Here is a 71,208-nt window from a genome sequence, read left to right as displayed (position 1 = left end):
CAAGAAGGGCCTGGGTGCAGTGGTGCATGTCTGTTAGCCCAGCTACCTGGGTGGCTGGGTGGCTGAAGTAGGAGAATGCTTGAGAGTCCATCTCAAAATAAAAGAACTTAGAAGTAAGCATGGTATGGTGGCACAGGCCCGTGGAAGGCGAAGGCAGAAGGCGTCAGGAGTTCAAGGTCACCCTCCACGACACATGGAGTTATAGGTTACATCAGATCCCTGTCTGAAAAAGCAAAAACAAAAAAGAACATATATAGAAAGGAAGAATGAAAATACAAACATGCCATCCCATCATAACCAGAAACAAGGTCCACAATGTTGCCATGGTTCCAATCTTAGGAGCTAGAATCTGGAGGTTACCTCCCATCCAGGTCCTTTAGGGTAAACTGAGGATCACAACAGTCATAGATACCAGCAGGTTGGGGATGGATACCTCTGACAGCCAGTCCCCAGTATCTGTGATTGTGGAGGAAAATTTCTGAGGTTCTGGGACCATGGCTCTACACATCTAACGGGACAAGGCACAAAAGTCCCAGAACACACTCTAGAACTCCTGACACAAAGCCAAAGTAAGCATGGTTTCTCTGGACATGAAGACAAACACACCATTTGTCAGTTCTACAAAGAGCCCAATAGCTTGCACAGAAAAACCCCCATACACTTCTCAATCTCATTCCCTCTACCACACCTCAGAGAGAGTATCTCCCAGGACTTGGCTCCAGCAACTCCAAGGATATTTTTTTTTAAACTTTTTCGTTTGTTGTGGTTGTTGTTGTTTTGTTTTAGGTTGTTTGTTTGTGATGGAGTCTCATGTAGCCCAGGCTGGTTTTGAACTCACTGTGTAGCCAAAGATGACCTTGAACTTCTGATCTTCCTGCCCCCGCCTGACTGCTGAGATTACAAGCTGCCACCATCATTCCTGGCTCTCTCGCTCTTTTTTTTTTTTTCCCCAATGTGTATGTGAGTGTGTCTATGTATGTGTGGGCCATGTGTGTGCATGTACCTGCTGAGGCCAGAAGAGGACATCAGAACTCCGGGAGCTGGAGTTACAGGAGGTTAAGCCACCCATTGTGGGCACTGGGAAATGAACTTGGGTCATCTGGATGAACAGCAATCATTCTTCAGTGCTAAGCCGTTTTTCCAGCCCCTGGTGCTCGTTATCTCTCCTCTCTCTCTCTCTCTCTCTCTCTCTCTCTCTCTCTCTCTCTCTCTCTCTCTCTCTCTCTCTCTCCACACCAGAAGAGGACATCAGATCCCACTACCATGTGGCTGCTGGGAATTGAACTCATGATCTATGGAAGAGCAGCTAGTGCTCTTAACCCCTGACCATCCCTCCACCCTACCCCCAGCTCTCTTTTTAAACTATTACCATACATACAAGATATTTTTAAATTATTACCACACATACAAACAGATAATCTACTGTATTTGCATGTTTTAAATTTGGTATCAATAGGGCATACATTTGGCAATTTGCTCTGAGAGCTGGTGTCTTAGCTTCCTGACCAAAAGCAACTTGGGAAGAAAGGGGTTGATTTTACCTTACAGCTTACAGTTCATGATCCAGGGAAGTCTGGCAGGAACTCAAGGCAGGAGCTGCTGCAGAGGCCGTGGAGCCGTGCTGCTCACTGACTTGCTCCTCATGGATTACCCAGCCTGCTTGCTTATAGCACCCAGGACCACTAGCCCACAGGGGCACCACACACAGTGAGCTGGGCCCTTCCCCCTCAATCCTCAATCCAGAAAATATCCCACAGACTTGTCTACAAGCCAATTCTATGGAGGCATTTTCCCAATTAAGATCCCTTCTTCCCAGATGACCCGAGTTTGTGTCGTTGACGCAAATACTAGCCAGCACAGCCAGGCACGTCAGTAAAACACCTACTGCGTGTATTTGAACCGCGGTGTGGTTTGCTGCACTTGCCTCTTGGGAGACATTCTTTATTCCATGGCCTGCTCCTGTAGACAGCCCTGTGCATGGCTGGCTCTTGTTGCCAGGTGAGAGCATGTGTAGCAGAAGCAGGAACTGGAGATCATGGGATTCACGCCTCCTCAGCAGGGAAGCTTCCGAAATTGTTCCAAGCACACTTCCTTAAGTGGGGGATCTGTTTCTTCCACGTCTTTTTATTTGGAATCACCCCGGCTTTGTCATTTTTGCCAACTGGTCAGTGTGTAGCCAATCACATTTTCACCTGGACTTCACGGGAGGCCTAGCACCTTTTCGTGGGTTAACTAGTCACTTGGGTGTCCTCATCTGGAAATGGGATGGACTGTGTTTCTATGGGGTTGTTCTGAAAGAACTTTTTTATTGATTTGCAAAGTGATTTGAATGTATCTCTTCACAGTGTGGGACTTACATGTATGTATTGATAATGACGTCTTATACTTAGTAAGTGCTTCTAACTTAGTCAACTCTGTACTGTTTTGTCTTGACTAGTCAGAGGTCTAATAAATCCTTTACTGTCTACAAAGATATTTCCTATATTTCCTTTGAAAAACTTGAAAACATTTGCCTTTCACATGGAAATTTTTTTGTTTTGGTTTTGGTGTGTTTGTTTAGACAGAGTTTCTCTGTGTAGCTGTGGTTGTCCTAGAACTAACTCTGTAGACCAGACTGGCCTCAAATTCAGAGATCAGCCTGCCTTTCCTCCCAAGTGCACTAAGATTAAAGGCGTGCACCACCAACACCAACACCACCCAGCTTCACATAGAAATCTTAAATCAACTTAGAACTTATTTTTATGAGTGATCTAATCTTACATTTTTCCATATGAATAAATCTTAAGTACCATTCATTTTCTCCTCCAATACTATTTAGTATCACTTCTCTTATTAGTCAAAGATGATTGAGCGTTTATCTGGACTCTATCTTATTGGTCAATGTGGCTGTCTTTCTATCAGTACATGTTTATAATTACAGTGACTTTACAGGTCTTTCTATCTTCATGAAAATGTTAACAATTTTTCACCTTTCTACTCCTGCACTTGAATTTTAGGATCATCTTTCAAATCTACAAAATTCTTAGAATTTTGATTGACTTTGCATTGCATTGTGTGTGTGTGTGTGTGTGTGTGTGTGTGTGTACATGTTTTTCCTGCATGTGTCTGTGAAGCACATGTCTGCCTGATGTCCTCTTTACAGGGAGTCAGATCTCCGGGAACTGGAGTTACAGATGGTTGTGAGCCGCCATGTGGGTGCTGGGAATTGAACCCAGGTCCTCCAGAAGCTGCCAATGCTCTTATTCCCTGAGCCATCGCTCCAGCCCCAGCACTTACAAATTTTGCGACTATTTTGGCTTATAGTTCCAGAGAGATAGTTCTGTCATAATGGGGACATAATGGGGACAGCAGAGAAGGCCTGATGATAGGAGCAGGAAGTTGGATGATCACATCATCCGTATATAAAAAAGTAGAGGCCGGGCGGTGGTGGCGCACGCCTTTAATCCCAGCACTCAGGAGGCAGAGCCAGGCGGATCTCTGTGAGTTCGAGGCCAGCCTGGGCTACCAAGTGAGTCCCAGGAAAGGTGCAAAGCTACACAGAATAAAAAAGTAGAAAAAGCAAACAGGAAGTGGTGCCAGGCTAGAAAACCTCAAAGCCCACCACCAGTGACATACTTCCTCCACCAAATCACTCCCTCCTAAGGATCTATAACCTTCACTGATAGCACTGGGGACCAACTGGGGACCAAGTTTTCAACTACCTGAGCATAGAGGAGACATTTCTCACCCAAACCACCTCACTACCTTAATAATCTTGTCTTCTTCCCGTTCTGCCATGAATATAGCATAGCTCTTATGGCTTCCTCCACACCCTTCTATGATATTTTATAATTTCTTCAGTAAAGACTTTGTCATCTCCTTGAAATTTATTTCTAAATATTTTATAATTTTGGTTACAAATGCCATCTTTAAAAGTTCTTGAGGGGCTGGAAAGATGGCTCAACAGCTAAGAGCACTGGCTGCTCTTCCAGAGGACCTGGGTTCAATTCCCAGCACCCGCATGGCAGCTCACAATTGTCTGTAGTTCCAAGTTCCGGGGGACCCGACACCCTCACATAGACATACATGCAGGCAAAACACCAATGCATATAAAACAAAAATAAGAATTACAAATTGTTTACAGTGCTCGCTTCGGCAGCACGTATACTAAAATTGGAACAATACAGAAAAGATCAGCGTGACCCCTGCACAAGGACGATACGCAAATTCGTGAAGCATTCCATATTTTTCAGCAGTATCTCCTAGTTCCAAATAAAATATTTTTAAAAATAAATTAAAAAAATTTTTTTTACAAAAAACTAATTTTTTGTTAGTAGCATATCTGATCCCAATTTATTATTTTACATTGCTCATGTGTTTCTAACCCTGTTCTTTTTAGTTATAATGGAAAATTTTCCTCTATGATCAATAAATGAGCAAAATAAAAAAAAATCAAGTTTATTTTCTCCTCTTCCTATTCACTATTTCTCTTGCTGTCTACTGCAATACATAAAAGAGGTGGTTACACAATGCTGTTTTATTCCTTTTATCGTAGGAAATCTTTTTAACTGTTTACCACCAGTTCTGTGACAAACTTGTAGGTATCACTTTCAAAATTAAGACTTTCCATTGTTGTTGATATACTAAACATCGTTAACATTGAATCTTGAATTTTTCTGTGCCTGTCTTATTAGGGTTTCTCATATTGTGACATAACATGTCCAGCTGGGCGGCAATGGCGCTCGCCTTTATTCCCAGCACTCGGGAGGCAGAACCAGGCGGATCTCTTTGAGTTCAAGGCCAGCCTGGTCTACAGAGCAAGCTCCAGGACAGGCACCAAAACTACACAGAGAAACCCTGTCTCAAAAAACCAAAAAATAAAATAAAATGTCCAAAAGCAACTTGAGGAGTAAAGGGTTTATTTTACTTATACATCCTCATCACAGCCATTGTTGAAGGGAGTCAGGGCGGGAACCTGGAGGGAGGAACTGAAGCAGAGGCCACGGAGGGGTGCTGCTTACTCAGTTACTCCTCATGGCTTACTCAATCTTACAGCCTCCAGGACCACCTGCCCAGGGGTGGTACACACAGTGAGGTGGGCCCTCCAACATTAATGAATCCAGAAAAGGTGATTTTCTTTAAATCGGAATGGCACTTTCTTCAATAAAGCATATGGGGTCTGAAGAAGCTGGGCAGGCCTGTGCTGGTATCTTCTATCAGCCACTTACTATGTGCAATTTGGAAGAAGTCAAAACTCCAATGTTCACTCAGCATGTTTACTGCCCAAGAAAATGGCATAAGGTACTGGGCGGTGGTGGCGCACGCCTTTAATCTCAGCACTCGGGAGGCAGAGCCAGGCAGATCTCTGTGAGTTCGAGGCCAGCCTGGTCTACAGAGCGAGATCCAGGACAGGCACCAAAATTGCAGAGAAATCCTGTCTCGAAACCCCCCCCCACCACCACCACCCAAAGAATGATATAAGGTATGTATGTAGCACATTGGTAACAGAAGGGACTCTAACATCTAATTGGCTTCTTCTTTGTTCTTCCCTTATCTTCCACTCAGCATTGTGATGACCACCTGCTCCACCTTCACAGCCTTGGGCATGATGCCTCTCCTGTTGTACGTCTACACCAGAGGGATCTATGATGGAGATCTTAAAGACAAGGTGCCCTATGGGGGCATTATGATATCACTGGTCATGGTTCTCATTCCTTGCAGCATAGGAATCTTCCTCAAGACCAAAAGGCCACAATATGTTCCCTACATCATGAAGGTAAGAACTCAGGGCCCTGCTTAAATAAAGCATGGTAACTGAGCAATTACCACCATAGGCTACTTAGGAGAGCTTCTCTTTGACTCACTGTCCCAGGGGTTCTAGTTGGATGCTGGACTTGGCAAGGGCAGTTGTCATAGCATGAACACGTTAGATCAGGTACTTACATTCCAAGAGAGCAGAGAAGACAGCATAGGACCCCTTATCCTTTCTCAACACCATGCCCCCAATGCCCTAAGAACCTTCTGGTAGGCTCCACACCCTGAGGCCCACAGTACTTTAGTAGTATCACCCCAGGGATCTGTCTTTAACCTACAGACATGTGGGGAGGTGGGTAGAGATTACTCATTCAAACCACAGCAGGCTTCCCTTATTATAAAGGTAAAATAGTCTATTCTTGGTGTATCTACTACTTAATGGGACTGTAATGTGAACAAATACTTTTGAAGTCAGGAGAAAAAGGGAACACAGAATACATACGTGTGTGTGTGTGTGTATACACATACTACACCTTATAGTATAATTAAAATAAAATTAGGCTTATAATCCCTCTTTGATGCTTAAAGTTTCTGGCATACACTTTGAGGGCTGGCTGTTTCAGAGTTTATATTTGAAAAAGGTAAAATAACAAAAAAGAAATAAAGTCCAACAACAGCAGGCAAACAAGTCTGGTTAAGAGTCTGTAGGACAGGCCAGCCTGGGCTACCAAGTGAGTTCTAGGAAAGGCACAAAGCTACACAGAGAAACCCTGTCTCCAAAAACCAAAAAGAGTCCGTAGGACTACTGAAGGCCGGGGAGAGACCAAATAGAGAACAGAGGGCAACAGGGCAAACCTGGCTGACTAGAAGAGACTAAGAGGAAGCAGGAACACTTCCAGCATTTCAAGGAGAGTTCACAGAAGTTTGAAGAAACACTGTGGTGGCAGAGAAGGTACCATATCATTGCTTGCCCTTAGGAGAACGTGCAACCGGTCAAGTATCCATATTCCTCCAACTTTTTCATACTGGAGCTCAGCCCTTGTCAGCCTCCTGTACAGAGCAAGTTAGTTCTAGGTGGCCAGCCAGGACCACACAGCGAGACCCTGTCTCAAAAAAACAAGTCAACATCACACACAGGAATAAAATGGAAACCAGAGCCAAGTTGCAGCATAATCATTACAAAATAACTGATAACCAAGAATTTTTTGCTATATTATTTCTTTATTCAAAAGATGAAGAACAAAGACAAATTTACACGTTTTTTGTCATTTTGGAGCATGGAAGAAAACTTAGATCCTTATGTTTTATAATGAAAACCCCAAGCAATCATTTCACCAGAACCTACCTACTAAATGTTCACAGTGGTGTATAGAAAATGCAACTGTAAAGTTAACTTTGAGGATAAACACATGCCATTGCCCCCAATACACATTTCTACCTCACTCTCCTGGAGGAGGGGACATGATGGATTTGCAGAGTTTATGCTATTACACATTTCTGGAACTTTCCCATCTAGTTTCCTAGTCACACAAGCAAGTTGTAGGGCTACACATCACTGGAGTTAAAAAGTAGGCTACCTAGTATAACCGTCTTGTGTATCAGCTTTGCTTCTAATGACTCTTGGCAATTTCCACAAGTCCAGTTCATCCTAGTTGTTCTCAACTTTCCCAATGCTGCAACCCTTTAATACAGTCTCTTCATGTTGTGGTGACCCCCAACCATAAAATTATTTTTATTGCTGATTCATAACTAATTTTGCTACTATTATGAATCTTTGTTTTCTGATGGTCTTAGGCAACCCCTGTGAAAGGGTCATTTGACCCCCCCCCAAAGAGGGTGTAACCCGTAAGTTGAGGACTGCTGCCCTAAAATAATGAAGTCCTTCCCTGTAATGGAGGCTGGGAAAAGCTCCAAAGTATTTTGGGGGACAGTCTTGTGCAAATGTTTACAGACTGAAAACGTCATTTGTAAGTATCATGCTCATAGGACCAGGGAACCTCATCCCTTCACAGCTACAGCACATCACTGAAAATTTCACAGCAGTCTGGGCTAGGTCAAAAGCAGCTGGCTAAGCTTGGATGGTGTTCTAGTCATTAAAGTATTAGCCAAATGTAAGTTTTCTAGCTACTTATATAAGAAACCCAAAAAGATGGGAGATACAGGCTTTTCGTATCTCCTTCCTGTTCAAATAAAACTGATCTCTGCTACCAAATACCTGTGTCTCCCCCATTGCTCTGGGCCCACTCTGACCCCTCTAATGGCCTCTTGTTCCCATGTCCAGGGAGGAATGATTACCACTTTCTTCCTCAGCGTGGCTGTCACGGTCCTCTCTGTCATCAATGTGGGCAATAGCATCATGTTCGCCATGACACCACCATTACTGGCCACCTCCTCCCTGATGCCTTTCAGTGGCTTCCTGCTGGGCTATGTTCTCTCTGCTGTCTTCCAGCTCAATCCAAGGTAAGTCTCTTGGGTTCCATTTTCCTCAGAGCTTTTTTGTTTTGTTTTTTTCAAGACCCCGTTTCTTTGTGTAGCTTTAGAGCCTGTCCTGGAACACACTTTGTAGTAGACCAGGCTGGCCTCAAACTCAGAGATCCACCTGCCTCTGCCTCCTGAGTGCTGGGATTAAAGGCGTGCGTCACCACCCGGCTAGCCTCAGAGCCTTTAAGGGCAGAACATTTCCTGGCACATAGTCAAAGGCACCAACTGAACAAGGACTTTGGGCAATGAGAAGTTATGGGGGTGTTGGAGGGGGATTGCACTAATAACAAAGTCTACCTTCTCCCAGTGTTGAGATCCCTCATCCTGGAGCTGCCTGACCATTGACGGCCACTGCTAATACTCCTTGTCCACTCTCCTTGCTCTTCTGACAACAATGTAGGATGAAGTTATGCTATGTGGTACTCCAAGCTCAGGTCTTTAGCTACAGCGCAACCCAACTCACAAATACAGTAAAAGAACAGTCAACTTCAGGGTCTGTGGGAACATCAGTGACCTGTTAGCCTAAATAGATAAAATACTTACGCGGGAGTCTATAGCACAGTGGTTCTTAACCTTCCTAAGGCTGCAACACTTTAACACAGCTCCTTGTGGTGGTGACCCCAACCATAAAATTATTTCATTGCTACTTCCCAACTGTAATTTTGTTATTGTTATGAATCATAATGTAAATATGTGCTTTACAATGGTCTTAGGTGATCTGATAGTCATTCAACCCCCAAGTTGAGAACCGCTGCATTAGAATTTCCCCCAACACCCCAAGACAAACTCATTTTTAAAACACACACAAAATCCACTATTACAGTCTTGTTGATAAAGATGAAATTACTGTGCATGTACCACACAAGATAAAAGGCTGCCATAACAATAGTGCTGCAGATCTTGGAGCTACAGATCACAATGGCCATAGCAGTACTCATAACACACTAAAGCTAGCAAATTACTTTAACACACTTTGGAACATGTATTCATTAAATATAAACACCTTGCTCGTCAATCCACAAAATGCAAAGCAAAATTAGGGGAAGTAAAGCTTTCAAAGATACATAGTGGGACTGACGTTTGCTTTTGATGACAAGTTCCAGAGCTAAAGATATGTAAGCTACAAACAGGTACAAGATGAGGCCTGTGACATCTCAACCTCCCACTGTCCAGTCAAATGTGCAACTACGTGCAACTCTGTTATAATGTGCAACTAACTTAACAAGCTAATGATACCGGCCCCCAGTTTTACTTATCTGCCAGTCACTTTCAAGTTTCAACTTAGCAATTCTATAAAAGACCAGTCAAAATTTCCCAACATTTCAAAAGGCTTCCTTGGGGCCAGATGGATGAAGCTCAGTGGTAGTTACATGCCTAGCACATACGAGGCCAAGTAGTCGGCAGCCTACGTATGCATGCACACACAGCCTTTTATAAACTTTCTGTAGTTCAGGCACCATCCTTCTCGGCGTTAGATTGGTGAGGAGTCAGGTTAACTTTTTCCAAACCCATGTGTACTTCAACCTCCTGTTTCCTCCCACTGTCCTGTGCTGGAGGCTGTAGACCTAAGGTATCGGGAAGGGTAGGCACGACAGCTGCCAACTGTCTGCTGTTAAGCACGTTTCCCCACCACACAGGTGCAGGCGCACCATCAGCATGGAAACAGGATTCCAAAACGTTCAACTCTGTTCTACTATCCTCAACGTGACCTTCCCCCCTGAAGTCATTGGACCACTTTTCTTCTTTCCTCTTCTCTACATGATTTTCCAACTTGCAGAAGGAATTCTCTTCATTGTTATCTTCCGGTGCTATGAGAAAATCAAGCCTCCCAAGGGTAAGTACTGAATCATCTCCCCTTTGAGTACTGCCACATTAGACCTGAGCTTTCAACAAGAGGTTCCCAGCAGGGACCTGAACCAGGCTAGCAAGCAAACTATGCAAGACTTTCAAGAGTGAAGGTCATTTCCATCGGTAGCACTGTCTTTAGTTGAGAAAATCAAGTTGTGTAGTTTCTCAAGGGACAGGCAATATGAGACCACTTTGTCTAAGCAAAGAACCTTCACTATGATAGGACACAACTACCTTGGACCTACGATATTTCTAGGGTGTTTGGGAAGCTTCAGCATTCTTACAGTATTATTTTCTATAACCAGGTCAGAGTCCTATTACCCTAGTGCCCCCATAGAAAAAACACAAGACAGTCCTAATGCAACAGAATCCAAAGATTCCATTCTAGTTACAGAGTCATTCAATCACAGACTTCTTAAATACGTAACTGGTATGATTTGTACTGATTACTCGAATCAGATATTTTGTTTTTTGAGACAGGGTTCCTCTATAGCCCTGGCTGTCCTGAACTTGCTCTGTAGACCAGGCTTGCCTCCAACTGCCTCTGGATTAAAGGTGCTGGGATTAAAGGTGTGCTCCTTCACCACCTGGCTAAGAGCATTTTTCTTAAAAAGTTCAGAGCAAGTTTATTATATTCAGAATGTAATTGAACCTCAAAAAAGCCCAGAATCCCTCACTCAAAGTGCTTCTGAATGGTTGAGAGGCAGATGAACAGTAAAGAGCACTTCCAGGGGCTGGAGTGATGGCTCATGGTTGCTCTTCCACAGGACTCACAGACAGCTCATACTACAGTCGTAGAGGATGCTCTCTTCTGGCCTCCATTGACACTGCATGCAGTGCAAAAACATGCAGAGAAATAACCCATATACATAGGAACAAATTGGTCTTAAAAGTTCGTTTAGCCGGGCGGTGGTGGCACACGCCTTTAATCCCAGCACTTGGGAGGCAGAGCCAGGTGGATCTTTGTGAGTTCAAGGCCAGCCTGGTCTACAGAGCGAGATCCAGGAAAGGCACAAAGCTACACAGAGAAACCGTCTCAAAAAACCAAAAAAAAAAAAAAAAAAGTTCGTTTAAATTGTGTGCGTGTGTACACACACATAGACACATGTAGTCACACAGCTTAGCAGTGAGCACCTGCTGAGTCCTCACCAGCCACCACAGTACTCTTGTTTTTGTGGTACTGAGTATTCAACTGAGTAGTTCATGTGTACAAAGTAAATACTCTACCCTCGATCTTTGTTTTCTGTATGTAGCTCAGGCTAGCCTCAAAGTAGAGATTCTCCAGCCTCCAAGTGGTCATCACATTACACATCATGTACTATGTCCAGGAGGTATCTTTCTAGTAGTGGGAAATCAAACTCAGGATGTGGCATGCTAGGAAAGCATTCTGCCACCAAGTTACATCCTGAACCCTCATGAATGTCTCTGTAACAACAAAAAGCTCAACACTGCTTCGTAACATCGATTTCCCAACATCTTTTTTCCTAACCACCCAGTTTCTTCTATTGCATCACATTTTCGGTAAAACCAAAGCTGAGATTCTTCCTAGACCCCAGGAACTGTGATTTGCACCTCAAGACATACAAAACTTTGCCTGGTGGAATTGGCCATTACTATATTAGCAAACGCCAACTTTCCCTTTGCAATTTAGATGTAATCCTGGTTATCAAGAAGCCAAAAAGGAAAGCGAAGAGCTGGTCACACTACAGAACCACTAAAACCTTTGGTTCAAAACTGGGAAAGAACCGAAGTCTGAGCCTCTCCTCTAAACAACCCTGTCACTTATTACCCAGTGGTAATAAGTGGGCAACACTTTCATAAACAGTGCAAGGCATGGCACTTGTAGAGCCAACAATTAGGTTCCAGGCTTAAAGGGCTGTGGTCCTAGAAAACCTGTGATAACCTTCAATGTGAGACTCTGGATTTTCCGTCAAGACCTTGAAAAGGCCGATTTTGAAGACCCCAGTACCAAAACTGAATGAAAAGTTTGACCCATTTCTTCTACTGAAGTGGGAGAGCATGGAAGAGAGGACCTTCCTGACTCCTGTCTTCAAAGTTCCTCACCACTCCATAGGGGTTTAAAAAATAGAAAGAAAAACCAACCGGATTGAGGAAAGTAGGGGTTGGCAGTCTGAAACATCTGATCAGATTCCCCTAAAGCTTCTTCCTACCTTCCCTTCCTTCAGAATCTGTCATTACTTACCTAAACCCACTTTTCTCTACTGCTTTATTGTATGAGTGATGAAAAATGTCCACAAAGTGCTAACACATTAGGGATCTCAAAGGAAAAACAAATCTTTCATTCTAAAAGGGATGAGATGGTAGATACAGAGCACCCTCTGGAGTTCCTGTATTTTGACAAGTTTTGTGTTTGTCTTAGTTACTTTTCTATTGCTGTGATGCTAGACACCAGACCAAGGCAACTTACAGAAAGGTTTATTGGGAGCTTACAGTTTCAAAGGGTTAGAGTTCACGACCTTCATGCAGAGAGCATGGCAGCAGGCATCACATTGGAGCAGTAACTGAGAGCTTACATCCTGACCCACAAACAGGCAGAGAAAGGCTAACTAGGAACGATGAAGCATGAAGGCTTCTGAAACCTCAACAACCCACCCCAAGTGGCATACCCCCAACAAGGCCACCCCATCTAATCCTTCCCAAACAGTTCCTCCAAGTGGAAACCACGCATTCAAATATAGGAGCCTATAGGGGCCATTCTCATTCAAACCACAATATTACTCAGTCATTCTCTATTTTGACTTCACAGACAAAACGAAAGTCATCTACAAGGCTGCTGCAACTGAAGATGCTGGCCCAGCTCTGGAAAAAGGCACCCACAATGGGAATGTTCCTTCCACACAACCTAGCCCTTCCCCCAACGGACTGGACTCTGGTCAGGCGAAAAATTAGCAGCAGCAAGAAAGAACACCAATCTTGCCTGAATGTTTGTATAGCACTTCCAGCAAATCACTTTCCAGCAAAACCTAAGCTAGAGGAGCAATCTACCCAGGAACCCTCCCTCACCCATCCCCAACATGGAATTTGCTATGTGTTCAAAAACTAAGTAAGAACTGAGCAAAGTGGTTCATGTCCATAATCCCAATGCTCAGAAACTCAAAGTCAACCTTAAGGTACAAAGCAAGACTGTCAAACCAAAAATACCCTTCAGTGGCTATGAACACTTATGAAGGCTGCACTCACCCCCCCCCCCACAGCAGTATCTGATGAGCATTAATGTCACTATTTCTAAACTTACCAGTAGGTAGGTGTTCATGAAACATCCACTTGTTTCAAGTAACTCAAAAGGAAATAAACTGTAATACTAATAGTTCTAATTTATGAAACGTCCAATCTTAATTCTTTTTCCCTTTGCCACATGACTTGTGTTCAAGTTCAAATCAATACCAAGTACACAAGTGTCTGGGCAGTGGTGGCACACACTTTAATCCCAGCACTCAGGAGGCAGACCTGTGAGTCCCAGGCCAGCCTGGTCTACAAAGAGAGTTCAAGACAGCCAGAGCTGTTACACATAGAAACCCTGTCTCATAAACAAAAAAACAAAATGGCACAAAAGCAATTAACCAGGACAAAATTGCCACCCACTACCACCATGAAAGGGTTTCAAATATCAGAAGCAAGAGCAATTCTTACTTAAAAAGCCAAGAAACAAGGCAGCACAATTACACTTGATGCCCATTCTATCGGTTTACCTGTGAGTGCCAGCAGGCACTCTAAAAACTTTAGAGGAAGTACTACTATACAGAAAAATATCTGAACCTTCGTATTTCCTCTATACCTAAACATTTTGCACTTTTTATTCAGATGCCCAAAAACACTGAAAGATGAACAAACTACCCAATGCATACAGTCGAACATGGTTAGCTACTTTTTTTAAATATGTATTTTTATTTTTTTAAGGATTTATTTATTATGTATAGTGTTCTGTCTGCACATATCCCTGCAGGCCAGAAGAGGGCGCCAGATCTCACTACAGATGGTTGTGAGCCACCATGTGGTTGCTGGGAATTGAACTCAGGACCTTTCCAAAGTAAGCAGTGCTCTTAACCTCTAAGCCACCTCTCCAGCCCGACTACGTTTTTATTTACTAGTGATCAAGTACAACTGAGGCCATATTAAGGCACCTGTTTGGCAAAGTGGCAATACTAACAAGTATTCCCAAGACCAGAACAAGACCGACTATTTTGGTTCATCTTTACCATGTTTTTATTAAATTTTTAAAAAAAAAAAAGCATGGTAGCATACCCTTTGAAGCACATGCTCACATGCCTGCTAAAGCAGCGGGTGGTTTGCCTCAGGTTTGAGGTCAGCCTGAGCTACACAGTACCTAGCAAGCCCAAGTTTTCAACTAAAAAAAAAAAAAGTTTAGGTATGTTAGGGCAGTCTAACACCAGCAATTTGGGGGAGGGCATAAACGAATGACAAATTGAGGCCATTAGCTACACAGTAAGTTGAAAGCCAGCCTAGGATATAAGCCAGTATCAACTCACCACAAAATACCATTTCTTAATTTGGAGGTTCATCTGTTCAATGACTTCTCTAACATCCAGCTACCACTGTGCAAGATGTGATTAACTAATGTAAAAATCTAGCATTCAGGGAAGGCTGAACTGGGACTTCAAACTATCCTTAGAAGTAGATGAGGCCGGGGCGGTAGTGGCGCACGCCTTTAATCCCAGCACTCGGGAGGCAGAGCCAGGCAGATCTCTGAGTTCGAGGCCAACCTGGGCTACAGTGAGTTCCAGGAAAGGCGCATAAGCTACACAGAGAAACCGTCTCGAAAAACCAAAAATAAAAATAAAAATAAAAAATAAGTAGATGAAAGGAAACAACTACTCGTCTTGAGACTTCTAAGTCTGTGTGGCACACAAATTTTAAGTACAGTACTCAAGAGTCAGTGGCAGGTGCATCTGAGTTAGGCCAGCACATAGCAAGCCCCAAACCAGCCAGGCCCAGACACAGTGCCTAACTTCTCAAATCTCAAGTCTTAGCGTTCACTTCACCCTGATGCAGTTCTTAGGAAAGAGAAGGCTAGATTCTGTCAGTGTTCTGGCAACAGTTCCCTAAGTAAACAAGCACACCACTAGTCCTAGATCTAGCCTGTTTTAAGATCAGCTGTCTCATTCTCTTACTGGAACTAGCAAGTAACCAGCCTTCCTAACAAGGCTTATCTTTTCCCAAACCTAGTCCCAAATGCCTGCCCTCACTCCCAAACTCGCACTTTGCGGAAGCAAACAAGCTCATTTTTTCTACTTCTATTCCATATGGCAGGAGTGAGTATGCTCGTCTAGTCCTGAGGTATCAATAGATCTAGAAATGCTGGATCCTAAGAGTTGACCCCTTAACTTGTCCTTTGAAAAGCCCCTAAATTTCCTAAGTGGTTTTTGAGGATTCACTCAACATCAAGCACTCAGGTTCTGCTGTCAAATACTTACCAAGCTAGCACCTGGCAACTAGGCTTTCATCAAGAAGAAAAACTCACTTACAGGGCAGCTCTCACTCTCACAGGGATAGACCTAAATGACTACCTATTAAAACTGGGCTAGAGAATGGGTGGCTAATTCCAGTAATTGGAAACAGAGGCTAGCCTGATCTACAAAAAGCGAGTTCCGGGACAGCCAGGGCTACACAGAGTAAGTAACCTGTCTCAAAAATCTAATACATGCATATAGTTTTATCTCTCAGAACTAAGCCCAGCACATGAAAATCCCTTAAAGCTCAATCACTGAGAAATTACACTATGATCAACTATCCCAACTGTGTGTTACATCTGTCAAGAAGTCAAGACAACATCTGCACTGGATCTTAGTGTTTATCAAAGCACTGCCCTTTCTGCACTTAGGATAAGTAACCTGATGGCAATACAAGTCAGGTGGCAATAGGAAAGCATGGAAGAACAGAAATAAGGTTAACTGCCATTCAACTTAGCCCCTCTTTCACTAGCTTTAAACAGCAAAATAAACTCGCAAGCCCATACCACACTACTTCAGGGTTTTACATGTATAGTTTTAACTTAGGATACACCGAATGGAATAGAACAATAAATCATACAGGACTTCTTGAGAGAAAAAGACCAAAAGCGGTTGTATAATACTTGATATATTTTATTATCAATAACAAACAGCTGCTTTAACGTCTGTCTACAGCTGCTAATGGGTGAGAAGACACCCTGACCCTAACAAGGAAAACTCATATTAAGCCTTTATATACAAGCAAATTAGAGCTCTTTTAAAGTGTCCAAAGCTATTAGTTTAATTGAGTAATTAAACTAATCAAGTTAACATATCTGAACAATGAACTAAAATGTTCAAAAATTTTTCTAGTACAAAAAATTAAATGCTTTAGTTATAAAAGAGCTCTGTCAATATACACAAACTATATACTTCAGACAGTCACAAAAGTGTGAGCAGAAGGCTTATCAAAAGACATTTAATACAATTAGTTTTCAACATCCCCTTGGTGGTCCACATCTACAAAGAAATCCAGCCCAACCCCCTCCAAACCCACCCCCACAGAAAAGCACATACTTACCAGAATTTTTAGCAAGTATGGTTTGGGAATTTGTTTTGTTTTTTTTTAAAAAAAGGCCCCCAGGGCAAGTTATTTACAGTTTAATTGCCACTGTCAACTGATCTGGACCTGGACCGAGATCGGGACCTCTGGCGATCCACAGATGCTGGAGACTTAGATCTACTTGAAGAACCACGTTTCTGGCTCTTCTCAGGCACAGGAGATCTACTACCAGAACGGGACTTGCTCCGGCTCCTGCTCCTGCTCCTTGAGCGGCTGTAAGACTTGCTTCTACGGGAACGAGATCGGCTCCGGGACCTAGAGGAACTCCTGGTCCGAGATCGTGACCTGCTTCTTGACCTGCTAAGAAAAATGGGGAGGAAACAAAGAAGACAAGACAATCAACCTGTATGATAAAGCTCTAAATGTCAGTTAAGTAAAACTTTTGGTTTAAAAATATTAATAAAGAATACCTGTGCCTTTTGCTTCCTTCAATTAATTTTATTTTCCTCCCGTTAATTTCCTTTCCAGAAAGCTTTTCAATAGCATTCTTTAAGTCACCATAAGAGGCAAACTCAACTACCCTAAAATGGGAGAGAAAAAAATTCCTTTACAGCCTATGTAAACAACAGCCTTGTAGACACAGATCAAGACAACCAGAGTCCATTCCCTGCTTGCCCATTACTGCTGATAACACTGCACAGCTCGGCTCTGAGGCAGGCAGACAACTGTTTCTGGGGTGTCTTCCCATGTATTGTCAAATGTGCAGCAGTATGCCAAGTCCCTACTAAATGGCAGTATCAACAATCCCTTGTGATAAAACCTGTCCCCCAAAACTGCCAAATGCAAAACTACCACAATCAAGCATGTACATGCATATTTTGGATCTTAGCAATGCCACAATGAAATTGCCAAAGTAAGCAAAAGGCTCAACTCCAGTGCATACTCACCCTTCATTTAGTTTAGGCCGATGTGCATCCGCAAAGGTTACTTCCCCAGCTTGTCTCATGAAATCTTTGAGATCCTTAACACAAGACAATTGTGTTAAGGAGAGAAGGGGCAAAGTGACAGACAAACAACCACATGGTATAAAAACAAGACTACTGAAAGAGAAGTTGTTAGATAAAGTACAAACATGGCATATACCACACTTGTATTCTATCAGAGTTCAAAAATTATGCCAGGGCACGAAATAAGCAAATAGCATATTGCTTTTAAGCAAAATGCTAGAGGAAAATTCCAATTTTTAACATTATAGTATTAGTTTAACTGAGCTCAATACAAAAGGGGGAAAAAACAAACAAAAAAAACAAAACAAACAACAAAAAAAACAAAAAGGAACAGTACATGTTTTAAAGACTAAAGTAGTTTTATATTTAAAAAAAAAAAAAAACATTTACAAGACACCAGTTATTTTGTGCCCCATATGTCATTAAAAAAATTTACTTTACCTTTATTAACATTTCCCTAGGCTAGTCAAGCAGCAAACCATTAAGCGGTCGGAGAAACCTTCATGACATAGGCCCGACTGGCTCTTCGCCACCCACTTGAAGGATACTACCCAATCGATGGAAGCCTTTAATCGCACAGCCCTCCCTATTAGCAGACTACTGGCGATGCAGACATGTTTTACTCTTGTGCAGTTACCAAGGACCACTTTACTGCGATCAGGATTCCAACGACCAACTAATTGCGTATCTTTCAACTCTTTCGACCAGGACCTCTTATTCGGAAGCGTTACAGGAAGACAGCTCTCAACTTAGGGATCAGATCACGTTATCAACGTTCTGGGATCGCTGCAACCCGGCACTTCAAGTAAGTGCACCGATTACGTCTAGACCGGCAAACACAGATCTAGAGGTGGCCAACTGATCACTGTAGGAGCTGACTGGCAAAGTCAACCAGGCCCAACCAAGAGTGACCAAGACAACGATTAGGATAACCCACAGGCACTCCTCGTCATAAGGCCAACGACACAGATAGGCTGGCAAATAAAGGGTTTAATATTTGGTTAAAATTGATTTTTAAAAACATTGAAAAAAATAACCTCAAAACAATTACATTTGATCACTAATATTAAAATCTGAAACATCCCCCAGTTACATTTAATTAAAGTATAAAAGTATAGTTCAATTAAATCATTAATTTAAGATAAAAGTTTTAATATTAATAAAACATTAACTACCCATTAACATTTTAAATGCCACATTAAAATAACTCAAAACTGTATTTCAACAAACCTGCCAGCTGACTCTTGAGGATAAATTCTCAACTATAAGTCGATTTTCTGTTCTTACAGGTGGAGCATTTCTGAGGAAGAAAATAAGCAGTGTCAGATGCTATGGACCATGAAGCATTTTACTGCCGAGTTGAAGCAACCAGTGATTCAAGCACCTCTATCACGTGTCTGGGTTCTCAGTATGTGAACTAACATGTCTCAGAATATGCTGCTAATGGTTCCTATCCTAAACACCAGAGGCCATTGCCCACCACATACCGTCTATCATTTCGTGGTCTTCGACTACTAAAACGGTCAGAGTATCGTCCTCTTCCTCGCCCACCTCGAGACCGAGCACGAGCATGTTCAATTGTAACTCTATGACGAGATGTAAAATGCCAATTACATGCTTACACCACACACGTAAACACTCCACAGTCAGTTTGCTCTATTATCCTGGATAAACTACCTGTAAAATGACCATACCTACCTTTCACTGCAAAGTTCTTTTCCATCAAGCTCATAAACAGCATCATCTGCATCCCTTGGGTCCTCAAATTCCTAAAATTGACATTACAGTAAAGAGCTTTTGGACATGCATTCTACACAGCATTAAAATCATGAAAAGTGTTAAATGAAATATACCTTAAACTCAAATACATATAAACCTAACCAAGGGGTGACTGGGAATGGGTTCCAGCCAGCCATTACTTTTAATCCTTTCTTAATAGAGCTCACTGACTCAAGGCTGCATTTTTCTGGAAAAAATTTACACATGAACTCAATCAGCTTAAAATCATCGCTCATCACAAATGATGCTCTACCTGCTTTGTGTGTGTGTGTGTGTGTGTGTGTGTGTGTGTGTGTGTGTGTGTGTAGTTTTTCGAGACAAGGTTTCCCTGTGTGTAGTTTTGGAGCCTGTCCTGGATCTCCTTCTGTAGCCCAGGCTGGCCTCGGAACTCCAGAGATCCTCCCAGTGCTGGAATTAAAGGTGTGCACCTCCACCACCACCACAACCTGGGTCTACCTATTTTTTTCGGTGTTTTGTTTTGTTTTTCCCGAGGCAGGGTTTCTCTGGGTAGCCCTGGCTATCCTCAACCCACTTCTTGACAGGGTTCGAAATACTTACCACAAACCCAAAACCTCTTTTCAGATCAATATCTCTGATCCGTCCATAACCCTTGAAGAACCTTTCCACGTCTTTCTCCCTCGCTGCTGGGTTTAGTCTCCCGATGAACACTCGACAGCCACTCATGACGCCCGGCTAGTGTTTCCTGTTTACGACAGTCAATCAATGGAGACAAGATCAATGAACCGCACAGGGCAGCGACTAGTCAAGCAGGCGAAGACATACAGAGCCTAAAAACGTCTACCAACTACGATAACCACAGTGCCGGGCCCCCTCACTGCCAAAACTCAAATCGAAACTCAACTCTTCAAACGACCCTCTCTCGTTCCCAGGTTCCACACCACGGCCGACCGCAACGCCCGGTGGCCGCCTTGCCAGACTGCGCAGGCGCGCTCCGTGCCCGGCTCCCGGGCCCCCTCCCATCTGCCGCAGTTAGGAAAGGCCGAGAACTGCGGGCGAAGCCCGGCCCCGCCCTCCGCCGGGCCTCGTCCAATAGCAGCCGGCCGCGCGCGCCGCGTCGCGGCCTCCCCCGAGCGTCACAAGCCGGAATCTCGCGACGCCACAGCCGAGCTTGCGCAGTCGGCCACGGGCGCGTTCGCTGCACAAAATGGCGGCGGCCGAGTCTGCGGCGGGGGAGGAGCAGCGAGCCGGCCCAACTCAGGTCCCCCAGTCCCGGGCGAGCCCCCCGGGGTCCTGATCGCCGCGCCTGCCGGCCAGGAGGTAACCCCTGACGGCCCCGGGCAAGGCCGGCTCCCGGCGGACGGGGCCGGATAAGAGCACCGGAGGGCGGCGGGGAGGAGCGCGCCGCTTCCCCCTCCACACGCCGTCCCTTCCCCCCCCCTCCACGCCCGCCCTTCCGCCTTGTGTCCCCCTCAAGCAACACCAAAAGGGAGACGTGCCCCAGCGCCCACCTCAATCAACTTGCGCTCTCTAGACGCCGTCCTCCGCAAAGAGCGAAGCCCCGGCCACTCGCGACCCGAGCGGCCATGAAGAAGCCTCGATCCGAGAAGCCTTGCCCTCAAAGCGAGCCACTCACCTACCGGACACGGTCTTTGGCGGCTGAGACCCGGGGAGGTCCGTAGTCTGCGACGGAGCTGTCCTGCCTCCCTACAGACCCCGACCTCAACTCTCGTCTACGTCTCGCCACAACTGACGCACTTAGCAGCTCGGGCGTTGCACAAAATGGAAGGAACGCGCCGACGTCACTTCCAGGGCGGGTCCAGACGCTCGGGGGCCGCCCGGTTGGAGCCGAGAACGGAAGTTTCCGCCGAGCCGGAAGTCCCAAGGGGGGGCGGGGTTTCCTTTCGAGGACCCCACCCCCCGCCCCCCGAGACGACTCTGGCGGGTGGTCTGTGGGTGGGACGGGGGTCGATGGTTGGCAACGTTCGCTCGGTCATACGTCTTTGGATACAAAAAGATGTATCCAAAGCTTTTCCTAGCTACCTCGAAGGTGTACCGGGTTAAAAGAAACCCAGGCTTTACAAAAAACCCGGTTTGTAATTGTATACACTTTTGAAAAATCCATTTACGCCGGGCAGTGGTGGCGCACGCCTTTAATCCCAGTACTCAGGAAGCAGAGGCAGGCGGATCTCTGTGAGATCGAGGCCAGCCTGGGCTACAGAGCGAGATCCAGGACAGGCTCCAAAAGCTACACAGAGAAACCCTGTCTCGAAAAAAAAAATTTTTTTTTCATTTACACACTGTCTCATTAAGCAGCCCTGGCTAACCGTGAACTCAACTGAGGTCCACCGGTCCCCGCCCTCTCAGTGTGCTAGAATTAGAGTTCTGACCTACCAGACCTGCAAATTGTTCTTAGCAAGAGTGTTCCTTGAGGCTCAAGTGAATTCCCCTTTGAGTGCTGGGGCTTTTGTTTGGCTAAGTCTAAAGAGCGGAATTGTTTTCTGTTAATGGAGGGATTTTACACGATGAAATAGTGAAATTGAGACTGTGGGTAGAAACGCTCCTATAATGAAGTCATAGTGCCCCTCTTGGACTCGGCTTGCTGGAAAAAAATTTCAAGTTGTTCTTCAACCCAAAATGACCGTTGTCCAGTCTTTCTGTTCAGGTTTCTGTGAGGTAACACGTAAAACGTCAACAGTTATTCAGAAACGGAGAATGTGTTTCCAGAGTGAAGCCCTCCACATCCTAACTCCATCTGCCTTCCCCACCCCAGTGAGGTCGGGAGGTCTAGAAACTTGGGCAGTAAAAGACAATTGTAGTGAAAAGGCTACTTTTCTTTAGTGTTTTTATCTGTAACCCAAAGCATCATCTCAATTTTAAGATGCACCTAGAACAGGGTCACAGATTGTCAGCTAGGGTTACAAGGAGATGATTAGTAACTCAGGAAGCAGAAGAGCAACCCCAGCTCTGACCTCAGGAGCACTGGGGACCTTGATTCATTCCCATGGGATAAGCTTGTCTATTCAGTTATCGATGCAAATAAAAACAGCGTCAGTGGGTCCATAAAAAACTTATAGTTACCTATGGTGTGAAGAGTTAAAGATGGATTTAAAACAAGGTACATATTAGTAAAATTTAAAAGCTTACTAGAGAGGGCTTAGTAGTGAAGAGGGATGCTGTGCAATCAGGATAGGAGTTCAAATCCCATCACCTGCTTGTCAGTCCAACATGGCAGCCTACCTGTAACCTCAGCATGCATCCATGAAGCAAGCTAGCTAGTTGGACTAGCAGAATCAACAAGTTCTGAGATCAAGTGAAAGACCTTGCCCATGTAAGATGGAGAGTGATTGAGAAAGATACATAAGCTTAACCTCTGCCCCACACACAAGCAAAAAGGCATACACCTGCATGTACAACACACACTAAAGAACATATGTGTATCATTCCAGAAATGCCTGGGAGAGGGGGACAACTATTTATAACCTGCATTTGTTGTTGTTGTTGTTTTTTATTTGTTTTTGTTTTTTATTCCCAAGACAGGGTTTCTCTGTGTAGTTTTGGAGCCTGTCCTGGAACTCACTCTGTAGACCAGGCTGGCCTCAAACTCACAGAGATCCACCTGCCTCTACCTCTGAATGCTAGAATTAAAGATGTGTGCCACTGCTGGGCATTGGTGGCGCACGCCTTTAATCCCAGCACTCAGGAGGCAGAGGCAGGCAGATCTTTGTGAGTTTGAGGCCAGCCTGGTCTACAGAGCGAGATCCAGGAAAGGTGCCAAAGCTACACAGAGAAACCCTGTCTTGGAAAAAAAAAATGTGTGTGCCACCACCACCCGGTATAGACCTGTGTTTGTATAAACATTTTTCTCCCCCAAGTCATTGTATAGGCGCCTGGCTGGGCACCCTTTCCAAAGACATTCAAGCAAATAACATATCTTTACTAGAGGAAAAAAGATGCAGAGATCACAGGTTAAGAGGAGGATTATTATCCACACATCACAGATCTGCTAGCCGCCTCCCTCTTCCCAGAAATCGGGTCACACACTCCTTGAAGCTGTAGGGAGTTGATAAGAAAGCTTACTGTAGCTAGGCATGGTGAATAAGCATGCTTTCAATCCCAACACTGGGGAGACAGGCAGGAGGTTCTTTGTGACTACATAATGAGTTCCTGCCAACAGCAGCACCAAAGAAGAGGAGGAAGAGGGGGGAAGAGAGAGAAAATGTGTTGATATGTGAAAATCACATTATTTCCAGGTGGTGCAAAGACTCAAACTCAGGGTCTCGCACATGCTAAACAACAGTTCTATCCTTAAATTACAACCCCAGTTCCTGGACATGGTGGAGTACGTCTTTGATCCCAGCATAAGGGAGGCAGAGACAGGTAGATCTCTTGAGTCCAAGACCAGCCTAGTCTATAAAGTCTCAGGACATCTAGGGCTACACAGAGAAACTCTATCTGAGGGAAAAACAAAAAAACAACCAAAAAAGCCTTATTGTGCTTGGGTGTAGTTCAGTAGTAGAGCATTTGCCTAGCATGTAAGAGGCCCCGGGATTCAGTCCTCCACACAGGAAAACAAAAAGATAAGAAACCCTGTCTCTAAAAACAAAACAATGTATTATTGCATTTGTACTGGGAAAAACATTAAGCACCCAGGAAAATCATAGGAAAATACAGCAAAATATAATCAGACATTAGTTTGGTGAGGATAGATTGGGATAAGATAAGATTAGGAGTGTTTTTTCAGTAATTTTCTCCCCTGAATTTTTTTTTTGGGGGGGGGGGTTTCGAGACAGGGTTTCTCTGTGTAGCTTTGCACCTTTCCTGGAACTCACTTGGTAGCCCAGGCTGGCCTCGAACTCACAGAGATCCGCCTGGCTCTGCCTCCCGAGTGCTGGGATTAAAGGCGTGTGCCACCACCACCCGGCTTTTCTAGTTTTGCTGGATCAGGCTCATTAAATCAGTTTTCTTGCCTCCATTTCTTAAGGTCAGGCTGAGACGGCTCATCACCTCCAATTTTCTTTTTATAATTGAAGTAAATATCTTTGAAAAGTAAAGATGGAATCAACTCTGAAAAGACAAGTTGGGTAGAGCATTCATGGAGCAGCTTAAAGAGTCTAATGTTTAGGGCTTCGTCAAATAATTTTCTGAAAAGGGCCAAACAGTAAATAGTTTCAGCTTTGTGGGCCACATGATCTCCGCTGCAATTACTCAGGCCTGCCATTGAACAGCGACAGCAGCCCCAAACAGTAAATAAATGAACAGGAGCCCCTGTGTTAGAAACAAATTTAACTTGTGGATACTGACTTTTAAATTTCATTGATTTTTCAGGACTGGGTTACTTTTTTGTTTGTTTATTTTTCTGAGACAAGGTTTCTCTGTGTAGCCCTAGCTGTCCCGGAATTCACTCTGTAGACCAGGCTGGCCTCGATCTCAGAGGTCTGCCTGTCTCTGCCTCCTGAGTGCTGGGATTAAAGGCATGTGCCACCACTGCCCCGTGATGCAATACACTGTTAATACATCTAAAAAGAAAAAAAAAAGATGTAATATTTTTAAATCTCTACTCCTAACTTTGAAAGGAGTAACATTACTAAGCATTTAATTTTTCTTCTATAAGCACAGTTCTGTTTTCAAGATATGTGCCATCCTTCTGCATATAATTTTGGTACCACAATGTTTTTGTAGAATTGTGTACATTTCCATTATTTCTGTTTCAATATATTCATGGTCATGTGCAGGCAAGTGTCTGCTGTTTTTCCACTTAACCTCACACTATTACATTCCTGAGGAAACTATTCATTCTGACCTGATAGTCTGTTTAATTTCTGTTTTGTTTTTTGTTTTTATGTGTTTTTGTTTGTTTGTTGTTTTTTACACTTTCCTACATATCACCAGATTCTTAAAAGCCCAGAAGTAGGGAAAAAAAGGCAAGATGGATGTGATGTCACATGCCTTTAATCCCAGCAGTCTGGAGGTAGGCAGGTCTCTCTGAGTTTGAAGACAGCCTAGTTTACATAGAAAGTTCCAGGCCAGTCAAGGCTACATAGTGAGAACCTGTGTCAAAACAAAACAATAGAAAGTTTCCTTTCTTCCAGTTTTGGAGGCCAGAGGCACTGGATCACCTGGAGCTGGAGTACAGGCAGTTGTGAGCCACCATTGTGGGTGCAGGGAATCAAACTTGGGCCCTCTGGAAGAACAGTACATATTCCTAGCCACTGAGCCATCTTTCCAGCCCAAATGATGTCTCAAAAGAATAACTATCCTGAAATAATGCCTTTGGGATTTTTAAATGTTTAGGTTTTTGCGTGTAATCCCCACACCTCAAGAGACTGAAGCAAGAGGATTGTCAAGCATTAGAGTTCAGCTGGGCTAACGAAATGAATGAGACCCTGTGTCAAAAATGAAAATGACATGGTAGCACACCCCTCTAGTCCCAGCACTTCTGAGACAGAGGTGTCAAGTATTCGTGAGTTCGAGGCCAGTCTGCTCTACATAGTGAGTTCAGGGTCAGCCAGAACTACATAGCGAGACCATCTGAAAGAAAAAGAAAGAAAGAAAGAAAGAAAGAAAGAAAGAAAGAAAGAAAGAAAGAAAAGAAGAAAAGAAGAGAAAGAAAGAGGGGGGAGGAAGGAATGAAGGAGGGGAGGGAAGGAAGAGAAAAATGTTCTGTTTTTGACTCAGATTCACCCTTACAGGCCTATCTTTCTCTTGTTAAATGCTGATTTTTTTAATTAAAAATTATCTACATAGTATTTAAAATACCCAAGGCACCAGAGTCATACGATACAGACGTTTCATTTCAGTCAACTCTAGACCACAGTATTTTAGAGTGGCCCTCTCTGGTTATGATCAAGCTGTTTTCCCTGGGTTGGATATCGCCATCTAGGATAAGAGCAGCTCTTGATCACCTGCAAGGGGACTCTCAGGGGACCAGGCCTATTTACTTCCTAAATGGAGGCATGAGGGATGCTCACAAGGCCCCTCTCTAAGGTTGTATAAGCAGTAAATAATTACTGGGGAGGAGGCTTTCTGGTTGCAGCTGCCTTTGAATCACGCATACTCCCGTAAGTAACCCCAACAAGCTCATTGGCTCACCAAGCTGGAGTTGAGTGGGCTCCTTTCTTTGGTCCACTGGAGCCCTTTTGCTTAGGTAAATAGATGTTTCTATTTCTTGACCCAAGAAACATCACACAACAAAGCTGAAAATTCCTATGGCCTAGTGAGGTGTACTAGCCGGGACTGTGTCTCTGCAAAATGCATTCCTCACGTGTTTGTGGCGATGCTGGTCTAAACAAGGCAGCCCTGCCGGCAGTCAGAGAGTACACGCAGTACTGTATGGTATATAGGACCTGATCAAGGAAATAAATGACTAGGTGTTTAGTGTTGTGGGTTTAGAGTGTACCTCTACTTACTTTGTTGAAGATATTTTACTGTGCGTCTTAGTTTGCTTTCTATTAGTGTAATAAAATACTAACCAAAACCTTGGGAAGCTTTGAAAGGGTTTATTTTAGCCTATAGCTGACAGTCCATCAGGAAAGGAAGTTGGGGCAGGAACTGAAGCAGAGACCATGGAGGAATGATGCTTACTGGCTCGTCTCCAGGCCTTACTCAGTCTCCTTTCTTAGACAACCCAGAAGCACCTGCCCAGGGGTGCCTCTGCCTACAGTGAGGCTTGGCCCTCCCATATCAACCATTAATAAACACAATACCCCACAGGCTTGCCTACAGCCTAATCAGATGGAGAGATTGCCTCAGTGGAGGTTCCCTCTTGCTAAATGGCTCTAGTTTGTGCCAAGTGGGCAAAAAGTAACTGCCCCCCCCCCCCCCCCCCCCGTGTAACTGCCTACCATGTCACATGCAGCAGCTCACACATCTGTTCTTCCATCTTTGTGTAAGTGTGGAGGGCCCAAAACAGCTTGACCACACAGCTGCCATGACCGGCTTGCTGGCAGATACCACCCAGTCCCCAGGAAAAGCCATAAGTTGACCCCACCCAGTGAGGGCCAGTATCTAAGGGGAAATACCTGACATTCCAGACGTTCTGTTCGAACCAAATAACCAGGTGTCTTTTAGCCCAAGCACACACCCTTTCCCTTTTACCAAGATTCCCCTAGTCAATCAGGGTCCTGAACGCTAGAAATCCCCTCACCCTCAACCTCTACTACTATAAAACCCCTACCCTGCCTGGGCTTGGCACTCTCTGATCTTACCACATCGGACACACAGGGGGTGGGGGGTGGGGGTGGAAGGGGTGGGGGTGTGTCTAAGCTTGAGTTTGAATAAAGGCTCTTTGCTTTTTTTTTTTTTTTTTGGTTTTTCGAGACAGGGTTTCTCTCTGTGTAGCTTTGCGCCTTTTCCTGGAACTCACTTGGTAGCCCAGGCTGGCCTCAAACTCACAGAGATCCGCCTGGCTCTGCCTCCCGAGTGCTGGGATTAAAGGCGTGCGCCACCACCGCCCGGCAAGGCTCTTTGCTTTTACATACGGGATTCGGTCTCCACGGTGGTCTTTTTGGGGGTCCCTGCCATCTGGGCATAACATAAGTACTCTATAATGGTCACACGGTGACCAAACCACCTGCCGAGGCAGTTCTCAGATGATGTCACCTGTGCTGTGGTTATAGCATCCTGCTGCCTGGATCCCTACTGGCAGAAACTTTGATTTAAATGGTCTGATGAGGAGCACCATTTTGCTAGTAAGGGCTTGGAGAACTGTTATACTCAACTGTGACCTGCCTAAACTTCATCATGCAGCTCTGTCTTGTCTCCTCACTCAGGCCTGATTAGGACAATCATAGGGAACCACTTTAACACTGAAACGAACACTATTCAGGGTGCCTGTGTACTTCCTCACCAGTCCTCCAGACACCGACAGTTGCCATCTTAGGCCATTATGCAGAAGCACCATGTTAAAGACATTACAAACTGTCTCCTACCTCCTGTTTCCCACGGAGGTGTTCTAACATGTTTGAAATGGAAAACGGGCAGCGGTGGCACACGCCTTTAATCCCAGCACTCGGGAGGCAGAGCCAGGTGGATCTCTGTGAGTTTGAGGCCAGCCTGGTCTACAGAGTGAGATCCAGGACAGGCACCAAAACTACACAGAGAAACCCTGTCTCAAAAAAAACAAAACAAAACAAAAAGTATTTTTTAAAAAAAATGGGGCTGGAGAGATGGCTCAGAGGTTAAAAGCACGGGCTGCTCATCCAGAGGACCAGAGTTCAATTCCCAGCACCCACATGGCAGTTCACAACTGTCTATAACTCCAATTCCAGGGGATTGACATCTTCACACCAAGGCACATAAGATAAACTTAAATAAATTATTTTAAAAAAAAGAAAGAAAGAAAGTGGAAAACAATCTTTCTGCCCAACTATCCCTATTCCTGACTTCCCTTCTTAGGCCCTGGTCACAAAAGCAGCAACAGGACCATCATAAATAAGATCTGATCTCCTCCTGTGCGTTAAGTGGCACCAGGGATCCGAACAGAAACCAGCACTGACAAACTTTCAGTGTCCTTATCACCAAGGCCAGAGACGCCTGGATGGTGGCAAGAATTAAGATAAGCAGTGTGAAGAGAAGGACTGAAACCGGAGGAGAAAAACGCAGAATCTGCATCGAGAGAGACATAGACAGACATGGGTCTGGGAGAACAGAATTCAACATCAGGGAGCCGAAAGTATCTTCCTAGTTTAGTGTAGTGGTGGCACACGCCTTTAATCCCAGCACTCAGGAGGCAGAGGCAGGCGGATGTCTGTGAATTTGAGGCCAGCCTGGTCTACAGAGCGGGTTCCAGGACAGCCAGGGCTTACACGGAGAAACCTTGTCTTGAAAACAAACAAACAAAAACACAAAACAAAAAAGAAAATACCTTATTAAGCAGGGAGAGAAAGCAGCAATGCCCACTAACTCAGAAATTGTTGACAAAACTTAAAAAGTCTTTGCAGAGCCGTGCATGGTGTTTGGTGTCAATTTTTGCCGGGAATCCACACCAATTGATGACTGACTGATGATGACGGGCAGGGTCTCTAGTATCCCAGGCTGGCCTGGCACACCTTGGTTCAAAGATGACCTTGAATTTCTTGACATTTTGGTTGTGAGCCTAGTCTTTGAAGGTAGAGCCAGCTCTCCAGGCTGTCCTTGAATGTACAATTTTCCTGCCGCCTCCACCTCCTGAGTGCTAGGATTACAGGCACAAGTCACCATACTTGGTTTATTCAGGGTGGGAATCAGACCCAGAGCTTCCGGTATGCTAGGCAAATACTCCGGCAAATGAGCTACTCTGCCATGCCAACACCAATTTCAATTCTTGTTTTAGCGTCTCCTTCTGTTCCACTTCTTACTCTCATTTAAAAGACTCATTTGGACACACGCCAAATAGATTACCTGCCCCAAAGAACCAGACTCAGGAATCTCTAGTTCTCAGGTCTGCGTAGGTTAACCTCCACCTGATTAGGTCTCTCAGGACTTCATCAGCTTGCCTTCCTTGTCCGGTTCACGCCTGGGCTACTATTATCTCATTAGCTGCTCTACTATTTCTCTTCTCCACCCATGAATCAGGAGTTCAGGACTGACTCAGGTGGCTCTGTTCTTGAAGTGGCCTCATCCAATTTTTCAACTAGAAATCTCCTTCAAAGCTCATTCAGAATATTCACACACCTCATCTCGGTTCCTTGCTGGCCATTCTCTGCCAGTCAGTTCTCTTCCGAGTGGGCCTTTCTGTAAGCTGCCTGACTGTTTCCATGTGATAGCTGACTGTCCCCAGAGGGAGCATTCTAAGAGACCATGCATCTAATATGGAAGCTAATAAGGATTTCAGCATACATTTGTGTGTGTGTGTGTGTGTGTGTGTGTGTGTGTGTGTGTGTGTGGACACAGTTCACTTCAAACACATAGCTTTTACCATATACCATTCACGTAGTTCAGCTCTGGTCCAACATGGGAGGATAAAACACAGGCAGGAAAAGTAGGAAGTGGGGTGGTTAGAGGACATGTTGGAAAGTAGCCAGCATGATGCTTCCTGCTTCACTGAAGAAAAAAAAAAAAAAAAAAAAAACAAGAAAAGAAAACAGGCTGGCTTTGCCCTCCATATTCAAATGATTGTGTATCTTGCTGCTGCTCAGCTGCCTTAAAGAGCTTAATATCTTCCTAAGATATTAAGATATTAAGGGGGTTTCTTCGTTTGTTTACAAAGAATTTCCAAAACTAGCCTCAAACTCACAATCCTCCAGATTCAGCCTCTCAAAGGCTGGAATTACAGGTGTATACTACCAAGCCCAGCTCTAAGACTTGTAGTTTACTGTTATTTTTAAAATAATGTGTGTGTGTGTGTGTGTGTGTGTGTGTGTGTGTATACACAAGCACGCAGATGCCATAGCATATGTGTAGAGATCAGAGGACAACCTTTATAGATAGTTCTCTTCTTCCACTGTGGGTTCCAGGATCAAACTTCAAGCTCAGCCTGTCAGGCTTGCAGGGCAAGCATTTTTACACGATGAGTCATCTCACCGGCCTAGGATTTGAAACAGGCTCTCACATAGCCCAGGCTTCCTTCAAACTTGCCCCACAGCAAAGGATCACATTCTAGACATTCTAAATCTCCCTCCTCTGCCTCCCAGGTACGGAGACCTGCAAGCATGCACTACCAGGCCTGGCTAAGGCTATGATTCTTGACACACACCTGACTGTTTCTATTTTCAGCCCATCCTGCCCACAACCACTTTAATCGGAACTTTCAAATATGCTTAGTTTCCATTTAATTTAATTAATTATTAATTAATTAATTTTTTGGTTTTTTGAGACAGGGTTTCTCTGTGTAGCTTTCTCGGAACTTTCAAATATGCTTAGTTTCCATTTAATTTAATTAATTATTAATTAATTAATTTTTTGGTTTTTTGAGACAGAGTTTCTCTGTGTAGCTTTGCACCTTTCCTGGATCTCGCTCTGTAGACCAGGCTGGCCTCGAACTCACAGAGATCCGCCTGGCTCTGCCTCCCGAGTGCTGGGATTAAAGGTGTGGGCCACCACCGCCTTATTTTATTATCATTATTTTTTTTATTTTTTTTTTCCCCCCGGAGCTGAGGACCGAACCCAGGGCCTTGCGCTTGCTAGGCAAGCGCTCTACCACTGAGCTAAACCCTCAACCCCTAGTTTCCATTTTAAAGCTTGGCATAATAAACCTCCTCTTAACCCAGGAAGCTGCCCCAATTCTTTCCCATGTATCAGAGCAGTTTGCTGGTCTTTACCGTCTCGAATGCTACTTTCTCCAGCTCTCGTTCACCTCCTGCTACCTCTTCCCCACCTTCCCACTGAAACTGGAAACTGGTCTCAAAGTTCACCTTCAACCTAACTGCACAGTCCAGTGGCATCTTAACAACTCTCATCCTATTTCCTAAAAGCTGCCGTTCATCTTACCATGGGACGGCATAGTGCTTGAAGCGCTAGATGAATTAGCCTCCTTGGCCCTTACACACTCGCTAACATCAGTTACTAGTCTCCCCTTGAGGAAAAGTTGAAACCAAAGCTCCAAGTCACAGAGCTGGCAAGTGGTGGAGCCTTGAAGGGAAGCCAACTCCGTGGTTCTGAAAGATTCTCTCAAGGAGTTAAGGGGATACAACATCCTTATGGAAGGGGCTGGAGACTCGGCTCAGTGGTTAAGAGCACCGGCTGCTCTTCCAGAGGACTTAGGACCCAGGATTCCTAGTCGAGTCCCAGCACCCACAGGGGGTTAACAGTCATCTGTACCCCGCGTCCCCTGGGCACTACATGAATGTGGGACATGAAGGGAGCAGGCAAAAGCACCTTGTCCTAAGTGCTGCCATTTTGACTTCAGACTCCATTTTACCTGAGGGGTGAAACACAGTTCAAGTCCCCAAGCCCTAGGTGAGCTGGGAACTTTCCTAGGGCTGACCAACCTCCTCCTTAAACAACAGAAATAGTCTGTTATGCCCCTTGGTTCTTTAAAACATTATGGCTGCTCCTAACAACAGAAAGAACAAATGAATCTGATTGGTTGGACTGAAAAGCTCCCATTTTGTGTTGGTTGACAATGACGGGACACACAAAGAAAGTCCCTAATCTTTGACTTCTGATGAGTGAAAATTGTAACTATAACTTGGCAACCAATTTGTGATTTTTGTGCTTATAAATCCCACTTCTGCCCCCAGTTGGGGCTACCAGGAGAAACAAGTCTCCTGAGTGTTAGTTTTATATGGTGGCGCAGTTACTCATTAAGTGGCACTGTTTACCGTGAGAGAAGCCACGAGGCAGGACAAAACCCACTGTAAGAGTTTATTAGGAGAAGGAACAGAGGGGAATGTGCTTTAGGCCTATGGAAGGTTGTGCATGGAGAGAGAGAGAAAAGAGGAGAAGCGGGGAGGAGTCTGTGACCCGCATTTTATGGATCCCCCCCCATGCGCATATGGGCTCACATAGCTACACCATGCATGTGCATAGATTGCGTGATCATGCTGCATGCAAATTATGCAATCATGCAGCACACTATGACGTAGGACGTAATGCCCCTTGCTTGGCTTCTGAACAGCGCACGTGTGGTCACGTAGCAACACTGAGTCCTTGTCCTGCAGCCCTGATCAATCAGTGTAGTGAATCATTAAAATCTTTGGAACCCATAAATGTTGTTTCTCTCCTTCCTCATGGTACACAACAGACTGGGTGTAACAGAGGTAAAACACCAAACACACAAAATTTAAAAATCTTTTTGTTGTCTTCCCTCAGTGTGCCCACCCCCCTGCCCCCCATACTAGGTTGGCCTCGAACTCAGATATCCGCCTGCCTCTGCCTCCTGAGTAAATTTTAAAATCTTAAAAACAAACAAACAAAACACTTGAAGAAACTGGACATGGTAGGGCTGGAGGAATGATTCAGAGGTTAAAAGTACTTCCTGCTTTTCTAGTGTCCATCACATACACAGTCACATAAAACTAAATAAATACAGTTTTTGAACTTCAGAGCACTTTCAAGATGAGAACATTGCATGTCGCTGGCGAGCTTACGCACATGTTTGTCTGTGGGTTCTAACAGTGTGACCTGTAAGGGACAGATGAATTCAGCATGAGGGATCACTAATAAAGACCAAAGCATAGTAAGGTTAAATCACACCAGGGAAGCCACTGAACCAGTCAGCTAAAAGCAGGGGAAGGATCAAATAGGTGTGCCGGTATTTCAGGTCCAATCCTTGCTTGCTATGGTAAGCTCTGACATTAAAGAGTGGATCTAAGACGTGAGGAAAGTTCTGGACCTTCCTAAGAATCAATTTCCTTGTATGAAAAGTAGGTCAATACAGCAGCACCTGAGAGGGTTGTTACGCAATGGGCCCGCCGCACTCAGCACATTTCAGCCACAATAATTAACGCAGGCCGTGGAGGGGACAAAAGTCGGTGCTGGTTATGCCGTTGTGACCAAGAGACACTCAGGGAGTGGCTGAAAGAACTTGGACACCTTTTTCTAGGGCCCCAACTTCTCTGTAGTAAAATATAAAAAACTGAAACTTTTCAAAAGCAAAAACCACTCAGGGGACTTAAAAATTATAAAAAACAAACAAACAAATAAAAACCCTAAAACAGAAACAAAATCCAGAACAAGAAGAGCCAAAGAAAGAGTGAGACATATCGAGGGAGAAAAGGAACCAGACAAGAAAGCTAGCCGAGGTGGTTCACTTCTGTACTCTGAGCACTTGGGAAACAGAGCGGGAAGATCAGGAGTTCAAGGTCATTCTCAGCTACATAGCAAGTTCAAGACCAGCCTGGATATGTGAGACACTGTCTTATAATAAAACAGATTAAATAACTCCTCCTCCATCCCCGACCCCTGAAAAAAAATCCCCTAGCTGAGAAGTGATTGGTGGGCTGAAGATGGCTCAGCGGTTAAGAGCACGGACTGCTCTTCCAGTGGTCCTGGGTTCAATTCTCAGCACCCACATGGAGTTCACAACTGTCTGTAACTTCAGTTCCAGGGAATCTGGCACTCTCATACATGCAGGCAAAACACCAATGCACATAAGACAAAAATAAATAAAGCTGGGGGGGGGAGGGAGGAAGGGAGGGAGGGAGGGAAAGAGAGAGAGAGAGAGAGAGAGAGAGAGAGAGAGAGAGAGAGAAGTGATTGACGGCTGCTGAAGGAGGAAGAGTAAGTTTTATTCAGGGAAGCAGGCCCTGAAGTGGTTCACAGGCTCCTGTAGATGGCCTTACATACAGGCACAGGCAGACAGCACCAAATGGACCCAATGAGGAGGGGAGAGAGCAAAACAGATATCATGCATGCACATATATGTGTTTGTATATATAAGTGTATGTGTGTATGTATAATGTGTATGTATATATATATACACATATATGGAGAGAGAGAATATGAAGTTGGGGGGAAGTGGTGGTGAAGGAACTGGAGAGTAGAGGGAGAAGGAATTAGGGGTGAGTTTGATCAGAACGTTTATGCATGTACAAAATTCTCTCTCTCTTTTTTTTTTTTTTTTTTTTTTTTTTTGGTTTTTCGAGATAGGGTTTCTCTGTGTAGCTTTGTGCCTTTCCTGGAACTCACTTTGTAGACCAGGCTGGCCTCGAACTCACAAAGATTCGCCTGCCTCTGCCTCCCTAGTGCTGGGATTAAAAGCGTGCACCACCACTGCCCGGCTACAAAATTCTCAATACGAACTGGTACATTTTTATTGTATGTAAATTATTCCTCATTGAAGCTGATTTTTAAGTGGAGGTATAATAAAAATATCAAATTACATTTAACACAAGCTCCATTTCCCTGTGCTGCAGGTAGTACAGGTTCCTGCCCAGCCCCACCCCTTTGCAATGTACTCAGTAAACTGTTCTCCTATTCAAAGCCATCCTCCAGGGATACCCTCTCAACCTCCTCCACTCGCCATGCTAATCAACACTAGGAACTGATTCATTGCTGAATTAATACCATCTTTGATATCAAGAAGGGAGCTTCAGGACACCAGTGCCTTACCAAATTCCTAGCAGGACCACTGCAGACCTGCCAACCCAGGTCCAGCTCCAAATCATTCTTCCCTCATAGGGTTTCAAGGATCAGGACAAGCAGAACTTAGCCAATATTAAGTTTCAAATACCTTTGTGTGTGGGGGGGAGCATCTCTCAAGAGGACTACTGATTTTTCCCTTTCATCCCCTCCCCTTCTCCTCCCATGGCCCAGTTCAGTCTGATCATGTGCACTGAGTTCAATTCCCAGCAACCACATGGTGGCTCACAACCATCTGTAATGAGATCTGGTGCCCTCTTCTGGCCTGCAGGGACTCATGCAGGCAGAACACTGTATACAGAATAAATAAATAAATCTTAAAAAAAAAAAAAAAAACCTTTCTCCTCCACCATACCTAGGAGTGGTCATGTCTTTCCCTTCCTTCCTTCTTTCCTTCCTTCCTTCCTTCCTTCCTTCCTTCCTTCCTTCCTTCCTTCGTTCCTTCTTTCTTTTCTTTTCTTTTCTTTCTTTCTTTCTTTTCATGCAATCACCCTGTTACTAAATAAGAGCATCCACCCATGGGCTACATTTACTCCAGAAGAAATGGCTCCCTAAAGCTGGGCAGGCTGGAGCATATTGCAGTCCACGCACTCAGAGAGAGACTAGAGGATTGGTGCAGTCTCAAAGCCAGCCTTAGCAACACAGAATTACTAGATCAGCGTGGGCTACACAGTAAGATTGTTTCAAAAACAAAAATAAGGGCCTAGAGCCGGCGGTGGTGGCTCACGTCTGTAATCCCAGCACTCGGGAGGCAGAGGCAGGCGGATCTCTGTGAGTTCGAGGCCAGCCTGGTCTACAGAGCTAGTCCAGGACAGGCTCCAAAGCTACAGAGAAACCCTGTCTCCAAAAACCAAAAGAGAGAGAGAGAGAGAGAGAGAGAGAGAGAGAGAGAGAGAGAGAGAGAGAGAGAGAGAGAGAGAGAGAGAAAGAGGAGAGCCTAGAGAGCCGGCTCAGTGGTGAAGAGCCTTTGTTGCTTTTACAGAGGACCAGGGTTCGAGTCTAAGCACCTACATGGTGGCTCACAAGTGTCTAATACTCTAGTTCCAGGGGATCTGCCTCCCTCTTCTGGCCTCTGGGGGTACTGCATGCACATGATGCTCACCTATATGTAGACAAAACACTCATATACATAAAATTAAAAAAAATTAAAAGGAAACAGGGGGAATAAGGAAAATAGCTTTGTGTAGAACAAAATGAAAAGAGAATGGGCCGCTCTACCACAGACATTTTTGGACACTGCTAAATTACACAGCCTCCTCCCTGAAGAGTCTGGACACCAGGCAAGCAGCCCATGATTGGGATAAGGTGATTAACTTAGCCACTCCACTGGAGGAGCACTAACATGTCAAGTTCTATAGAAAACTTGCTGAGGTCATAGAGTGTGGTGATATTTTATTTGTGTTCTATCAAATAAAGCTTGCCTGGAGCTCAGAGTGTGGAGCGAGCCACTAGAGGCCAGGCAGTGGGGGCACACACCTTGGACCCTAGCACTTGGGATCTCATGCCTTTGATCTCAGTACCTGGGAGGCACACGCCTTTAATCCCAGTACTTGATATGGCTAGGCAAAGAAAGGAAGTAATAAAGTGGGATGGAGACAGGAGCTCAGCCCCTATCGGTCTGAGGATACCTAGAGGTAAGAAGTCTTTCTGGTGGCTGCTGCTCTGCTTCTCTGATCTTTCAGCTTTCACCCTGATATCTAACTCTGGGTTTTTATTATTAAGACCAATTAGAATTCGCATTCCAGTAGACAGCAGTTAGAAGCACAGCCCTGCAGAAGCATAGAGTCCAGCAGAGGCCAGCGCCTCAGTCTAACATTGTTGTAACAATACTGCAGACAAGAGCAGATATTTATCCTTAACATCCAGAAAGACTGAGAATCTGGAATCTTGAGATCAGGGCCTGTGTTTGCTGAGGGTTGCTTTCTGCTCCCCAGATGGTACCCCAAATACTGTATTTTCTGGAAAGGAGGGGACCTCTGCATCCACTCAAAGTGGCAGATTGTAGACGAATTTCTAAATAGTCTTATTAAATAAGAAACACAGAGCCAAATATAGGGGTGAAAGCCGAAGAGATCAGAGCAATAGCCACAACTGGCCTTAACTTAGCATGAGCAGTAGCTTCCCCAGAGAGAGCTTCTTCCTGTGTAACCTGTGTTTTTATTGCCTTCCTATTCTGCCTTCTCATTGGCTCTAAGCCCAGCCACATCACTCCCTCGTCACTGTCTGTCTATACAGACCTCCAGGTCTCTATGGTTAGTACTGGAATTAAAGGCTTGTGTCACCACGCTTGGCTGTGTCCTTGACCACACAGAGACTCTGCCTGCCATGTGATCGGATTAAGGGCATGGGCTACCACCGCCTGACTTCTGCTTAATGGCTATGACCTCTGATCTCCAGGCAACTTTATTTATTAACATACAAATAAAATATCACATTTCAGCACAAACAAAGTATCACCACATCAGATGGAAGGGAAAGAGGGACATATTCCCTCTGTATCAAAAGCTGTTTTATAATTAGCATCAATCCACTCACAAGGAAAGAGCCCTTATACAGTAACTACTTTCCGTAGCATTGCACTGGGGGGTTCAGTTCCCAACATATAAATTCAGACCATGACAGCCAGAGGCCTGGATCTCACTGGCAGATAAAACTGGTCCAGCTTCTGGAACTAGGTCTTGGGTATCTAGGCTATCCTGATTAGGTAGAGTATGGCCATCTCTCTCACGGCTTCTACTGTTTTACTTGTGACTAAACCTCACAAACTCCCTGTCAATGTCCCTCTTGGGCAGGGTATAAGGTCTTGAGATTTGTTTGGGTTGGTTTGTTAGTTTGTTGTTTTTAAGACAGGGTCTCACTATGTAGCCCTGCACATCCTGGAACTCTCTATATAGCCCTGGCTGGCCTGGAACCCATAGAGATCTTCCTCTCTATACCTCCCAAGTGCTGTGATTAAAGGTGGGCACCACCACACTGGGCAAGGACATAAGGTATAAGAAGCTGAGTGATGCTCAAAACAAGAATCAAGGTAAGAAGAAATGAGCTGCGGAGATAGCCATGGGTATGCTATAATTAGGGTATGCTACTAAGCCTGGACTCTACCAAAGGGACATTAGTAGATGCTGCAAAGTATTGTGTAATAAAACAACATGATCAGGTTGATGTGTTAGGTGGAAAAGCTGAGAGAGGGCCAGAACCAGCAGGGACTCTATAGGTAAAGAAATCTCCTTCTAGTACAATCTGGTAAAGTAAAAAAAGTGCTGGAACATAGCTCAGTGATAGAGCGCTTGCCAGAATGCACAAGGCAACTTGGATCACTCTCAGCCCTGCATAGAAAAAAAAAGGTTTATTCATTGGCTAATATAAATGAATGTTTTACAGACAGGCTTAGCTGTCTTGGATTAATTTAGATTACTTAGCTGTGGGCTTAGATTAATTCAGAATCCAAGTGGTGTCTCCAGCTTTTGCCTCTGCTTCCCATAAGAATCAGCTTCACTCTGGGGTTGGCTTGCTTCATCAGCTCCTTCTCCTCCTCTTCCTCCTCCTCCTGACCTCATTATCCTCCTGACCCAGCCTCCTTGAGTTCTAAAATCACAGGAGTGTGCCACCCATTCCTGAGTTCCACTGAAGTATCTTTTTCCCCCAATCTGTTTATTTATTTATATGTATCTGTATAAGAGTGTGTGTGTGTGTGTGTACGTGTGTGTGTGTGTGTGTGTGTGTGTGTGTGTGTGTGTTTGCCAGTGTGTGCTCCTGTGTGCACATGAGGAAGCCAGAAGAGGAGGAGGTCAGGTGTCCTCTATCATTATCCACCTATTCCTTTGAGGCAGGGTCTCCCCCTGAACCTAACTAAGGCTTGGGTTTTCTCAACTAGGTTGGAAGCCAGCAAGCTCCAGTGACCCTCATCTCCATCCTTTGTGGAACGAGGGTTACAGGTGTGCCTGGGCCACATGGCTTCTTACATCGGTGCTGGGATCCAAACTCCTTATGTCTGCACAGCAAGCACTTTTCATTGATGAGCCCTCGCTCCAGTCCCTCCATTGACACACACACACACACACACACACACACACACACACACACACCCGCTTCTTTGATCCTTTCCAGAAGTGTTACCAAGTATTTCCTAATGTCTCATTGTTTTCAGTTGAATTGTCTACTCCTCCTGGAATCTACCACGAAGGCCAGATTGTAACAAGTCTTTCTCTGTCCCACCAGCCAGCCCCTAATAATGACACAGAGACTTCTTATTAATTATGAGAGCTCAGCCTATAGCTTAGGCTTGTTCCTAACTAGTTCTTATAACTTAAATGAACCTGTTTCTATTCATCCACATCCTGCCACAGAGCTTGTGGCTGTTACCTCTCCTCTTGCACATCCTGCTTCCTCAGAGTCCGCCTGGTGACTCCACCTTTTCTTCTTCCCAGAGTTCTCTCTCTGCCTGGAAGCCCTGCCTATGCCTCCTGCCTAGCTATTGGCTGTTCAGCTTTTTATGACACCAATCACAGCAATACATCTTCACACAGTGTACAACACCAGATTGACCGTTGTGTTAGTGAACTTTGCCACTCTCTTAGTCAGCTGTGACAAAAATGTATGAGGTAAACAACATGAAACAAAGACCTCTTCACCAAGCATAGTAGCTCACGCATATAATCCCACCACTTGGGAGGCAGAGGCAGGCAGATTTCTGTTCAAGGCCAGCCTGGTCTACAGAGTGAGTTCCAGGTCAGCCAGGGCTACACAGAGAAACCCTGTCTTAAACAACAGAAACAAAACGAAACAAAACAAAACAAAAACAAACAAACAAACAAAAACAAAACAAGCCAGGCAGCGGTGGTGCACACCTTTAATCTGCCCTCAGGAGGCAGAGGCAGGCGGATCTCTGTGAGTTCGAGGCCTGGTCTACACAGTGAGTTCCAGAATAGGCACCAAAACTACACAGAGAAACCCTGTCTCGAAAAACCAAAAAAAAAAAAAAAAAAATCCTGTTTGTTTTGTTTTGTTTTGTTGTTGTTTTGTTTTTTAGTGAACATTGACTAATACATATGAGATGGTTGCGACAGTGGTGATGGGAAGGGACGACTTGGAGAAATGTTGATGAGGCCAATTCTAACAACATGGTAATCAGTTGGACAGAGTAAACAGAGAAGAGATAAAAATCAAATCTCACTTCCAATTTGAGTGTGCTCTGTCAACAACAGGACCAAGCTGAGCTGAAATCCTGGGACAGTCAGGAGTTCTCCACCAGCTGGTCCTTGACACATGCACCAGGTGCTCAGACAGCAGAGCAGGTCAGTGGGCCTTGCTGCCATTACAGTACTAGGGGTCCACTTCTTTATGGGGTCCAGGGAAGGGAGTGACCTTTCTTAAGGCTGATTCTCTGGCAGGCCTGGTTTTCTTGAGATGCTTTTAATATATTTAGGCACCCCTACAGTCCCAACTCACCCCAATAAATTTATGAGATGGCACCATCTCTGCTTCCAAGAATGATCATCTATCAGCCTGTATCACATGGGTGGTGCCACTCAGGCTCAAAGTTATCATCTGTCTGAAGTTCCTTCTCTTTTGCTGGGATAAAACGGATTTGACAAAACTGCTTAAGGGAGAAAGGTTTTGTTCCATCTCACAATTCAAGGATACAGTCCATCATGGCAGGGAAGTCAGGACAGCAGTAGGCTGATGCAGCTAGTCACATCACATTCGCAATCGGGAAGCAGAGGGTGATGAATGACTGCAAGCTGCTACTCAGCTCCCTTTCCCCTCTTACACAGCCCAGGACCCCAGCCAGGGAATAGTGACGTCCGAAGTGGGCAGGGCTCCAGCCTCAATGAATGTTATCAAGATAATTCCCCACAGGCACGTCCAAAGTCCCACAACTCCCAGTTGGTTCTGGACCCTGTCAGGTTGACAATCAATGCTAGTCGTTTGATTCTCCATCCTCAAAACGGAGTCAAAAGTTTATGAAATGGACAGTCTGACAAAACACTGCATCACACAACAGGAAATGACTTAGGGTAGGGCGGCCTGATCTCAACAGCTGGCGTCACAGATGTTGAATAAACAAGACACTCAACTTCAACTGGCCTGCATCCGTATAGAGCCTAGTGTACAACTTGGAAGCTCCCATTCACCCTCCAGTAGAGCAGTGCAAACCATCTGATCTACCTCCCAGCATAAAGCTCTGCTTTGGCAGACACACGAACCCACTTAATCTGCCTGAGTCAGGCCAGTTTTCTTCACTATGCCTATCACAGGAAGATAGCCTAGTAATTACCTATGGACCTTGTAACACTCAGGAGTAATTGGAGGCCTGTTGTATGCCAGATGCTGTCCAATGCATTTCACTGCTTTATCTCATCTGATCCTCTCAAGAGCCCTAAGATGGTAATTGTTAGCCTTGTTTGATGGAAAGGGAAATGAGTTCCAAGAGGTTTATTTCCCAAATTCAGCACTACTAGCCACCGTGTGGGATTCAAACCCAAGTCCATCTAAACTGAAAGCCCATTTTCTTTTTCTTCTGGGCCAAGGTTGGCTGTTGTACATAACGGAGAGACCGGCAGGGTGGACTCCTGCGCCTTGTTTCCATAGTATGGCTTTTGTCCTCAGGACATAATGCTATTCTACCACAGAGATTACCATGGCAAGTAGTCATGGCGACTACCTGAGCAGTACAAATACAGTGATAGCTAGCCTATGGTGATGATAACGGAGCCACTGACACATTCCTATTACAAGGAGAGAGGGGACAAGTCACAGGTCACTCATCTGGGATGCCAGCCATTACTGCCTCCCCCTCCAGCTGCAAGTGATCATGGGAGATGCAAGAGTATATAGGAAGTCATGGTTAACTGAAAGTGAGACTCTACGTTATGCAGTATTTTTTTTTCAGAGATTTTTGTTTTCTGTGTATGTGTTTGCCTACATGTATGTCTATGGATCACATGAGTGCCTAGTGCCTGGGACTGGAGTGACAGACCATTGCAAGCCACCCTGTGGGCTCTGGGAATCAAATCTGGGTCCCCTGGAAGAGCAGCAGCCCAACATCTGTAATTCTTTATACTGACAACTTTAAAAGTTCTAGATGTTAACCTAAAACGTGAGAAAAGGCATGTTATTTTTCAATTTTCTTTTTTTCAAAATTCTCTTAAAGAACAGGTAAACAGCAAGAATAGAAGGCCACCTGTCTGGGCCACTGAGCTAAACTCATTAACACAGAAAAGTAGGATGACGTGATACCAACTCCCCAGGGAGAGTGCAGGGCCCTGGCCTCACACCAAACCTGACCCTAATTCCTCAGTGACATTCTCTAAGCACATGGCTCAAAGGGCCATGCCAGTATCCTCCCTGGTCACTTCTTTGCCCCCTGCCACCAAGACTATAAGCCTAAGCAAGCACCTGTTTCTTTTAAGATTTATTTATTCCTGTATTTTATGTATATGAGTGCTCTGTCTTCATGTACACTAGAAAAAGGAATCTGATCCCATTATAGATGGTTGTGAGCCATCTTGTGGTTGCTGGGAATTGCAGTCAAGTGCTCTTAACCACTGAGCCATTTCTCCAGCTCCCACCATCTCCCACCCACCCCTTTTTTTCTTTTTCTTTCTTTCTTTTTTTTTTGGTTTGTTTTACAAACTGTTTTATTACATTTTTTCAGATTTTGTGTATGTGATATGGGATGAGTGGACAGCATGCATGTGGAGGTCAAAGGACAACTTGAAGAAGGGAGCTCTCTCCTTCTGCCATGAGATCTCAGGAATTAACCTCAGGTCCTCAGGCCCAGCAAAAAGTGCCTTCACCTGTTTAGTATTCTGTCACAGCCCCAGACTGTAGCTTTGTAGTATCAAGTTGCACCCCACTGGACCTGTGGGAGGCACTAAGGAGGACTGGAGAGGTAAATGGCCTTATATTCAAGTGTCCTTTTTTTTTTTTTTTTTAATGCCGAATGCCGTTTATTGAAGGAGGGAGGAGGTCTTAAATACAGGCTTACAGCACAATGGGAGAACCCCAGAGGGCAGAAGTTCGCTACTGATGTTTTACAATCTTGCATCTAAGCTGTTGACACCCATTATGCAGGATACACAGACAAGGAACTTCCCTTAAGCATTCAGAAGGGTGGAACCCAGCAGGGAATTAGCATAGGGAGGATATCAAGGTCAAAGTCAGCAAGCAAGGCAACAGTTACCCAAAACTGGGGCCAGGGCCCTACAGGTCCCCCTTTCACTAAAAAATGAGCTTCTGACTTAGGTTGCATGGGACGTCAGCAGGTCACCTTACCCGTCATGGAGACGCCTGACCAGGCCACACAGGCGCTCTGTCTTAGGTTGGTGACCGCCCCCCAGGCATTACCCGTCTCTGAATACTCATTATCATACAGGCTCAATCATGTGTGAGCTGCAGAGTTAACTGCTGCCAAAGATCTCAAAGTGGCGCTGGGCTTGCAATCTGTGTGTTCGACACAGAAAAGACCAACAGAGGTCCTATCCCACCCATAGCCAGTAGGCTAAAGGCAACTGAGCCATTCCCTTCCTTAACGAGCCTTACTACAAATTGGAGTCCTTGTAAGATGGTATCCCAAAAGCAAATGGAACTTGAGTTTATAAATTATAATTTTCAAAGCCAATCGAAAGGTATATAACTATTGAATTAAATTTATCATGCCCAATAGAATGAAAAATTAACTAACTGTGATAGCTACTTTTGCTGCCAGCATCTCCACTGTGCTAGCTGTAGTAACCAATTATGAAATGGTAATCCCAGAAACAGTAGCAGTGGTGGCTGCCACTGCAATAACAGCAACAACAGCAGCAGCGATGTCAAATTCTCTTCTGGAGCATGTGGTCATCCACTGGCACGGATACAACTCCAGGAACACGAACCACCAAGGCCCATTTTTCTTGATCCCAGCATGACTTAAGCTGGCAGCTCTGCAAAAGAACAACCAAGAACCATAAAGAAAAAACAGGCAGCTCCCCCCGCCCCCCCCCCCCACCCTTTTTTTTTTCTTTTTTTCTGGAGCTGAGGACCAAACCCAGGGTCTTGAGCTTGCTAGGCAAGCGCTCTACCACTGAGCTAAATCCCCAACCCTTTTTTTCTTTTTTGAGACAGAATCTTATGTAACCCAAGCAGGTCTTTTTTTTTTTTTTTTTTTCAAAACACGGTTTCTCTATGTAACAGCCCTGGCTGTCCTGGAACTCACTTTGTAGACTAGGCTGGCCTCAAACTTACAGAAATCCTGCTGCCTCTGCCTCCTGCTGGGATTAAAGGCCTGTGTGTGTGTGTGTGTGTGTGTGTGTGTGTGTGTGTGTGTGCAGGGGTGGGGGTGGGAAGGCAGGCAAGCTGGTCTCAAACTGACTACAGGATCAAGGATGACTTTGAACTCCTGATCCTTCTGCCCCTACCTCCCAAGTGCTTACAAGAGTTGTACATCATGCCCAACTGCAAGGGACTTCCAAGTCAAGGCTCCTGAAACTCAGAGAAGCAGCAGGGTCAAGCCCCCGAGAGAAGTCTGGTTAACAACACAGATCTGGGCCTTCCTTAACCAATGGCAACGGATTTACCAGAGACTGTCCCAAATCCTAACCAGAGTGGAAACTCTGTTGGTCTGAATGGGACCTTTGTCTTCTAATGAAGGACTTGGGACAATTTTCTGCTAGGCTGGTTTTGTTGTTGTTTTGTTTTGAAACAGGGTCTCACTAGGTAGCCCAGGATAGTCTTGAACTTGTGATCCTCCTGTCTCTGGCATTACAAGCATGTAACAGTATGGCTACATTTTAACAGGCATTGACAGGTTGAAGAAGTCTTTATGGGAATGCTCCCCTGGCCAGCTGTGGTCCTGGGAGAAGCCCAAGGACCTCTGACCAGTCCTAGGAAGCTTTTGATAATCTTTAACTAGATGTTCCTCAGCTGCTTTTTAAAAGTGTTTCTAGCCTAACAATGATTATCTAAGCCAGCACTGTCCAGGAGAAATAATAACACAAGCCACAGATAGAGGACTTTCTAGTGGCTTTCTTCTTTTATTTTTATTTTTTGGTTTTTTTTTTAATGATTTTTTTTTATTATTATGTATACAGTATTCTGTCTGCATGTGTCCTTGCACGCCAGAAGAGGGCACCAGATCTCATTGCAGGTAGTTATGAGCCACCATGTGGTTGCTGGGAATTGAACTCAGGACCTCTGGAAAAGCAGTCAGTGCTCTTAACCACTGAGCCATCTCTCCAGCCCTTATTTTTTGTTTTTTTGAGACAGGGTTTCTCTGTGTAGCCCTGGCTGTCCTGGAACTCCCTTTGTAGACCAGGCTGGCCTCGAACTCACAGAGATCTGCCTGTAGTGGCGCTACTCTATTTTTTTTTTAAGGTTTATTTACTTATTATGTATACAAATGTTCTGCCTGCATGTGTCCTTGCAGGCCAGAAGAGGGCACCAGATCTCAGTATAGGTGGCTATGACCCACCATATGGTTGCTGGGAATTGAACTCAGGTCCTCTGGAAGAGCAGCCAGTGCTCTTAACTGCTGAGCCATCTCTCCAGTGGCTCTACTCTTAAAAGGTAAAATTTAGGCCAGGCGGTGGTGGCGCACGCCTTTAATCCCAGCACTCGGGAGGCAGAGCCAGGCAGATCTCTGTGAGTTCGAGGCCGGCCTGGGCTACCAAGTGAGTTCCAGGAAAGGCGCAAAGCTACCCAGAGAAACCCTGTCTCGAAAAACCAAAAAAAAAAAAAAAAAAAAAAAAAAAAAAAAAGGTAAAATTTAAACAGGTGTAATTCCATTTGAAAATATGTTTTAATTAAATAAATATATTCCAAGTAATATCACTTCAAGATATAAAGAGCATGAAGTCATTAATGTGCCATCTCATGCTTTTGTCAATTCGTTCTTCACAATCCAACATATACTTATATTTTCTCCTTTAAAATGTGTCTCCGCAGGGCTGGGGAGACTGCTCTATTGGTAGAGTGCTTGCTGAGCACGCATGAAACCATGTGTTCAACCCCCCAGCACCTCAGACACCGGGTGTGGTAGCACACGCCTGTAATGCCAGCACCTGGGAGTTAGAGGCAGAAGGATCCAAAATTCAAGGTCATCCTTGGCTACATTTAGTGAATTCTAGACCAGCCTGGGCTACAAGGACACCAACTCACAAAACAAAGAAAGGAAGACACAAAACATTTCTGCCCAGAGATCAGTCTTTGTCTTAGTTGTTTTGTTGTTTTATATATTTATATATAAAATTTATATGTATGCCCAGGATCATTCAGGTGCCCACGGAAGCCCAAAGAGGTTGTCAGAGCCCTAGGAGCTGGAGTTAGGCGATCGTGAAGAGTCTGATGTGGCGTGCTGGGGAGAGACTCAGGTCCTCTACAAAGGCAGCTGGCACTCTTAAGGCTAAGCATCTCTCCGGGACCTTTGCCTTAGGTTTATGTATTTTGTTTGTTTTTAATTTTTTAATTTCCCCTCTTTTTTTTGAAGGCCTCATACCTTGCAGCAAGTTTGAAACAAAGTTTTGACACGTTTGTTAGTGATGCGTCAAGGTTTCAAGTCACTGCTCTATCCACGTCACATTTCTGCCCACAATGACAACCAATTCTTCCCAGCTACCTGTATGGAAACCTTCCTTTACAGTCTGTGATGGACAGACAGACAGATGGATGCACTGCTTCCCCTGAAGTATGTATGGACCTCCCCAAAGCCATCTCACATTCCAGACACTACATGTTCCTAACAGCGGCTTTAAGAATGAGCCTCTTGGGGGCTGGAGAGATGGCTCAACGGTTAAGAACACTAGCTGTTCTTCCAGAGGTCCTGAGTTCAATTCCCAGCAACCACATGGTGGCTCACGACCATCTGTGATGAGATCTGGTGCCCTCTTCTGGCCTGCAGGGATACATGCAGGCAGAACACTGTATACATAATAAATAAAAATTAAAAAAAAAAAAAAAAAAGAATGAGCCTCTTATGTACATGGTGGCTGCTATTGGTGGGTGGCTGGGCTGCAGAACGAGGCTCTACCATTGCTAGCCATTGGACCAATGGCTTCAGAATTTTCATCTTAAACCTGAGTATAGTAACATGATACGTCACAGAGTTGAGATATGCCCCCATTTTGGTGCATGAAGTCCACTGGAGACAGGTCCCTTTTTGTGATACTCCCAAAATTAAATATGCTTTTTTTCTCAAAAAAAAAAAAAAAAAAAAAAAGCTGGACATGGTGGTGCATGCCTTTAATCCCAGTGCTCAGAGGTAGAGTTCAAGGCCAGTCTGGTTTACAAAGGGAGTTCCAGGACAGCCAGGACTATTATACAGAGAAACCCTGGAAACCCTGTATCAAAACACACACACACACACACACACACACACACACACACACACAGAGAGAGAGAGTCAACTGGAGCACACTCCTGTGGTTTGAATGAAGATTGCACTCTTTGGAACACTTGTTGAAATTTAACTCCCATTATGAGGTACTTAGAAATGAGACCCAGACTCTTGAGATGCCACCAATAAAAGCACTTTCTTCTCATTCAGAGGTTCAGAGTTCAGGTCCCAGCACCCATGGTGGAAGTTACCAGCAGTGACTCCAGCTCCAGGGGGCCCAATGTCTCTCTCACCCCCTCAGACACATCTGGTACACACACACACACAACACAAAGAGAGAGAGAGAGAGAGAGAGAGAGAGAGAGAGAGAGAGAGAGAGAGAGAGAGAGAGAGAGAAAATAAAAATAAAAAATGAAGCTACATTTTAAAAATAAAAACCATATCCACACTTTATCGACACTTATTGTAAGCCAAACTACTCAGCACAGCTTCCAGAACTTTCCAGAACTTTAATCTGTTTGAAGGTACTACTGTGAACTCTTTGGATTACTGTCTCTACATACCATAGGAATCTCAGAGAGGAGTGGTTGTTAGAATTTTGCCCGCACTCCAGCTGCATGAACACACGTGTGGGGATCAGGAGTTAAGCAAAGGGTCTTGTGTCTTATGTCATCACTGTGTACTGGTGACTACGTGCTCACGGCATGGTCGCACAATCAGCGCATGCATGTGTAGCTCTGTGGGCCCACCTGCACCTTAAAAAGCCGTGACTCAGCGGGGAGGTGGTGGTGCACTCCTTGAATCCCAGCACTTGGGAGGCAGAGCCAGGCGGATCTCTGTGAGTTCCAGGCCAGCCTGGGCTACCAAGTGAGTTCCAGGAAAAGGCGCAAAGCTACACAGAGAAACCCTGTCTCGAGAGAAAAAAAAAAAAAAAAAAAGCCATGACTCAGACCCCACCCTCTCTCTGTTCACCATCTTTCCTTCTCTCTGCATGTGCTCCTTCCCCAGGCCTGGTTCCTTTGCCCCCTCCCCACTTCTTCCTAATAAAGCTCTGCTATTAGGTAGTCCTGGCCGTGGCTCATGACCTTTTCACACCGGTAACCAGCGCCACTTATCATTCTTACAATGGTGAACCAGTTCAACCTTGGTACAGTGCCAAAATGTGGCCAAGCAAGGCTTTGAACAAGTTGCCAGCGCTAGGACCTTCTCATGTGGTTACGGAGGAGTTGAGCCATTGGCTGGGGAGGAATGTCAGTCCTCTGAACAAAAGGCTGTAGTGGATATTAAATAACAAAATCAGACCACTTGATTTATAATCTTAACAAAGATGGAGGTCTGGCAGGTGAGGGGCCTGGAGAGATGAGCCCGGTGGTTGACAGCACCTGTTAATAGTATTATTGTTGCATTAATAGTATTGCTCTAGGCTCCTTGTAAGCCTTTCTTTCCTTCTGTTTCCTGGGCTGCAGCCACTTAAAAGTGGGACTGGTTTTTTTTTTTTTTTTTTTTTTTTTGGCCACACTGGGTCGCTTGAACGGAAGCACTGTGGAGGTTTCTTTTATCAACAATTAATTTTCACTATCATGATTTCACTCCCGGACTTTACGCTGTTTTCCACAACCAAGCTGCTCAAGCTGTCTTGGAAAGGAGCCAAGCAAGGTATCATGGCAAACCTGTTAGACTACGGCCTTTTGCCCCCTTCCATCCCTCCACCCCCACCCCCACCCGCTGTGTGCCACTTACACATGCACACCCCATCCCTAACGCCAAAGGACTCTCCAGGTTCTGCTGTGGGTGTTCTGTTTCCCCAGAACTGTAAGGACACCCCACCTTCTTTCACACCTGAGGAAACAAAGTGGATTTCAATGGCCTCCCTAAACCTGTCTGGCCAAGACATTCTCTGTCAGACAGGTTCTGCCATCTCAGGGACTTAGGGACTCCACTGGCCAGGTTGCTTTTCTGGCTTTCAAAAGCAGTGATCCTGAGATCCACACAACAAACACATATCTGTTATGAGCGTTTTTTGTTTCCATTTTTCTATTACAGATGCACTCACGGGAAACAAGTAGTCTCATACAGATAAGCAAGACAAATCCAATCTACCACAAGCTGACGTCACCCCTAACATGTTGGTGTTTTCTCAGGCCCTCTTCCTCTGCTAATATTTTTGCATCAAAGTCACGATTAGAATCACCCGATGGCAACATCGTGACACCCAGCTCCGTTGTGTACGTTTTGTTGTGATGCCTTAAATGGCTCAGAACATCCAGGAACCCAGCTTGCAGCGTAATTGAAGCCTTGGTTACTGTTCGTCCTCGGCAGCATTTAAATGCTGCTGGAATCACAACACTGAAGTCAAGCATGGCGGTTCACGCCTGTAATCCCGGCCCTCAAGAGGCTGAGGCAGGATTGCTGCCAAGTTCAAGGATATTCTGGACTACAGAGTGAGACCCTGTCACTGCTAGGTCTCAAAGAAACCTGGGACAAGTCAGATGCAGTACTTGCGCCTCCTCCCAGCACGTCTCACCCCGTCCCCTCCCCTAAACCTCGCCCTGGGGGTGGGGGGCTGGGCTTTCGCTTCCCATCCATTTTGGCTCTCTAGGCCTCCTGGTACCGGTGCTTATCTTGGTTGGCAGCTCTTTTCTTGGTCTCCCTCCCCTTCTCTCCTCTCATGGTCCAGTTTAGTCTGCTGGCCGTGTTCAGCCTGCTTCCTCCCTTCTATCCACAGTAAAAACCTCCATACTTTAAGAGTACTCATGTTGCTGGGCAGCAGTGGTGGCGCACGCCTTTAATCCCAGCACTCCGGAGGCAGAGGCAGGCGGATCTCTGTGAGTTCGAGGCCAGCCTGGGCTACAGAGTGATGTTCCAGGACAGGCTTCAAAAGCTACACAGAGAAACCCTGTCTCGAAAAACAAAATCAAAAAAAGAGTACTCATGTCTTCCTCCTTTTATTGCATGTTTTCAGTCACAAAAACAAAAACAGACACATCTAGCTGGCATTCTTCACTCTAAAAGAACTGCTGTGAGACCAGCAGGGTGGAAGTTTATCTCCTCCATCTGTCCACATCAGCTGAATGCACATTGTACACACCACTCAGAAGGGTTCCAGATGCTGCACTGCAAGATGGGATTTGAGCTACAGGATTTGATTTACAGTGCTATAGTTTAGGGTTTTTTGTTTTGTTTTTTAAATCTGATCATTCCTAAACCCTAGTTCCCTTTGGAATAAGAAAGGATGTAACTTGTTTTTGATGTTCATAGGAATTTAGGGTTGGGAGACATTGGACTTTTAAAGTATTACATTTTTAAAGAAAGTATGTTTCTTTTTGAGACAGGTTTTCACTTACATAGCCCTGGTTTTCCTGGAACTCACTGTGTAGACCAGGCTGGCCTCAGGCTCACAGAGAACCACCTGTCTCTGCCTCTAGAATCCTGGGATTAAAAGCAATTGATCACCATGACCAGCCCTAAAGTATTGAAATGTTTAAAGACTGTGAGGCTTTTACAGTTATACTATATTTTATATTATGATATTCACATGAGACCTTGAGGATAAATAAGACAGAAAAGGTTATAGTTTAAAGTGATGCCCCTATGACAAAGGAAAGAATGTTATAGTTAACATCAAAGGAAAGAATGTTATAGTTAACATCAGTTGTCTGTCGGGAGGCAGATCTCTGAGTTTGAGGCCAGTCTGATCTACAGAGTGAATTCTAGGACATCCAGGATACACAGAGAAACCCTGTCTCAAAGAACCAAAAAAAAAAAAAAAAAAAAAAAAAAGAAAAAGAAAGAAAGAAAAAAGAAAGAAAAGAAAAAATATAGCTGAACACGAACTCAGGCTTAAGCCAGTATGCACGCAGCATTCCTTCCACGGTTTCAGTTTCAAGTTCATGCCTTGCTTCCCTCTTTGAGGAACTGTCTCAAAGTGTAAGATGAAATAAATCTCTTCTTTCAGCCTGAGGTGACCTGTGAAGACGGTCTGCTGGTCTCTTGACCCAGAAAACCTTACAAATTCAGGCAAATCCAGAGGTTCAAATCTTCATGTTCATTTTAAGAACACCCGTGAAACTGCTCAGGCCATCCAGGGTATGCACATCTGAAAAGCCCCAAGAGCCTGAAAGATGTCCCTTTAAAGAAGCCAAGTGGGGGCTGGAGAGATGGCTCAGAGGTTAAGAGCACCGACTGCTCTTTCAGAGGTCCTGAGTTCAATTTCCAGCACCCACATGGTGGCTGACAACCATCTGTAATGAGATCTGGCGCCCTCTTCCGTATACATAATAAATAAATAAATCTTTAAAAAATAAAATAAAATAAAGAAGCCAAGTGTGTGACTCCAGCGGTATAACAGTGGAATCTGTAGGTGTGCCCAGGCCACACAGTCAGTGGCCAAAAAAGTGTGCTGAATTTTTGATGCACATGCTTGAAAATGCAGAGTAATGCTGAGTTACTTAAGGGTTTAGATGCAGGTTCTCAAGCTGAACACATCCAGGTGAACACAGCACCTAAGATGCGCCAATGAATTTGCAGAGCTCGTGGACGGATTAACCCAACCATGAGCTCCCGGTGCCGCACTGAGATGATCCTCACTGAAAAGGAGCAGATTGTTCCGAAGTCAGAAGAGGAGGCTGCACAGATGAAAAAGATATCCCAGAAGAGACTGAAGAAACAAAAACTTATGGTGCGGGAATAAATTCAGCATAAAAGAAATATAGATAAAAGTAAAAGAAAGGGAGGGAGGGAGGGAGGGAAGGAGGGAGGGAGGAAGGAAGGAAAAGCAAAGGAAGATCCCTTTCCTTCCCAAGTCACCTTTGGTCCTGGTGTTCATTACAGCAGCAGAAAGCAAAGTAGGACATATGCCAATTTAAAAAATCAGGTTATTTAAGCAAAATAAAACGAGCCACCAAAACAAGCAAAGAAGCACGGAAAAGAGGAGTTTGTTATTCTGCCCGATCCCCTTAATGAGTGGAGCCCCAACTGCTCACTTCTTCTATGACCATCTTGGTCCTTAGGTGCCTAAGTCCAGTGATGATGGTACCTAAAGCTTGAGCTGGTCCAGGAAGAAGCTGAGGTTTCTCTTTTTCATGTCACTGGGGAAACAGGAGATGAGGTCTGTCCTCAATGGCCTTTAAGCCTTATGATCTCTCAGGACCAGGCAGGAAAACTCCATCTCAAAAATGGGAGAGCACAAGGGAGGTGGAGAGGGAAAGAGAGAGGCTGAGGAGACACAGAGAGAGAGAGAGAGAGAGAGAGAGAGAGAGAGAGAGAGAGAGAGAGAGAGAGAACAAAACAAGGAAGAAATCCCTGGATCATAACAAAGCTACCAGTCATCACAAGCTGAGCCTGTGTATTTTGCCTTCTGTATCTGTATCTGGCATAATATTTGCATGTGATGTAATAGAAGTATTATAGCTAAAGCTGAAATAAGCAAGGATGGAACATGGATTAGAGTCATGTCAGTAAAAGAGGAAAATGGATATTTTAGCCAAACAAAACTTATTTTCTTTCTTGAGACTGGGTCTCACTGTATAGTCCTAGCTAGCCTGGAATTTGCTGTGTAGACCATGATGGCTTCAAACTCAGAGATCTGACTGCTTCTGCCTCTCAAATGCTGGGTTTGAAGGCATGCACCACCATGCCCAGCTCTAAAAGTCTTATTTTAAAACCAGGTTGACTGTATATGGTTTCCCCAAAACCTACAGTTCTTTGTACTATATGAAGTATTTTATAAGATATTTAGAGTATTTTTTCTGCTGATGAGAGCAGAAAATGCAGTCATTATGGAAATCAGTTTCAAGGTCCCTGAGAAAATTAAAAACAGAACTATTGTATGACCCAGCTATTCCATGTATCCAGAGAACTCCATCTTCTACCTTAGAGATATTTGTACATTCATGTCTATTGCTGCTCTATTTGATATATCAAGAAAGTTGAGCCAACGTAGAAAATTGAGCCATCTAATCAACAGATAAATGGATAATGAAAATGTGCTACATAGCCAGGCAGCAGTGGCGCACACCTTTAATCCCAGCACTCGGGAGGCAGAGGCAGGCGGATCTCTGTGAATTCGAGGCCAGCCTGGTCTACAGAGTGAGTTCCAGGACAGGTACCAAAACTACACAGAGAAACCTTGTCTTGAAAAACCAAAAAAGAAAAAGAAAATGTGCTACATATATACTGCTCTTCCAGAGGACCTGAGTTCAGGACCCCACACCCATGTCAGGCAAGCTCACAACCATCTGTAATTCCAGCTCCAGGGGGTAAAATGGCCTCTTCTGGCTTCCTCAGGCACTGCGTTCACATGCAGAAACACACACACAGACACACACGAAGGCACATGATTAAAAAGAAAAAAATAAAATATTTAAAGAAAATAAAGAAAAATGGAATCTGCAAAAAAAGAATGGATGGACTTGGAATATATAATATTAAGAGAAATCACCCAAATTCAGAAAGAAAAAAATAATGTTCTCCTTCATATAGGGATCCTAGCCTGTAAGGTACACTTGGCTATATGCAAACAGCTATAAGCATGAGTATAACATCTAGAAAGGAAACTAAGAAAGGGTAGCATTAGCTGATGAAGAAGGACAGAATCCAGGCAGGCAAAGAACACAGGAGCCACGAAAGCGCATATAAAGCTAATTGTTTGCCTAGTTTCAACTCTGTTACAGATTTTGTTTGTGTTTTGTTTTGGTCTGGTTTGTTTTGGCTTGGTTTGGTTTGGTTTGGTTTGGTGTGTGTGGTGACTAAGTCCATAAAAAATGTAACTGGGACCAGGTGTGGTGACACACACCTTTGATCCCAGCACTCAGGAGGCTGGGAGAGGCAGGCTTGAACCAGAAAATAAATCTTTGAAAATGTTAACCAATACTGAAAGTGTCAAGTCCTAACGCTGCAAGGAATATCTGAGACTTGGCAAGAGTTCCTTGGAGTGGCTACCTTTAGCCATGATGTTTTAAAACTTGTATGTTCATTACAATAAAGTGATTTTTGAAAACTTCTTGGACCAGAAGTTCAAGGTCATCCTCAGCTACATAGCAAATTCAAGGCCAACCTGGGATACATAAGACTCTGCCTTGAAAACAAAATTTCTTTTAATTTTACCTTTTCTTTTGGCTAGTTTGATTTCATAGCTATAGCCTCCTGTGGAGTGGCTAGTCCTAATTCTAGGGAAGATAAGCCTTTAATATCTAAACTAGTAGAACTTACCTGTATTTATTAACTGGTCTGCTGTATTATCTTGTTACTATACCAGATTCTAGTTTAGGAAATTAAATTAAAAGTCACATTACAGAAATGGAGAATAATGCAGTATTACTTCAAATGTCTTATCTTTCTTTCTTTTTTTTTTTTTGGTCTTTTCAAGACAGGGTTTCTCTGTGTAGCCCTGGCTGTTCTGGAACTTGCTCTGTAGACCAGGGTGACCTCAAATTCAGCAATCCGCCAGCCTTTGTCTACAGAGTCCTGGGATTAAAGGCGTGTGCCACCACCATCTGGCTCCTCTGAGGCATCTTAAAAGCCCAAAATCAATCAACGTTTTAACCTCAGTAAAGGTACTACAGGACCTTTAATAATACTTTAAGTATTCAATCAAGAAACATTAGTTCCTATTTATTTGTTTAAACTTCTTTTTGAAAAAAAATATTTATTTTTATTTTGTATGTACGAATGATTTGCCTGTATGTATGTCTGGATACCTTGTACGTACCTGGTGCCTGTGGAGACCAGAAGAGGGTGTCAGATCCCCTGGAACTGGAGTAACAGAGCCACCATGTAGGTGGTAGGTGCTGGGAATCGAACCCAGGTTCTCTGGAAGAGCAGCCAGTGTTCTCAATCACTAAGCCATCTCTCTGGCCCATCTTATTTTATTATTGTCAATTTCACACATGTATATAATACAGACCGGTCACTCCCCATCCTCTCATCCTCCTCCATCCCCTAAGAGTCCTGACCCTCCCCGTACCACATCCCCATCCTACATGTCTAACATCTCTCTCTTTTTTATAATTTGTGTGTGTGTGTGTGTGTGTGTGTGTGTGTGTGTGTGTGGTGTCTATGTCTCTGTGACTGCATGCCACGTGTGTGCAAGCCAGTGGAGGCCAGGAAAGGGAACTGGATCTCCTGAAGCTGAAATTGCAGAAGGCACCTGAGAACTGAACTTAGGTCCTCTGGAAGAGCAGCAAGTGCCCTTTAACACCGAGCCAACTCTCCAGCCCCCAACACCAATTCTTAAGGTAGAAAATACCATGAATCATGTTACCATTAGAGTCATTGATTTTCATACAATTTGGATGAAAAAGAACTGATCCGAATCCTTGGGTGTCTCTGATAAGAAGAATAAAGCTGCCGTTGAGAGTGCACTATGTCAGAAGCACCGACTCCTAGTTGCTTCCTATTTCTGGGACAAATGCTAAGACCAAAGCAACTTGAGGAGAAAAGGGTTTATTTCTTCATATAGTGTATCTGAGCTAGTTTGACTGTGACCTCCCCCCCCCCATAATCTTATAGGGAGTGGCACTATTAGGAGGTGTGGCTTTGTTAGAGTGGGTATGGCCTTGTTGGAGGAAGCGTGTCCCTGTGGGGGCTTTGAGGTTTCCTATGCTCAGGAAACCACCCACTGTCTGAGTTGACTTCCTGTTGCCTGCAAGCCAAGATGTAGCCAGCACCACATCTGCCTGCAGGCTGCCATGATGATAATGAACCTCTGAAACTGTAAGTGGCCACCTCAATGAAATGTTTTCCTTTGTAAGAGTTGCCGTGGTCATGGTGTCTCTTCACAGCAATGAAAACCCTAACTAAGACAGTATCATGGAAGGAAGTTGAGGCAGGAACTCAAGTCAGGAACCTGGAGTCAGGAACTGGAGCAGAGAGCAGGGAGGAATGCTGTGTACTGCCTTGCTGCCCATAGCTTGCTCAGCCTGCCTTCTTATACGACCCAGGACCACCTGTCATGGGGTCGCATTCCCCACAGCAACCGTTAATCCAGACAATGACTTACCTACAAGCTAGTTCTATGGAGGCAGAGCCTTAATTGAAGTTCCCTCTTCCCAGATAACCCTGGTTTGTGTCCAGTTGACCAGAAACTAACTGGCACAGTATATGAACATGTTGGTGTCTTTCCACACTGTCAGAATTTATTGATTAACAATGAATCTGCAAGGTAGGGTACATCCATGGCAGCAATTAGCCAGATGCCCCTGCTTTCCTTGACAGCGTGGTTGAGCTGAACACAGATTCTATCATTCTGGTCTAAACACTAAGTTTATATATATATATATATATATATATATATATATATATATATATATAGAGAGAGAGAGAGAGAGAGAGAGAGAGAGAGAGAGAGACCCTATGTGCACGTGTTACAGAAGGGCGGTGAAAGAGGCAAAAGATTTCAAAGGAGCCTGAGAGGCCAAGGCTGAGAAACTGACAGGGATGCTAGAATCTCTGTGGATAAGATATTAACACCACAAGGGTAGCGTTGAGCTACCGGAGTGAGACACAGTCAAGATCAGGATTTCAGGTCCAGGAGAACAAACGGGCGGACAGATCTACAGCACATCTAGTCATGGGAACAGTAAAAATGTTATTTATTTAAGAACTGTTTTACCTAAATTATTTCATCCTGTTTTAAATCTAAAGGTTCCAAGATAAGCTGTTGACACAGATATACTATAAAAGACAAATTATATTGTGATGTATGATAAAACATGTTAGGATTAATTGTGAAACTGAAAATACCTTTATATGTCTTTATGTAGATTAAGCAGGTTTTAAATGACCATTTTCTCCCTTAGTCCCAAATTTCCAGAGTTGAATCTCTCCTTGGCTTGGTGAAAATAAAGACCTCAGGCGCTGGGGGGATAGCTCAGTCAGTAACATGTTTACCACGTGAGCCTAAGGACCTGAGTTTGAGTCCCAGAATCCACGTGGAAAGCTGCCCGCCTGTCATTCCAGGCCTGGGGAGGTGGAGAGAGCAGGTTCCTGGAGCTCGCCGGCCAGCCAGTCCAGCTCCATATTTAGCAAACCACTCTGTCTCAAAGAAATATGGTAAAGATGGATTGAGGGAAGACACATACAGTCAATCTGTGGTCTACATAGGCAGGCAGGCAGGCAGGCAGACAGACACGGACCTTGAAAAGCATGTTTTCAAGTCAATCTTTTATAATACTGCAACATTACTCTAGGAATTCTTATCTTCCACTAGCTGGGTCTGCTACCAACTAGCAATGTGACCTTGTTAAGACCTTGATGACACTCAGTGAACACTGATAGGGTGACTGGCTGGATAGACAGTTGAGCAGACTAAAGTGTTCGTGTTTCACCAGTCCAAATCGATTATCTTCGCAAACACAAGTTGCAGTTCCTTCCAGGTCTCCCATTCGTTAGAGTTCTGGCCCTGGTGCGCGCGCACACACATTGTAGGATACAAACCTTTCTTTTATCATTGGCCACTCCTCTCCCCAACTCATTCCCAGTATTACTTAACTGGGATCCTTTCTTGTCCAAATAGGCTGGGTGGATCTAGATCCACACTATATGATGAGTGCACCACCTGGTGGTAGACTCGAGTTGCCTTAGCCGGGTCACCACAGAAGGTCATGGACAAGGGGCCATGTGGAAGAGCCCTTCAAAGGTTCAGAAACAAGTGTTGGCCTTCATTATCAGACCCATTTTCCTTGCCTACCTCCCCTCTACATAGCTCAACCTATTTCTAACCTTCACCAGCATTTTTACTTTAAAGACTTATTTATTTTGTACATGTATTTGCCTTCATGCTTTTATGTGTACCACATGTGTGCAGGAGGCTGTGGAGACCAGAAAAGGGCATCAGATCCCCTGGAACTGGAGTTGCAAGTGGTTGTGAGCCTCCACGTGGGTTCTGGAAACCAAACTCAGGTCCTTGTAAGCACTCTTACTGAGCTATCTCTCCAACCCCACATTTTTACTTTAATGTGAAAGACATCCATGATCCTGAGTAATAAACCAATGAAAGGCAGCCTGTAAGAGCAGAGCTCAGCAAGAACATGAATAAAGACGCTGGTACAAGTTTATGATCGCCCAGGGGAGCATCTTGACATAGTCAACTAACAGACAGGACTATGGGTTCAAGGCTAGTCTGAATAACAGTGAAACCCTGTCTCAAGAGAAAAAGAAGGTGGGCTGGAGAGATGGCTCACCTGTTAAGAGCACACAGTGCTCTTGTAGGGTCCCCAGAACCCACATCAGGCAGCTCCCAACCATCTGTGACTCTGGCTATTAGGAGGTGTTCACACACATGCACATACTTCAAATAATCAACAACTGTGCTCGGAAAGGTTGCTACACAGAGAAACCCTGTCTTGAAAGACAACAAACAAAAACAACTAGATCCGGGCCATCCCACTTCAAATGATTTAATTAAGAAAAATCTCTCACAGGTGTGCCCAGCTGCTTGGATTTTAGTTAGTTCCAGATGTGGTCAAGATGACAACCAAGAATAGCCATTGCAACCCTTTATTACCACTTTCTATAATCCCACTTCATCTGCTATGTCAGCCGTTTTGCCTTCATCTTGGAAGACCCTAACACCTTTTTCTCCTAACATCTAACTCAGACTGTGGGGCTGTGCTTCCCCAATGCATTAGGGATAGCCCTCACCATTTTGGCCAGGCCCTACAATGGGGCCGCTCTACCCAGCACCTCTCCTCTAGAGATGTCTTACAATGTTGATGACATCCTTCTCTGTAGCCCCTTCCAGGAACTATGTCTTGCCCACACCACCAAATTCCTCAATGCCCTGGCTGCCTGGGGTGATCAGGTGTGATGGCTATTCTGGGTTGTCAGCTTGACTATAACTGGGATGAACTATAATCCAGAAATGGAGGGCACACTTGTGATCCAGATTTTGATGCAAGAAGACAACATGCCTTTGTTCCGGATCTCCAGGCTGGAAGGCACACCTTTAACCTGGGCTACATGTTCTGCTGGAAGCCAATAGAAGGACAATGGAAGAAGGAAGAGTTGGTTCTTCACCTGCTTGCCTTCACCTTGTCAGCATACGTGTTCCTTCTTTGGGATCCCAGCAGACCAGCTGAGACACCCAGCCTCGTGGGACTGAGCAGCTCCTAGATTCTTGGACTTTCCATTCATTCCATTCATAACTAGCCATTGTTGGACTGCAGCCTGTAAGTCATTCCAATAAATTCCCACATATATATTCATTCAATATATATATATATATATATATATATATATATATATATATATATATATTCATTCCATAAATTCTGTGACTCTAGAGAACCTTGAATAATATACCAGGTCATCAAAAACAAGGCCCAAATTACCCTAACCACTGCCCAACACTTGGCCCTATTCATCTCTCACTGGTCCAGATCCATTCCCACCTACATCAACCTATGCCGTCCTCTAAAAGAGGACCCTGCTCCTGCTTCCAGGACTCTTTAATTTCTGTATGTGTATGCCCAGCTTCTCTCTCACAGCTCACCCCTGATATATGGCCTCCACAGAGTCCCTGGATAAACCCCTCCTAACCCCCTCCTCACTAACAACCCCAATCCAGTGTCTGAAACAAGCATTAGCTTGGGCATTAGCTCATACCTCTCCACCTCATTCTACCAAGCCCTACTAAACCCTTCTCCATCTTTGTTCACACCAATCAGGGCCAGACCCCAGCCCTCCCAAGCCAAATGTGTGGAAATACCTTTTCTCCCGTGGCATTCCTCTCCAAACAACCAGAAGTAGTTACTGGAGGCTGAGGTTAGCCTCTTGCCTACAGGTCCTGGCAATCGCTGTTCTTCTTATCAAGACTAACAAAATCTCAGTCAGTAGGCCCCTAACTATTTACTTTACACACTACCTCAAAGACCTCCTCAGCCACCAACCCCATCAATCATTACCTCCTCTAGTGTTCAGATCTTCCATGCCTATCTCCTAGATCCCAGTTTATCAACTGAACTCTGACCCACTCTCAACCCCCCATCATCACCTCACTAGCCCCTTTCCTTGGCCCCCTCATTGGTACCCTTCTCACTAATAACTCTAACCCCATGCATTATTAACTGTTTCCAAAGGTTCCTTCAAGACCAAATGGCTGCCATTGCCCAATCCACCACTACAGAACAGATTAAAGCCATGCTTCTTCTACATCTGGTCAACCCTGCATATGTCCCTCTGGACCCTGAGGACCCCTCATAGCCCCATGTAGACCACCCCTCACCAACAGGAAGTAGCCAGAGAGACACTCTCCCGCCCATTCCTTTTTGTTGTCCTCAGGGTCTAGAATAAGGGTAAAACTATCTCAGTCTGGCAAATCCTTGCCTGTAACCACTCCCCCAACACACACACACACACACACACACACACACACACACACACACACACACGCTCAAGGATAAACCACCAGCACAGATAGTTCCTATCTGAAATCAGAGGCAGAACTAAGTCCAGAAAAATTTCCACTGAACCTCCACACTGAAAAGCCCTTCCCCCTTTAAACCCTACAAAAGCTCAAAGTCCTGGTGCCATGAACCAACAATCTCCATTCCCACTGGGAGGGTGTTGCTCCTGTTGTCTCTATTAAAGGGCATTCTGCTTCTGTTGAGGTCAGGGTCCTGCTCTTTTCTTTCTACACTTTCCTGGTCCACTCCTGATTTAACAAGGAGAAATGACTCACAGACAGCTGCATCATGAAAGCCTACCCCAGCATGGGTGACAGCTCACCAAACCTGGAAACCTGGAGCACACTGCACCAGTCAACAGGTTGGAGAGTATCCCCTCCAAGTGCAGACTCGGTGGATTTACACCTCTTCCAGACAGCTGGGCTGGTGTCAGCTTCTTTCTGGCTGCATGTGAATGCCTGCTTCTTGCTTGTAGCTTGTCTGAGAGGGACCCTCAGCAATCTTTACTATTTACTCTTAGGAGGGAGGGGCCTAGGGAATTTGGTCCGTTTCAAGGACCTCCTGAAGCTGTTTTGAGTTGTTGGCCTTCTGCATTATGGAGTTTCCATGAGAGATGGTCTGGGAACGTTTCCAACTTGTAGAAAACTGCTACACAGCACTCCACTCCTTCATCCATTCTTCTATTCTTTCTGCACCCCCACTTCGGTCAATGATCCTTGAACCTTAGAGGGACTGACTATAGATGTCCAAATGTGGAGGTTTGAATTGCTCCAGTAGGCTTCTATGTTTGAATGCTTTGCCATCAGGGAGTAGCACTATTTGAAAGGACTGGAGGTGTGGCCTTGTTGGAGTAGGTGTGACCTTGTTGGAGGAAGTGTGTCACTGAGGGTGGGCTCTGAGGTTTCAAAAAGCACATTCCATCCGTGGATCCAGATGTAGAACCCTCAGCTACTTCTCCAGCACCATGTCTGCCTGCATGCCGCCATGCTGTCTTGCCATGATAATAGATTAAACCTCCGAAACCATAGGCAAGCCCCATCAAATGCTTTCTTTTATAAGAGTTGCTGGGCGGCGGTGGTGCACGCCTTTAATCCCAGCACTCGGGAGGCAGAGCCAGGCGGATCCAGGGCAGGCACCAAAACTACACAGAAAAACCCTGTCTCAAAAAACCAAAAAAAAAAAAAAAAAAAAAAAAAAGGAAGAGTTGCTATGGTCACGGTGTCTCTTCACAGCCATTAGAACACGACTAAGTGAAAGGGCCAGTGGACTCGGCACAGGACACACCAAGACCAAGGAGATTTATTTGCCCCAGAAGGACAGAGGGCAGGGAATAAGAGACAAAGACAGGAGATGGAGGACGAGGGAGAAGGAGAAAGGAACGAGGGAGAGGGGGAAGGGGTATTTGCCACAGAGGGACAAAGGACTGACTCTGGATAGAGGGGAGACAGACGTGGCCTGCAGGCAAATGGCGGTTTATAAAAGGAAAGAGGGAAAACCCATGTTAGGATGGGCTGGTTTGTTTTGGTTGGGCATGGCAATTAGGGGAGCCAAAAGGGGGCTTTTGATGCTGGACTTCAGTACTTTGATAGCTGGACCTTGGTGGTCAGCCTCAGGAGGAGGAAGTGGCCAAATAAGGGACTAGACCTTGGTGGCCAGCTTTAGGGATAAAATCTATGGTTTAAAAGGGAGAGAGTATAGGGAAAGGGCAAGACCTGCCAGAGCCAGTTGGCCATGCTTGGGCCTGCCAGAGCCCTTCACTAAGACACCACCAACTGTGCCACAGCAACAAGTCACGTGTTCTTAAGGGCTTCATCTCTGGCTATGGGTTAAGGCTGACAACAACAGTGATCTATGAGCTATGATCTATAAACACACACTTAGAAGGCAGTTTGACAGGCACATCACATCAATCTGGTAAAACAACAGAGATTATCTTCTCACCGGGACCTATTGTGAGACCTCAGTGAATAACCCCCACTCTATCCCCTACAGACAAAGAGAAGCTTAAACCAGGATTCCTAAGTGTAGATAAGAACTTAGACCCCTTTTTCCCAGGTGGCGGTATCAGCTACAGGGACTTAAAAAAACACAGAGTCAGGATATTCAACTATTTGACAGAAGCTAAGTGGTCATAAAACATCCCAAACTTCCCGAACCCCCAGAGACAGCTCATTAAACCCCTACACATGCCTTTGTTCCGGATCTCCAGGCTGGAAGGCACACCTTTAACCTGGGCTACATGTTCTGCTGGAAGCCAATAGAAGGACAATGGAAGAAGGAAGAGTTGGTTCTTCACCTGCTTGCCTTCACCTTGTCAGCATACGTGTTCCTTCTTTGGGATCCCAGCAGACCAGCTGAGACACCCAGCCTCGTGGGACTGAGCAGCTCCTAGATTCTTGGACTTTCCATTCATTCCATTCATAACTAGCCATTGCTGAACAAACGAGAAATAAAGATAACATGAAAAGGCTGGAGAGATGGCTCAGAGGTTAAGAGCACTGTTTGTTCTTCCAAAGGTTCTGAGTTCAATTCCCAGCAACCACATGGTGGCTCACAACCATCTGTAATGAGATCTGGCACCCTCTTCTGGCCTGCAGGGATATGTGCAGACAGAACACTGTATACATAATAAATAAATAAATCTTTAAAAAAAAAAAAAAAAGATAACATGAAAAAGGAACTAATACAAACCAAAGGAAGGAAGGCGGGTTGTGGGAAATGAATTATTTGTTCTGTGCCTTTAAGAACTAGCCTCACAAAGAAAGGTGGTGCTCCTTCCAACCTCCCTGCTGCTCGTGAGAGATTAGGAACGAGCCCCCTGCCGAGGCTTGTAAACTTAATTAGAATAAACCTTGCTTTTGCATTCTGTACCTAAAGTGGCTTCTTTGGGGACACGATCTGGGCATAACACTATGACCTCTCCAACCACAAATTTTTGTCCTGCCGTACAACGCAAAATGTGCAACCCCCCTTGTAGAATGGGCCTTAAACCTAGTCAGTCTTACTCATGATGCCTAAGCCACTGTGGCACAAGCAGGCATACCCTGCCTGGCATATCAGTATGGTAGCACACAGAATCCAAGCAGGAATGGTGGGGGCACCTCTCCACCAGCAGCCTGCATGGCCTCCTCCTCGGGCACTATGAAAGCCAGCCAGCGGGGTGGGAGCTCCCATCCAGTCACACCTGGTTTGATTTCTCCACATCCTATTCAGCAATAGGGTCTTACTGTCTAGTTCTGGCATACAACCAATACTAGAAGCAATAGTCTTTATGGCTTGTGGGGTCTCAGGGGCTTCCTTGACCAACAATTCCTAGAGAAGTAGCCCATCACTGGCAGTGAGGTTTTTCATTCAATAATCTTATAACCTCTGGGACTGTCCTTTTACCCATGTAGGGTTCCTTGTGGATTTAAACTCTTTGGCTATTGTTTAAGTAATCCATTTTTACTTTCAATTAACCCAGCCCCAGTAGGGATGTAACGTAGATGGAAGTACCTGGTTGTACTTGGTTATCTTCAGCCCAGTTTGTAAATCAACGTTAGTGAAATGGCTACTTCTGTCACTACCGACTCCCATTCACAACACTTAGTTGGGTGAGACACTTGATGGTGGTGCCCCCTGTTGCTCGCCTACTCAGAAATGCTTATAAGAGGCCCGTGGCAGTATCCACATGCGTGAGGGAATAAATGCATTTCTCACCAACAGGCATAGACTCTATGAAGTCTACTTGCCAACCTCTCATGGGACAGGTTGATTTATATGTGTCCCATCAGGGCATCCATTTGTCAAGGCTGTCATCAGGAACAGGCCTCACATGTTTGGACAGCGTGAAAAACATCAGACTATCTCAAGGAATGCCAGCAGCCTTAACTATTTTCCAGCCTGTGTTCGCTCCCTGGTGGCCAGGCTTTATATGGGCCCAATAGGCCGCTTCGCTTCCAAGGGTACCTGATGGGAAATGGTCTGTGCTTTGGTAAGGGCATCTGCTTCCTGACTTCCAGGGGAACTTAATGGGTTGTGGGCTGTTATATGGAAAACTCCCAGGGATCTCCTGCATGTTGAACTCTGCTATATCTTTGTTGTCCCCACAGAGGCCAATGAAGTGTCTGCCAGTCCTTCTTTTTCCCCACTAGGCCTCTATATACAAACCAAATGGCAGTACAGATTGTCACAAGCTAAGTCTCATGAGTTATTACTCTCTGGATGGCTCTTAACTCAGACCATTGGCTACTTTTTCCTTTGCCCTTTTCTAGCCCCATGGTATCTGTGTTCATTTATATCGCTACAGCTACCCATTCTTGTTTGGTATGCCTGTCGGTATCATCTGTGTACCAAGCACATGCAGGGATGGGTGGGATCCCTTTTGGTACTTCATCTGGCTTTAGCTCTTGACTCAGTTACTGAGGGATGAGCAGAGTGGCTTTAAAGGACACTGGTCCTAGGACAGCCTGCATGGCATTGGTGACGGGGCTTACGTATACCATGCCTCACTGCTGTAAGTATGTGTGCCCCCTTCACAGGGCTTGATCCTGTGTCACGTTGGAAAGCGGTCTGACCAGAAGGCCTTCAGTCCAGCCCTCTAGGGGGTGAGCTGGTTTCCCAGTCACTGAGGTGGATCCTGTAATAGTCTAGTGCTGTGCACCGAGCTTCTGCTCCTTTCCTTGACTGAGATCGAAGTCCTGTTAGAGCCCTTTGCTCAGGCTGCTTTTGCCAAATCCCCTAGCTACAGCCCTCTGAACTCCTGGTAACTTCTAACAGGAAGGGACACTGGGGTAGCGGGGCACACAGCTGTTCAGCCTGTCCTACAAGGATCTCAGGTTGCAAAAGCCTCTTGAGCCTTCCTGTCCCAATCCCATATAATACTCTCCGTTATCAAGTCACACAGATGATGGGCAGCTTGGGCAAGATGGGGTATGAAAATCCATCGATATCCCAAGAGCCCCCCAAACGCCTGGAGCTACTTTACAGCAGGTACATTCTGTTGTGGGGTTTTGTCCAAAGCATTGTCAAGTATCATACATGTCTTACCAGATCATAGTACCCCCAAGAACTCTGCAGCTGTCCCCAGCTCTTGCACCTTATGCGGACTGATCTCCTGTCCTCAATCCTGTGGATGCACCTGGTTGTCTCTCCAATGGCTTCCCAAATCTGCAAAGCACTCAGAGGTTAACCTCATGTCATCTGTATAAGAGAACCTTCTCCAGAGGACGGGCAGGACAAGGCAGCATCAGGAAGCACTATCTGTAGCTAGAGTTTTCCTGCCTTGCCCACAGTCAGGACAAATCTCTCTCACCTGCTAGTCCCATAGCCGCTCAGACACAACCAAGTAAACACAGAGACTTATATTGGTTACAAACTGTATGGCCATGGCAGGCTTCTTGCTAACTGTTCTTATAGCTTAAATTAATCCATCTCCATAAATCTATACCTTGCCACGTGGCTCATGGCTTACTGGCATCTTCACATGCTGTTTGTCATGGCGGCGGCTGGCAGTGACTCCAACTCAGCCTTCCACTTCCCAGCTTTATTCTCCTCCTTGTCCTGCCTATACTTCCTGCCTAGCCAATGGCCAATCAGTGATTTATTTATTGACCAATCAGCAACACACTTGACATACAGACCATCCCACAGCACTTCCCCTTTTCTTTTTGGGCAGGCTCCAAAGCTACACAGAGAAACCCTGTCTCGAAAAAGAAAAACAAAACAAAAATGAAAGAAAGAAAGAAAGAAAGAAAGAAAGAAAGAAAGAAAGAAAGAAAGAAAGACACCTTGCTTAGTCTCAGGGGATAATTACCTTCCTGTGACAGGCCTGGTCATCATCACCTGTATTGTCTTATCATGGATAGCTTCTGTGACCTGCTCCTCAGTCTTTACAGCTCCCCAGAAGCTCTTTGGCACACGGTTTGGCTTTGGCTTTCTTTTTTTCTTTATCTTTTCTTTTCTTTTGTTTTGTTTTTTTCTGTTTTTTTCGAGACAGAGTTTCTCTGTGTAGCTTTGGAGCCTGCCCTGGAACTCACTCTGTAGACCAGGCTGGCCTCGAACTCACAGAGATCCGCCTGGCTCTGCCTCCTGAGTGCTGGGACTAAAGGCGTGTGCCACCACTGTCCGGCCAGGTTCATTTTAATTGCCTATTTAAGTTTCCCCTAACTTCAGCATCTCAAGGGCTGTTTCCTGGACCATCATCGTTCAGGCCCACATTGGATCACATATCCCCCCCCCCTTTTTTTTTCTACTAAAGGTGGGACTTGATGAGTGTCGTCTATCATCTTTGTACGCCTCTCTCATTCTCTCATTTATCCAATTTACTAGCCAAATCAGAGGCTAACCTGGAAAACGCTAGCCACATCTCCCTTTCTTGTTACAAACACATTCCTGCTCGGCCTACATCTCAGCCTCAGATGCATTTCTAACTGCACACAACAGTGGCCAGGTAACCTCCACCAAGGCTTGCCAACAACCTTGACCCTCGTGTCCTAAAAGACTGCAGAGTTCCCTCTAAACCTTTAACCGTGTTCAGGGTATTTCCATATGCCTGTGCTGGATCCCACGTATCAAGCAGGCATGCCACCCCATACAACGGAGATGAAGACCGTCGAGCTGTGACTCCTCCCACAGACACTCCTCATCCTGATGGCTCAGCCTTTGTCGCATGTCTCGCTGTTGTGAGACTCTCTCTGGAATGAGAGTCTCATTTCACTCCAACACCACTGAGAGTGAAAGAGGAGGCGTTTACTCGCTGTGGGCCGAAGCCAGGATAGCTCCCGAAAGACTTCAGCCCCGAGTCCAGTTTGCACTTTCATTTTATTTCATGTTGAAAATGAGTTCGAGGCCAGCCTGGTCTACATACAGAGCGAGATCCAGAACAGGCACCAAAACTACACAGAGAAACCCTGTCTCGAAAAAACAACAAAACAAAACAAAAAAAAAGAAAATGGTTAACGTAGGTGTAACCAACTGTCTTATTAAATAAGAAACACAGAACCAATGCAAAGAAGAAAGCCAAGAGCTAAAGAGCTAAAAACCTTACCCTTCCTCTTGAGGTGGTCCTGCCTCTCCAAAAGAGACCTACTTCCTGTGTCTGTCTTTTTTTGTAGAGTTTCTGTTCTGCCTTCTCATTGGTCATAAACCCAACCACATGACCTCCTAGTCACTGCCTGTCTGTACAGACCTCCAGGTCTTCTATGGTTGGTATTGAGATTAAAGGCGTGTGTCTCCAATGCTGGCTGTATCCTTGAACACACAGAGATCTACCTAGCTCTGCCTACCAAGTGCTGGGATTAAAGGCATGCACCACCCCACCCAGATTTCCTATGGCTTGCTAATAGTTCTGACCCCCGGGCAACTTTATTTATTAACATACAAATAACATTTTAGTACAAATAAAATATCACCATAGGTTTCTCTAAAACCACAAGGTGGGGTGAGCGGGTAAGCAAGCAGGCCAAGCAGACCTTTCCAGGAGCTTCTGTAGCCGGTAGTGTTGGGGGCTTTTGTTTTGAAAGGCGAATGTTGCAATAGACAGGTGTAAGCGTTTGTGGTCAGGTTGCTAAAGGCAATGACCTATTTTCTTTCATCCATTTCTCTCCTTCCAAATTACCTTGGGACTGAAACTTTCCAATGGCCTTAGGGCTCTGCCCAGGTCAGTCTCTTTCAGGTAGCAAGATGAAGTCACGGTTTGTAATAAACAGTACAAACGGTGTTTTAAGTAAATCACTAAACAAACTAGGATCTAAAAATGTTTTTTTTTTGAGACAGGGTTTCTCTGTGTAGTTTTGGTTTTGGTGCCTGTCCTGGATCTCACTCTGTAGACCAGGCTGGCCTCAAACTCATAGAGATCTGCCTGGCTCTGCCTCCCCAGTGCTTGATTAAAGGCAAGCACCACCACCGTCCGGCATTAAAAATGTTTTTTTCCTACCTTATCGCACATCATCACTACCGATAACAAGAATCATGCAACTACTGTCACAGCAGAGAAGCACACAACGTGTATTATTCAGGGAAAGACAGCTGTGCCCAAATTTTCTCCACGGATGCTCTCCTCTCAGGCTACTCAGCCTTAGCTGCGCGCCTTTCTACTCATACCCAGGACCATGCTTTCACTTCTCCACAGCTCGTCCTTGGTTCTGTCAGGTCCCTGTTTGGGAACCAGTTATGTTGTGTAACAAGACTTTTTTCTGAGGAGACACAACACACAAGTCTACTCACCCCAAATAGGGAGTCCATGATAGACCAAAGTACAGGTTACTACCAAAGTTCAACTTGGGGAACCAGTGAATTTTATTGGGGTTATTTACCGGAATTTGGGTGAGGAGTTACTTATAGGAGCAGAAATGACTCAAAGACAGTGGCATCAACTTGATAAATACTTTATATATGGTCTGTTAAATGCAGTTCTTAGTGACATAGAAACAAAAATTAGTTTTCATTTACTAATTGCAAATATTGAGGCCTAATGCTGGGAGTCCTCATTGAAAGGGCTCGAGCAGGTCCCAGCAGGGCAAACATGGCTCTAACAGGCCTTGTTCTGCCCCCTGTGGTGGGATATTTGTACACTGTGTGAAGGTGTATTGCTGCGATTGATGTAATAAAAAGCCAAATGGTCAATGGCTAAGCAGGGGGTATAGGAGGGACTTCCTGGAAGAGAGAGGAAGTAGGAGGAGAAATTGAGGTGCGCAGGAGAGACAAGGGGCAAGGGGCCATGGAAGCTGGATGGTGGAACGTGACAGAGCGTACAATAATAGAAATGAGTTCATTTAAGCTATAAGAGCTAGTTGAAAACAAGCCTAAGCTTTCATAACTAATAAGTCTCTGTCGTTATTTGTGAGCTGGTGGCTCAAAGAAAAACCCAACTACATGTCCCATTTTCTCTTCTTTGCTATAGTCTTTTTGTTGTTGTTGGTTGGTTGGTTTTTGTTTTCTGAGGTATTTGTTTGTTTGTTTGTTTGTTTGTTTGAGACAGAGTTTCTCTGTGTAACAGCCCTGGCTGTCCTGGAACTCTCTCTGTAGACCAGGCTGGCCTCAGACTCACAGAGATCCACCTGCCTCTGCCTCCTGAGTGCTGGGATTAAAGGCGTGCGCCACCACTGCCAGGCTAGATCACAGTCCTAAAGCTAGCCACCAAGGTCCATTCCCTTATTTGGCCACTCCCTCCTCCTGAGGCTGACGACCATGGTCCACCTATCCAAGTATTGAAATCCAGCAATCAAAGCCCCCTTTGGGTTAACCTAATTAACATTCCCAATCAAAATATACCACCACATCCTGGCCCATTCTAACACTGACCTCCCCCTTTTTTTTCCCTCCTAAAAATCACACCTGCAAGGTCATTTGCTGCTGTTTTCTGCCTGAGTCAGAAATCAAACACTTTATGTCTTCTTCCCTGCTTAATAAAGGATCTCTGCAAAAATAGGTGTTTGGGTGTGGTTTGGGCCTCACCCAGGCTACCAGAGACAGCACCACAATGTGTGCGGGTCCCTTCACTTTTATTTTAAAAAGGGTTAGATAACAACACAGGGAAAATATATACTATTTGTGTGGCCTTGTTTTTAGAGTATGCTGCTTTATGGTTAAGAAAAATGTCTTCTATTTGTTTGTTGTTTCCATCATTCTTGATTATGGTGTTTTTCAACACAGGCATAAACCTTCCACACTTTAACAAAGCAAACTGCTTTTGAACTATGAAAGCAGGAGAACCAGCTATTCCACATTCAGGCCGCTGTGACGTCCCCATCCTTGTGGTCCGTACGTACTCTCAGACTGTGAACGAAAACAAACTCTGGCTTCCTGAAGCTGCTGTTGTCAACTACTTTGATTCAACAACTAGGAAGGTAATTAGTACAGCTATAACGCTATAAAGCTAAAATCCAGTGAGAGCTTATTAAATGCTGGACAGTATTCTGTGTATTTTCCTTAATTATAAAATCTTGCACCAAAAATACAGCACACATTGAAAACAAAACAAAACAAAATCTTACTTTTGATTATGTGTGTATATGTGTATGGGTGTGTGCATATGAATGCAATGCCAACAGAAGCCAGAAGAGGGAGCTGGATTCACTTGACCTTATATTACAGGCGGTTGCTGGGAACTGAACTCCTGTCCTCCAGTAGAGCAGTACCTGCTCTTTAGAACTTGCTCTTTTTGTTGCTGTTG

At 44.8% G+C, this 71,208-nt stretch overlaps 2 protein-coding genes, 1 long non-coding RNA gene, 2 other non-coding genes and 1 pseudogene across 10 annotated transcripts in view; 4 read left to right on the top strand and 2 right to left on the bottom strand.

Annotated features, from left to right (window-relative positions):
• Positions 1 to 13,315, top strand: part of Slc10a1 (solute carrier family 10 member 1) — a 16,737-nt gene extending 3,422 nt beyond the window's left edge. Inside the window, exons 2-5 of the mRNA XM_059279343.1 lie at positions 5,545 to 5,755; positions 8,015 to 8,193; positions 9,852 to 10,048; positions 12,830 to 13,315. Coding sequence (XP_059135326.1) covers positions 5,545 to 5,755; positions 8,015 to 8,193; positions 9,852 to 10,048; positions 12,830 to 12,972 — 730 coding nt within the window. The 3' untranslated portion in view covers positions 12,973 to 13,315. The remainder of the gene's footprint in view (positions 1 to 5,544; positions 5,756 to 8,014; positions 8,194 to 9,851; positions 10,049 to 12,829) is intronic.
• Positions 4,123 to 4,229, top strand: LOC131924841 (U6 spliceosomal RNA). The gene has a single exon (XR_009383095.1). It is a non-coding gene; the product is annotated as a U6 spliceosomal RNA (small nuclear RNA).
• A 2,848-nt stretch (positions 13,316 to 16,163) lies between the features above and the next one.
• On the bottom strand, positions 16,164 to 21,134 carry Srsf5 (serine and arginine rich splicing factor 5). Of its 6 annotated transcripts, none has more exons than XM_059279275.1 (8): positions 20,849 to 21,131; positions 19,938 to 20,082; positions 19,299 to 19,369; positions 19,088 to 19,186; positions 18,831 to 18,900; positions 17,541 to 17,614; positions 17,064 to 17,174; positions 16,164 to 16,953 (listed from the first exon to the last, which is right to left on the bottom strand). In XM_059279275.1, exons 2-8 carry the CDS (start codon positions 20,061 to 20,063, stop codon positions 16,692 to 16,694), a joined length of 813 nt encoding a protein of 270 aa, XP_059135258.1. In that variant the 5' UTR covers positions 20,064 to 20,082; positions 20,849 to 21,131; the 3' UTR covers positions 16,164 to 16,691. The 6 variants fall into 6 exon arrangements, with proteins under 6 accessions (XP_059135258.1, XP_059135262.1, XP_059135260.1 ...); XM_059279279.1 differs by having other exon boundaries at positions 16,164 to 16,950; XM_059279277.1 differs by having other exon boundaries at positions 20,974 to 21,131.
• LOC131924064 (uncharacterized) lies at positions 20,470 to 21,120 on the top strand. Its single transcript, XR_009382776.1, has 2 exons — positions 20,470 to 20,657; positions 20,872 to 21,120. It is a non-coding gene; the product is annotated as an uncharacterized LOC131924064 (long non-coding RNA).
• Positions 21,135 to 24,277: 3,143 nt separating the features above from the next.
• Positions 24,278 to 24,349, bottom strand: LOC131924794 (small nucleolar RNA SNORD57). Its single transcript, XR_009383055.1, has one exon. It is a non-coding gene; the product is annotated as a small nucleolar RNA SNORD57 (small nucleolar RNA).
• A 24,883-nt stretch (positions 24,350 to 49,232) lies between these two features.
• Positions 49,233 to 52,342, top strand: LOC131923998 (large ribosomal subunit protein uL22-like; annotated as a pseudogene).
• The last annotated feature ends 18,866 nt before the right edge of the window (positions 52,343 to 71,208 follow it).

Source organism: Peromyscus eremicus, chromosome 14 (genome assembly GCF_949786415.1).
Source record: "Peromyscus eremicus chromosome 14, PerEre_H2_v1, whole genome shotgun sequence".
Taxonomy (NCBI): Eukaryota; Metazoa; Chordata; class Mammalia; order Rodentia; family Cricetidae; genus Peromyscus; species Peromyscus eremicus.
This window is presented reverse-complemented; position numbering and strand designations above follow the sequence as displayed.

Bases quoted from the DNA above. Each gene is read 5' to 3' on its own strand.
- Srsf5 (XM_059279275.1), bottom strand. From the start codon at position 20,063: ATGAGTGGCTGTCGAGTGTTCATCGGGAGACTAAACCCAGCAGCGAGG. The intron at 19,187-19,298 runs GTAGGTATGGTC...ATCTCGTCATAG, and splicing joins AAAGAACTTTGCAGTGAAAG to AGTTACAATTGAACATGCTC. The intron at 17,175-17,540 runs GTGAGTATGCAC...CTCCCATTTTAG, and splicing joins CGGCCTAAACTAAATGAAGG to GGTAGTTGAGTTTGCCTCTT.